The following is a 54,094-nucleotide window of genomic DNA, read 5'->3' as shown; positions in this document are numbered from 1 at the left end:
ACACAGAATATAAGATAAACAGAAGAAGTAAAAAAAAACAAAAAAACACGAGACATGTTTGTGCTGAAATGGGTGATGACGAAGGAGAGAAAAGGAGGCTTGATGGGTCATTTACGAAGTCACTTTCCTTTCAAACGCTTCCTTTAAACCAAGGAGGGAGGGACAGATTTCCATCCTGCATGTGGTAAAGTCAACGTGTCCCAGAAGCCAGGAGGAATATCCCTAAAATATACTAAAAAATAAAGATGAAAGTATCACTTAAATCAACGAGAAACAAAAACAGATATGGAGGGAGAATCAGATGTTCTGCGCCTAAGTTTGACAGTAAGTCCCATCTCTGTGTGGCAGCTTGTGTGTGTGTGTGTCACATCCACTGTCCTCACTCAGGCTTTAGTGGCTTCACACAAAAATGAAGTGTGTGAAACATTGCCTGGCGGGCAAGTCTGCTGGTAGGTTCAGACGGCTGAAGTCAAGTGTAGAGTCAGATGGTTGAGTTGCTGGGTTTCATAGTTTTTAATGTCGGTTTTAGCCCCCTGCTCGGCTACAGCAGCAGTCCTACGGCTCAGTCATGTGCTCTCTCATGGGGTCGCCATGTTTGGAGGGTTGGTTGGGGGAGGTGGCCTGTGACGGATGGGTACCAGGGGGCAGGGTGTGGGCGATGGGCACTCCCCCGGGCACCAACCCCTCCATAGGCCCAGGAATCCCACCGGGGGCAACGCCCACCACACCAGGAGGGAACCTGCAGACCGGACATGAGGTGATTAACATGTGTGATGAAGAGCAAAGACAAAACTATCATTTACCTGAAAGTAACAACTAGAAAAACTCTGCTGCTGCCCAGCAGTATGATTGCACACCAGTGAGATTTTTTCCCCCTACCACGCAACTGAAATGAATATGTTGCTCCCTGATTATAATCTCCAAAATTTAAAAACAGCTGCATTATCAAACGTAGAGTTTTAGCAAAACAGAATCAGCACATTAAATTTGAAAAGTTGTGTAACTTTAAATGAATTATATACAATATATATATAATGAAGTCAATAATGAAGTACTTTTGGGAATAAGCAAAGAAATACTAAGCAGAATCACTTCTGCAAAGCAAACCATTTTAAAATGGTGCAAGTATAATAAACATCTCAAGGAGCACTGTAGCATGGAGACAGGTCTGGTGTAGGAGAGGATTTGAAACATATTTGCTCACTTACTTATAATGATATCTAGTCCTGCAGATACTTTTTGATCTTATTTGTTCAGGTTTTAAGATATCTATCTCCTCAATTTCTGCTGCCAATACAACAGAGTTGAATGGAAAAACATTTTACAAATTCAACAGAAACGTGTCTTTACAGAAACAGTGTTTTATATTAGACACTGGTACTGCAAAGGGCTATCTAAGTTGTTTTTTTTTAATATGGGTGAACTGGGAGCCCTTTAATACAGGAGAGCTGAAATGGTAAAAGTGTGGAAGGAAACTCGTACGCTTTAGAAAGGTTTAAGATTCCCTTTGACAAACATGGTGTGAGGATCACATAGCAGTCACCACAAGATACACATCTGTATTTCTTTCTTTCTTTACCACAGTGACATAACTCCATGTCCTCTTCCTGACTTTCACTGAAGAAGCTCCACATTTAAAACCTTCCAGCTTTCTGTCTTTACCTGTCACTCTGTGAATACAAAAACGTACATTTTTGCACTCTTTACTGTTTGTTGCTTGTAAATATGCTGAAAGAAGAACATCAATATATAAATAATCTACTCTTGAACTCCAGTTTGTCACACCTAACTGTAAATGTACAAACATCAGCTGTATTTCAGTGTCTGTTTCAGGGTGGGGGTGTTGGGGGAGGGGGGTGTTGCGGGTATCAATGGGATACTGGGTAGGTACAGCAAGGTGAGTTAGAGTGTGAAGCAGAGAGAGGCTATACAGTAGATTTCAATGGGTTTTGTTTTTTATTAATGATGTTATTCATTTGCTCTGGCCTGTGGGCCAGCAGTAGTAGTATTCATTCATTTACCTGGTTGAGAATTAGGTATATAATTTGTCCTGCATTCCCCCCGTTGCTATGGCCTGTACCATCGTTTGGTTCACTCGGCTGTGTGAGAAAAGCAGTTCAGTCTGGTTGAGACAATATAGAGACTGAAAGATGAAGAGCCTAAGCTAAAGGGATACATTCATTTGGGCTATATATAGTCACACCACTAAAAACTAGGACCCAGCCAAATATTTAAATAGCCAGAATATCAAATAAACATACATGAACATGAAGACAAACTACCCCTCCCCCTGTGTGTTAAGCCTCATCTACTGGAGGTGTTGAGATTGTACAGGTGATCTCTGTGTGATGTCAGTAACCTGCTGGGTTCCCATAAATCCACCTCCTACCTGTAGGCGGCACCATTGATCTCAGGGTGAACTTGAGGCTGCTGCTGCTCCATCATTCCCCAGGGCGCTGTGGTGACAAAGAACTCTTTGTTGACGCAGTTTCGGAGACTATCAGGAATACGGCCTGCGTAGGAGAAAAAGATTGAACTCTGGTGAGCTGAGTAACCAAACCATACGAATGCGTGGGGTTTTGCATGCAGTCACAGATGTGTGCGCACCGGTGATGGCTCTGCGTATTTCTGTGGCGGCAGCTTCTCGCATTTCCAGCGACGCCTGCTCACTGTACCAGGCGGTGTGGGGTGTGCAGATCAAGTTGGGGGCGTCTTTCAGAGGACCTTGAGAAAAACTGCAAGCAGGAAAAGAGATGAAGAGATGAATAAGGAAGACAACACCATCTATCTTCTTCACTTATCTGATGGTGTAAAAGGTGAGATCACAGCCACCTGAAAGGCTCAGACTCGTGGACGTCCAAGGCAGCTCCCCGTATCCTTCCTTCTTTCAGGGCCTGAGCCAAAGCTTTCTCATCCACCAGACCCCCCCGTGCCGCGTTGACCAGGAAAGCACCTTGACGCATCTACAAATAATACATGCATCAGGTTTTTTTTAAAAATTCTTTGCATATTACAGTTTTAAATGTTCAACATATCAGCATGTGTGGCTTTGAGATTATACATCCAAGAGGTGCTGTCACTGCCTCTGAGCAGTGTAGGAGGATTTTTTTTCTTCAATATCCAACAAAACAAATGCTTTTCACATAAAGACAGGCAGGATAACAAAAGGCTTTGCAAAGGAAGAGGACATTTAATTGACACTAATCCCTTCATGTTCACAGAAGCTTTTATTCAGGCTATAACAGAAACTAGCATAGAAGCAATGATGCAGATGAACATCAGAATTTTCTTTGAGAGGCTAACAAAGCAAATAGTAGTGACACATTCATTCTTCAAGCACCTGTACATGGTTCAAATCTTTAATATACCATTGAATTGACTGTAAAACAACCTGCAGTTCAATTAATACCCTCCAGGTGGCAGCGGGGATCAGCAAAAGACTGAATGCAAGGATGTACAAGTGTTTGAAAAATCTCAACAGTGCTTCTTCTTGCATTAATCATGTTAGGGGATAAAATCTGTTCACACAATCACATTAAAAACCTAAACGAGAGAGGTCGATTTGAAGGTTAAGATTTTTTTTTTTTAGGTAAAAGGAAGTCTTCAGGGAATGGATGTAAGTTAATGCAAATTGTTCTTTAATGACAAAGACTTCCCTTTCTTCTCTGAGGCTGAATATTCACTTTCTCAGCAAGCAGTCCCATGAAGTTGACATGGTGCTGTTTAGTCTCTGGTCTCATGGAGTGACTAGCTTAGCTACTGATACACCAAGGCTGGTTAACCCACATGCCTGGCCTGGTAGACCACTCAGCTGGCAAATGTGACTTGGCTGGTCAGTAGCATTCCTCGTCAAAGCTGACTGCTTTGTAAGCAACTCACAACAGTAGCGTTGTGCTGCTCAGAATGAGCAAGTGCAGAAGTACAGTATATCATGACTGCTGAAAAGAGTGTGTAGGATTGTAGGCTAGTAGACCTTACCTTTGAAGGGAAATATGTACATTTTTTGTATCAAACTGTTTTGAAAAGAGGTTTACTGGTGTATATGAAGGAATGTTGGATTACTATGTTCTGTTAGGGTCAAATTTATTTATTTTTCTTATTTACTAAAAGAAAAAGCGAAAAATTAATGTTTTTTTCAACTTCAAAATCAGTATGCAGGGCGTTTTTCTGTGAAAAACATGCACATGAACACAGTTTTAACACATTGTAACACAAAACCACCATCCACCTCCCTGTTATTCTGGAGCCACAAGGATTCTCTAATATTTCTTTGCGTGTGCATGTTCCACCACTTTTCCACTTATTTAAAGGTTGTTTAAACAGCCTGTAATTGCAAGTTTCCAACAAAGGAGCACTGGTAGATGAGGGATGCCAGTGGCCAGCCAAGTCAGCTGCCAGTCTGCCGGGTTAAAGCTGTGCTACCAACCTCTGGGAATCTTAGTAAAGAGAATGTGCAACCTGCTTTGGAGGGTAATGAGGAAAACGCTTTTGCCAACTCCAGCTTATGAGTTTTTGATGAGTTGCAGGTTTTGGATGTTTGCTATGTCGGCCTTTCAAACCATATATTGAGTTTAATAGTGATTGTAAAATCTGGCTTATATAAGAGGGATAAATTCTTCATGCCTTGAGCTTCCTCTGTGCTTGAATTACCCTACCTGTTTGATGGTGAAGTCGTTGATGAGGTGGTGGTTGTGTTCGTTCAGGTTGCAGTGCAGGGACACGCAGTCGCTCTGGTAGAGCAGGTCCTGGAGTGTGTAGACTCGCTGAACGCCTAACGAGCGCTCCAAGCCGTCCTGGAGGTAGGGGTCGTAGAAGATCGTGTTGAAGCCAAACGGCTTGGCCCGCATCGCCACCGCCTGGCCTGAGCGACCTGATGGAGGCAGATGGAATGACAGTGTGGACTAAGAAGTGGCTCAGATTCCAGTAGTTCTTCAATACGCTTCAGTAAATGCAGTGCTTGAGCAAGACACCAAATGCATGTGCACCACTACTATAGCATAGCTTAAAGGATTAATTAATCAATCTATTAGTAGTGTGACGGAAAATAAATCACTTTCTGTATTGGCAGGATTTTTATTATTAATTATGTTTTAACAAGCAAGATTTGCTGTTTCTAGACATTCATGATCCCAAGAGGATGAATCCTAGCGACTTTGAAGACCCTGACCACTTTGGTGATCCTCTTATTTTTCCTTTAGTGCCACCATGATGCTGACATTTAAGGTTGAGGTTGAAATGTCTCAACAACTATTGGATGCATGAAAGGACATGAAATTTGAGTCTGACTCAACAGCATTTTTCTGAGCGACAAAGCAACCGATCTTAATGGTTGATCCTGCCCCAAGAGGTTGATTGACAAGTCCGTGTCATCCTGAAATAAATTAAATTAAAGAGGGCTTCAAGATAGAAAAAAGCTCAGTGTAATACATAAAGAAAGCCTGAAATAGACCTTGGAATTAAAACATGTATGATAGTTTTGAAGTTGAGTTTTAAAATAGACAGATATTAATTTATTTGAATGGTATTTGATTTATTTGGATATATACCTTGCCAGTCTTCAATATTATTTTTGTTGAAACAATAAACTGGTCAAGTTGGGACATTAATTCTAAACTTCTGTCTCAAGCAAAAACGCTCCCACATATGTTGCCAGATGCTCTCATGAACTCAATGCAGATGTTGAAGTTTCAAATAACTAAACGTGGCATCACTTCTACCAATAAACACCCTCCCAAACAAGGAGCTCACCAAATCCTATGAGGCCGAGCGTCTCTCCTCGCATCCTGGCTGCCCCTGACGCCACCTCCCGGATCTGCTCCACACTCTGGACCCGCGTGCCCTCCCGGAGGGCCTGGTAGAGCCAGGTGTTTCGCCGGTAAAGGTTGAGAATATGACAAAGTGTTGAGTCTGCCGTTTCCTCTACAGCCGCTGAGGGTATATTACACACCGCTATGCCTGGAGTAGTTACGACAAGAGAGAAAAATAGAGAAACAATGAAGCTCAAAACATTACGATGAGATAGTTCAGCTCTCCAAGACATTCAAATGACTAGAAACATAATTGATTTAATTATTGTCGCTGTTATGACAATAAATGTATGTGTAGTTCCTTTTATCTCACAAAATAATTGACTTTCTACAAAAATATAATTACGCTGTATCTAAAACATAACACTGAAGCATAAGAGGATAATTATAGCAGCTACTTATGTCCATAAAAATAACATTCCTCTCAGAAAAAAAGAAAAAGAAAAAAGAAATGTATTACCACAAAAGATGATAATTAGGATATCACACTAAATCCTGCTCTCATACCAAACATATGCCAAAGGGTCCAAATGGGAATCTGAGGGAGAGTTTCCTATCAGTTGGAGCATCTGCTCTGCATACACAATCAGTTGCATGACATATTTTGTTTACTCTACAGTATGTGATAATTCCTGTTACATATGTTGTTTATATTCATTCAATATAGAGAGTAGAGTTTGGTTTGGCCTCCATCCAAGGGTGCACTATCCTTATCCATAATGCATCACTTTTGGTTTTGCTGATTTATTTTTCTTTTTGTCTCATGTGATGGTGAATGAATGAGCCATATGGGGAAGCACAACCCTCTATGTTCATTATTCTCATCATATGTTTGTTCCCTTACCGAGCTCCCCGGCAGCCTTGATGTCGATATTGTCGTAGCCACTGCCGATGCGGATGATGATGCGGAGCGCCTTGAACTTCTCCAGGTCCTCTCTGGTCAGGGTGATGGTGTGGTACATCATGGCCCCTACTGCTTCATTCAGAACCTGAGGGACAGTAGAGAAGAGGAGGCATCATCGCTGCTGTCCTATTATATCAGAATTCCCTAAACAATCATTATAAAGACTGGAAGAAATCATCTGCATTCATATTATAGACACAATTTCATTATGGTTCTTAATCAATATCTTCCCTGCATTTATATTCAGATTGATTTATCGTAACACTGTCTGAGCAACTTGTTGTGGCCAACAGGAGTACAACAGCAGTCACCACCTTCCTTTTTTCTGGAGCTAAGTTAATGTGCTCTATCCTTCATCTAAATGCAAATTGGGTTGTTTATGTGTGCTCTAAAATACGAGTGCTTGTCTGTGTGTTTAGAACGAGCACTTGCCAAAGCTGGTATTTGTCACTACCCATTCATTCAGACCGTATGCAAATAGGGTTAGAGTGGACCGAGGCAGGAACATAAAGTAGACTGACAGCTGCTAAGATATCCAGAAAGCATAACAAGTAGCTGCTGCAAGCCATGGCTGTTAAATAACAGGTTTAAATTCACAACCCTCTAACTGAATTAACCTAACCGAGCCGACGGATTAGCATAGCCATGAATTTCCATACATCTCTTTTTTAATTTTTTTTTTTTTTTATTGGAGCTGGAGTGGGAGCTGTATGATTAATTCAAGGTTAAAGCTTTCCTCATACATTAATCTCATTACTTGTAGACCAGCAGCAGGTTGGCTGGAGATGATGCTGGAAAATGACACAGAATCAGAATATAAGCTAAACAGGTTTACATGAAGCGGAAAAAGTGAGCAAACAGCTTTTGTATCATGTTAATTAGCTGAAGCACTCTTCTGCTGTTTGAGTTGGCGTGCCACAGTGCATGTGCCCCTTCACACTGTTATTGCAGTATAGTAAGAAAAGCATGAATCTTGTAGAGCAGATAAAGCTCTTAATACTGGAAATACTAATTCTACACTCAGGTGTCACATTTACAAAGCATTAAAGAAACACTGTATGGATATTTCTTTGTGGGTTTTGAAGAAGTTACATTAATTATTTTTGCCAAGATATAGTTATAGAACATAATGTAAAACTGCAAATTGTTTGTATTTGTGTATCAATTAAACATAAGAGACACTGTGTGTTAATTAATGAGCTTTAGAGGTGCTGCTATGGGTATCTTTGAGCTTTGGACAAACACAGTCTAGCTGTTTACTCTACTTTCAGTGTTAATGCAAAGCTAAGCCAACTGTCTGCTGGCTCTATCTTCACACTCAGCAGACAGATCAATCTTTTCGTCCAACTCTTGGTGAAAAAGCAAATTTCCTAAAATAGAAAACTACTCTACTAACTATTCTATATAAACAATAATATCAACTTTATTATAAAACACACTAATGAAAACAGAAATAGAAAATGATTATATTAAGTCATTATGAACCAACTGACTGACTCAAATTAGAATGATAGAATAAAGCACCTGATACAAAGACAAAAAGTATACCTCTGAGGTCTGGGATTAGGATTAAGGTTAATTATTTAAGTACATTTTGTATTAATGCTAAACGCCCCCCAGTTCCATGGTGTCATTTGTAAAGATTTGCTCCTTTTCTTAATCTTACGTGAAAGTAAATTCTATATTTTTGGACTGATTTCTTGAACAAAACAGCAAATTTGATCATCTTTCAACAATTTCTAATGTTTTATGGCATTTTACAGACCACACGAATAGTTTGTGAATAGAGAAAACAGGCGGCAGGGTAATTTAAAAAAATCATTAGTTTAAGCCCTAATAAAAAACAAGTGATTACTGATACAGTGGTGTAAAAGACATTTGAAAGTCACACTAGCACCACTTCAGAATGTCTTCAGTGTCTTTTCAAGGACACTACTGTATTAGTTAATAGACTGTGAGTGCTTTCTAATATATTTCCTTTCACTGTTGCACTCAACAGGGGCAACACTAAATTTGTGCAGGCCACCAGAGGCTCAGACTTGAACACAAATGCTGCAGTTTACACTGATTCCTTAAGTGACAGGCTCCTTAATCGCTGCATCTGCTCACTTCTAGACAATGCACACACAAAGACAACAGTTTGCTGTGTGTGTGTTTGTTTATGTACTTGTGTATGTAGAGTACTTCACTGCTGAAACTTACTGCTGAGGTTGTCTGTGAGTGTGTGTATAGAGTGCCCCATCTGTACCTGCTGCTCTGCGGTTATTACTGTTGGAGCGCTGCCAACTCCTATACTCTCAGATGGGTCCTCTCTGTGTGTGTGTCTGTGTGAGTGTGTGTGTGTGTGTGTTTGTGTGTGTTTGTGTATAGTTATTTCTTGGTGTTTGTGTGTAAGTATTTATTTTGCTTCTAAACTCACATCATTAGGTTGGTATGAGTGTATTTGAACATTCAGTATAAGGTGGCATTTTCACTGACACTGATCAAACATGAAGAACCAACATGAATTCCTTTTGCTCTCTAAGTGTAAAGACATTCAACCCTCCAGTTTGGATTGTAAAATCGCTGCTGACTCGCTCGCTCCAGTGTATAGACAGTAAAATAAGACAAATGTTTCACCCACTCTAGCTCAGAACAATTATACTGCATTTCTATTACCAGCCTCCTCCTCCCCCTCCTCCTCCTCGTCCTCCTTATTTAACAAAGCAGCACTTCAGCACCCAGTGGGATTAGCGTCGGTGATGAAACCATTATAGTTGAACTGGGAGAGTGAAGCAAGCCAGTGGGCTGAAATATTATTTAAACATTACAGAGGAGGAGACACAGAAGGATGAACGCGATGATTCTTCTGTGCTGAAATCAGGAATCATGTTCAAAGTTTGGTGAGGCTGCAGATGCTGCCACAACTATTACTACCATTACTAGAGTGAGAACAAGCTGCACAGTCTGATGATGTTGCTACAAATCAAAACTTCATGTGGTTTGACTTATTCTGACACTTTTTTTCAAACGTACAGTTTAATGTGATATTTACTAACTCTGACTTTTAAACTGTGTAAAAACTATGGTGTACTTTGCCTTCACACATATTCACTGTCACATCTAAACACATCAGATATTTAATACAGCTGTCATGTAAAGAACATCATAAGTGTTGTAAAAATGGGCTTAAAACATTATTTTAAACTTGTATTTCATATTTTTTTTAAACGAACACAGAATTAATTAACATCAACAAAAGTCAATAGGAATTAGTTCATATAATTTAAATAAGGAGACTTCATGGCATATGGGTTTAAAGGATCAGTGCTACAGCTTGGCGCTATCGTAAGATGTAAAATAAAATGTGGGTAAAAAGAACATCTGCAAAGTCATTTATTCTACCTTCTCGTGTATCTCCTGTGTGGACTGGGCATCACAGAAAGCCACAGTAGCCAGATCTTTGAGGATGGGCATCTCCACGGTGCAGTCGCGCCCATCCAGCAGCGCCACCAGGGGGCGCGGGTGCATAGGCCCATTCATAATCTGGGGCCGAATACCTGCAGAGAGACGAGAGAGAAAAGAGAGGAAGTTAATTATTTATGTCTGTCACACACAGTGAAGTGTGCTGCGGAAGACGCTGTGAAATGTAGGAAAAACATCCAACCGCAGGAAGTGTTTACACAGACCTGAGCTGTGTGTTTGACTTGTGTGTGAATCAGTGGCTCACACAAACATGCGTGCACACATACACACACACACACACACACACCTGAGCTGGATCGATACTCTGAAACTGGACTCAGTCGCTGTCTACTTTAAACTACTATCATCCTCTCCCTTACCTGGCAACACTGGTCACACACACACAAACACACACAATGCTGGTGATACAACTACCCCCCCCTCTCTCTCTGTTATCCGTACTGTTACCAGGCAACAGGTCCTTTCACCCCATGAGGTCATCACCTCCATTATCCTATCACCGCACAGAAACCGGCCGGTCTTCAATGTGTGCTCCTGTGTGTGTGTGTGTGTGTGTGTATCTTCAGTATGCCCTTTACACACCTAACAGGGCCCCCTCATTCCGACACTGAGGTAAAATCAGCTGATCAATAATTACATTTAAACTTGTGATTGTGTCTGATTTTCTCAGTAGTGACACTGTTTCTCTTCAGGGACAAAAGTGTCAAAAACTGCTGGAAACTAGAAATGAGCCGATATTGATTAATTTACTGAATAACTCTCTTCAGCCTCACATCAAGGTAACACACTCTTTAAGTGATCAAAAAAACCAACTGTGTAATACTGAAGAAAAAACTGGCAGTGCAGACCTAAATCCTTCTAAAAAGAGGAGGAGAAAAAAAGAGGGAAAAGAAAAAGGAGAAAGGGGGGTCCACACAGCACCACTCTCTGGCTCCCTGCTGCCTGTTGTCATGGTGATTAGAGGATTTGGGCAGGATTCTGAAATATTTTATTTAGTGGCATCTGCGCTGCTGGAGAGGACATCCAAGCCTGCTCGCTCCATGTCTGTCTCTCTTAACTCCTCCAGTTTTGGGAAGCAAGGACAGTGCTGCGACCTACACAACGACAACATGCTAACATATGTACTTTAAACACATCAGATGTGTATAATGGGAAGAAAAAACAACAAGTGCATGTAAAATGTTGAAAAATTCTGCATCAGTAAGCTCATTTTCTGTTCTGCAGAGTTAATCGAAAATGCTCTACAATTTAAAAGCTATTTTCTTCTTCCTAGAAGTGATGAGTTCCTACATGAACTCAAACATACACACATTAAGCACACTGTTGGCCATTTCACATGAGAGATGTCTGTATTTTCGTCTTTCTCTGTGCACCTTTTACTGGTTTGAAATGGTGGGACTCGGTTGTAGAAAAAAAAAAAAACATATTTCCATGCACCAATCCGAACTGAGCAACATCTGATTCTGGATTTTGATGACTTGATGAATTGCCAGCTCACTGTCAACAAAATCTGAACCACACCCACACTTTGGGGTTAACAGTTGATAAATAAGTTATGAATTTAGGCATGATTAATTCATATTATAGAAAAAATACTAATACTTGGAAAAAAGGTTTCAGGGGCTTTAAACTCTGTGGAAGAGTATCTTTAAGATTAACATCCAATTTTGTCTATTTTCTGGAACGCTGAAGAAAAAACTGTGTCAACCATTTTTATCAGTTATCTGTTCAAATTATTTTCCTAAATCAATATAGAGGCCTAAGTTGAATTCAAAGTGTACATTTAGCAAGACAAAGTTGTCAGTTTTAGAAAAGACTCTACAGAGATACACATCTGTGGTCTTCTGCAGGTACACTGCTTAAGTGATGCCAAAAAAGCTAAAGACTGTAAATAATGCAGAGTTTGACTCCTTTACACACACGCAAAAATGCACAAATCTGCACACTCACTCAAGACATAATGAATGACAGACCTCCCCCTACCTGCGTTACACCCATCAGAGAGAAATGGAAATGGAGGATTAATTAAAATGAGAATTACAATATCAAGAACAGCTTAGCAGTGTGTCATTAACATCACAGCTTTGACAAACTGACACACATCCTGTAGTATTAGAGCCTTAATTCATCTAAGAACAAGGTGAGCTCTCTATCTCTCTCTTTCTCTGCTTCTATCAATTCACAGAAGAAGCTGAATCACATTCAGACATCTCAGAGGACGCAAACATGAACTCATGTTCGACACACTAAATCTCTACAAGTAGAGGTGATGGAGAGGAGTTCATCACACAGGGGATTTAAGATGAAAATGTAGGTAAATCATGACCGAAAAAACGTGAAATGGAAAGCCTATTTATATCATCGTTATTTCCCAGATTTAACATTTAAAACAGGCAGCTTGTAGGATTAATTGAAAGACATTATTGATCTTTTTTTAAATCTGTGGATGAGCCTTTAAAGGGGCAGTCCAGTGTTTTTACACATGAAGTCTACTCATCACACAGCCTGTGAAATATCAAGTCTTATGTGGCTCTGAAGAGCTTTCTAAAGTTAGGAAAAAATAGAGGTGGTAATTTAGGAGGCAGGGAGGGCCTATTGAATCTAGCTATTGAGTTGCATTATGGGAAATGTAGGATCCAGTGCTTTTGAGGCCCATACTGGAGACTAAAAATCAGCTCGCTCTCTACTGCTTCAATTTTGACCGTTCTTTTTTTAATGTCCATTGTGAGTCTCCCAACTTTGCAAAAATGTAATACTACATTAAGTATAGATCAAACTTGTTCAATCCACATTCAAGCTATAAAAAAAAAAAAAACAACTGATTGGACTTTGTTTTTTGTTTTATTGCAGTTTAATTTTTTAAAAAGCCTCTGAGGAATTTAAACCATTAGATTGATTACATTTGTTACATATCTGTCTATCTGTTACTGCTTGAAACTCATTTTTACAGATGTGTTTTGGTATAGATATTCTGTTAAATTATTTCTGACCTTGATTTCCTGTTGATTTCATATTGTTACTCACAACATTCTTCACTCTTATGTGTTGATTTTATGAAGGTTTTAAGGTTTTTATGACTGCTTTGTGAGCCACTTTATGAAACTGTTTGGAGATACAGAGATTATTTTTTTATTACCTCGTTATTATATTACAGCCATTAACAATATTATTATTGTGCAGCGCTCATAAAAGCAGTACTTCATAAAAGCCTGAATGGCATACCAAACAGAGAACAACGATGAGAAAAAAGGTGCAGAAGAAGAAAAGGTTAAAGAGGAATAATGTGGAAGAAGTAACCTCAATCTCATTGTTCAGTATAAAGTGGGTGCATGCATTATTATCGCTGGAGGTACTTGTGTGTGCATGTGTGTGTGTTTGTGTGTGTGTAAGGCAGCTTTGGCACCAAACACACCTGTGGCTCTGTACATCTCTCTGCGCCTCATCATGCAGAGTTCATTATCATAGACAAAGAAAAAAATAGTTTGATCATCTAAAACAGACGCACACTAGGAAGCGCACTGTTGCTCAGACAGATGCAGCCTTGTGTGAACGCAGACAACACACAGACACACAGACATGCACTGAATCAGTTTCCTGTACTGTATACACACATAAACAAAAAACAGCTGTTGGGAAAAGCAGTGTCACTAGTGGAAGTAGGTCAAAAATACTGTTGATTAATTATTTCCTGGTGGCTAATAGGCTTTCTCCAGCCTAATAAGGCAGAACATGCCATTGGACTAAATACATGATGGATCTGCGGATAATTAACTCCTAAAGAGGCTGTTAATGCAGGTCTTAATGACTTGGATACTTTACCATTGATTTTAAGAAGCTCATTGGTTTTCAGACAGAAAGAACAATTCTAAAGAAAGAAAATAATATATCCAAAACCGAAAGTGTGTTTATCTTACATGAGTGATGGTATGTTTTGTATACTTGATTGTAATGAAGGGTCAGAAATCTAGAGACTCTATTATGTCCTCCTGATGTCTGATACATCAGTTTATAGGGCTTTAGTTTCTGGTCTCGCACTGACAGACATAGACTACATTATATTTCCTCCTGCCAGCATCAGACATAAATCGAGCAGAACCAGTGATCATTTTGAAGTTCTTAATCAAATCCAATCGCTGGTGACAAGCATCAATAGCTCTGAGCTCAGCAGTGCTTCTAAAAAATAGTGTCAGGAGGGAAATGTTTTTCAGAAATAGTTGACGACAGATGGGATCTCAAGCAGCTGCGCTCGTCTTCTGTATGTGCTCCTCAATTTAAAAACAGTTCACAGACCTCACAATTCAAAACTGAAATGATCGAAGATGTAGCCAGCAATCAGTCCCAGTTGCAGCAAAAATAAGGGCGCTAATTCCTCATTGATCTAGGATCTTGGGAATCTGAGGGACTTTGTCAGATATTAGACTGTGCAATTGAACCCGAGCTGACATCATCCCTGTGTGGAGTTGCTGAAAATGATGCACATTCGACCTCAACTACATTAAGGGTCTGTCTTTTGACACTCTTCTACCTAGATGAGCACTGAGCAGTATTGCTCAGATGGAGGGAAACTGCCCCACGTACACATTCTTAATGGCATTGACTATGACATACTATCACAGTTTCAATGAGGTGTTAATATGTAATGTTGCTATCTCTCATACTTGTACTTTTTTTGTTTTATATTTTTCTTGTTTCTTTCTTCTTGTAATTATCATGTTTACTGCAATTGCATTCAGGACCCTCTGCTTCATTCAGTTTGTCACTGTGTGCAGGTGGATGTAAAGGGTCAGCCTGTGTTTTTGATTTTTGCTGCAGAATATGACCTGCCATCATTACATTATTATTGTACACTGTATAATATTGTACATTGTGTTGGTTTCTGACCAAGATGCATATCTTTTTACCAAATGAAATAACAAATGAAGCTGGGTGATATGGTTGCAATTAATATTATATTAAGACTTTTTTTTTTTTTAACTTACAGACATACAGTGCATGCCAAATATAAACTGTATAATTATCTATTGATCATTATCTGGATTAATTGATTTGTTGATGTGTTGTTTTATCAACAACCCAAAAATAATCAGTTTACTGTCAAAGAGGACTAAAGAAAGCAGAAAATATTCACATTTTAGAGGCTGGAATCACAGAATTTGGACATTGTTTTCTTAAAAAAAGACTCAAAAGGATTAATCCAATATCAAAATAGTCCCAGATTAATTTAATAGTTGGCAATGAAATCCACTGATTGATGCAGCTCTAATGCAATCAACAATGTTCTGCAAGTTGTTTTGGTGCACGTGTGTATGTGTGTGTGTCAGATTTCAAATAAAGCCGCCAATAACTTATTTTATTATTGCGTAATTACAATTTGTTTGGCATCATAAATGTGGACGACAGTATTTTGTTAAATGATTGAGTTTTTATATCACTGAAACTCTGGAGAGATAACACACCAGCAAATATTGCAAAACGGCTATCTTATGCAGAAAATCTGGAAGATCATGGAAAATTCTTTATCCAAAAGATTTTTTTGGTTATCATTTTATAAACTGTTTGAAAATTTGATGCAGTAATGATCTCAATCTCTTCCATTTACCACCGTTTGTTTAAGGTCACTAACTACAGTCACATAATAACCTTCAGTAGTAATATTTAAGAATATTACATTGTCTTACTGTATGTCTTATTTGGCAATTACAGGCTACTGTAAACTAAATGTTGATCACCTCAGTGGCATTATTGGTGCTTGTGGAATATTATGGGGATATTACAGGGACTCTGAATTAGGCTGCAGCTGCAGAAGGCATCTGTTCATGTTAAATATAGGCAGTAACATAACCTGCAATGGTTACCTTATGTCTGATGATTTCAGATGTTTTATCGCATGCAAGATAATAAAACACATTTTTACATTAATGATTACAAGAAGACAGTTTGGGTTCTTAAGATCATAAATTAGTTATTTCATGATCATTATATCGAGATAATTAAATAATTATTCCCTACTCACAAAAAAACAAACCATTACTGCCTCTATTGCATTCAGATGGCAAGTTATGGATTTTTAAACAAGCAAAAGAGGCAAAATGGGAGAATGTAAGAGAACAGAGAGCAATATTCAGCCAATCAAAGGCTTATCCCAATAATTTATATTTGAGTCACCCTAAGGTGGCTCCTTCCATCCCCTACTGATCACACAGCAGATTGTATCAAACAGTTTGTTGTGCAGAGGTCCAGCTGCTAAAGATTGAAAGATAGTATCTGGTTCTTTTTTTCTTAACTCGTGTCATGCCAGTCTCTCTCTGTTTATGTCCGTTGCTCTCCCTCCATGCCTCTCTCTCCCTCCTCGGCTGGGTCTGCATCAGTCTGGGGAGTTTGGCAGCAGCATGCCGGCCGCCCCACCCAGCTGCCAGACCCAGAACCTGGACTACAGGAAGTAAAATCAAAGCCAGAACTCCCCCGGTCCAAACACAGAGTCCCACCCCAAAGCCAACAAAACACCAGACTCCCTGTTAAGAGCGACAAAAATACACCACAGCACCATTTTTCAAGTGCTTATTTGCTGTTAAGTAAACTTGTGTGAGCAGCAGAAACAGCATGACTAAAGATGGTTTACATTAGGTGGTAGGATATTTTGGCTGGCAGTCTTGCGGACAGAAATGCAAATTGCTTGTGCCAATTTCCTGTTATTGTACCCGAAGTATTTATCGTAGCACAACAGCCAGTATTGTCTGTAAGCCAACGAGTAATAAAGAAACAAAGCCAGCAGCTTGACAAACTAAATCTAAACCGTGTTCAGTGTGACAGCAGATAGTCTTATCCAGTGGAGGTCTGCAGGGGTCATTTGTTGTTACATCCCTCAAGGGAAGCTTGAATGGACTAAAGTTGATATCATCCTTTAGCCAACGCTAATCACAAACTGGATGATTCTTCAGGAAGTATGAAAACTTTTGGCAGAGCTGGCAAGAGCGTTCTCACAACCACAAATGGATTACAGATGTTTCAAACTAAAAAGCCTTTTTGGATTCTGACAACAGAAATAGAAGTGATCTTTTTATGATGTTAGAAAAAACAAGCAGCGCTCATAGAAATATGTCTCTCCTTAGTGAATACGATCGGGTGTCTAATTCTCTCGTTTGGAAGGGCTGATCTTGGAAAAGCAGCTCAGAAAAGCTGTCGCTGCCAGATGCTGGTGAGTCAGAGTTTTCGGGAGGGAGAAGGATCATTTTCTAAATAGAGCGCAAACAATCAATGAAAGAAAATAAACCTGCATTTCTCCCCCTGGGGCTTTGGAATCCAATCTTCAAATTGGTATTTAATAATATCACACTACATCAGGTATCTTTGTTTCTCAAGCTCTGTTTTCTGACAGATCATGCACTCTGGTATTGTGGTTTCATGGACTTCCAGCTTGCTTCAGTTGGTTTACAAAGACGATTTCATTTGGAGGTTAATGTGCTCCCCGCAGATTTACTTGTGGCTTGTTTGTGAGGCCTCCACACACTTTGAAAGGTAAACGGTCCCACATTGGGGCTGCAGAGTCGTATTAACTTACCTGTACTATTGTGATTTCCTGAAAAATTACACTGTGTACTCTGCCATCTCGAGTCTTTTATTTCCTGATATCATTTTCAAAATGACAGGTGACTTCTTCTAGTAAACCCTAACCACCCACAAGCTACTTCTTTTCACTCTCCCATTGCCCTTTCTCTTTCTAGTTCCCCTTTCCTCCCCCTTACTTGTGTGTGAAAGTTGATGATATGCTCCTAAATTACTCCAGACTGGTGTGATACTTGCCATGGACGCTCCCATATCGGTCGCCCCATCAGTGGAACAATAAAACTGCAAAAACAAAAGGAAGTGAGGAAGATTTTCCATGGCACGATGATGTCAAGGCCACCTCGGCGGTCGCTGAGTTCACAGCGAGCTTTCAGTGAAAACTACTCTGTAGTTGACGCATAGCCAGAACGGGCTCAACGGGCTTAGGACCAACAGCTGGTTCTGGTTACCTAGCAACTCCCAAGCTGGGGGCCTCAGTGACGGGATAGTCCGAGAGTGAGGGGAGGGGGGGTCTGAGCCGATAGCCTGTTCTTTGTGGCAAGTGCAGCAAAGCTTGCTTTTGGGATATCGCATCTTGCCCCCAAACGGCCACTCGCCACAGTCCACCCAATCACGACGAGAAAAATCTAAAGAGCAGCATCCGATTATAAGCGGCACTGTCCGTGTTTCATTACTGCATTTACCAGAGACACAAACATGCTAAGTGTGGGCCAACACGGCTTAGTATTATGCACGCAAACACACACACACACACACACATAGAGTTTGGCTGCACTTAGCTTCACACACACCCACAGATGATAAACATTAATGAGCGATTATCAGGGATGTCGCAGATTTTGTGAAATAAAATGTTCAAGGGCAGCCACAGCTCTCTATGCCAAGGCTCCCTTTTTACTCTACTTCTGTTTTCTCAGTGCTGGTTGTAAAGAATCATCATTAGATAGTATGTCCACCTGCACGCCGCCAACAACACAAAAGCCTCCCTCAGTTCTGTAACTGTGTGTACATGTTAACAAGAATCCGGCGCCTGTGTTCTTGGGAGTGTCTGCTTTCTTGAGTGTGTTTACGATCCCCTGGCATCTGTAGAGAAAGAAGGGAGGTGTAATCTTTTCTTTGGCAGACTTGCCTCCTTCCAAGGCCACACTGGACCCTATCAGCGCCCGGCTACACCACCACCACCCTGGGCCTGTCTCTTGTTCCACTATGTGGACACACAAAGACCTTGTTTGTCTTCCCTATGCCTCCCTCCTCCAAACTTATCACCACCCAAACGCCCTGCCAAGAGGGGTGAGGGAGGGAGGAGATAGAAGGGCTGAAAGAGAAAGGCTAAATTACATGTAAAAGTGGAAGAAAGAGGAGAGCGGGGGGGAAAAAAGAGAGGGAAAAACATGCTAACAAAAAGGATATTGCAGGTGGGTGTCAGCGGCAAGTACACAAGACGGCATAAGAGAGAAGCATCCATCCATCACACTCCTCTTTAAATGTCTGTCTTTTATGCTTCACGAGTGAGGCTTCAAAACAATCGGGCTCCTGAGACAAAAGCAGCTGTCAGTGTAGATGAACAGTGGTCAGTGCACTCAACACACACACAAACACACACATCACTGGAGAGGGAGATAACATATCAAAGCTCTGTTGCGTCCACACAGGGAAGCAGTGACAAAAATCACACTCCATGGACGCAAAAATCAAGAAGTGTGAAGCACATCAACGTTCACAGAAAAAAAAAAATTATCGAATTTTTAAATGACGCAGATCGGCTTAACCCAAATTTTCACCAGGATTTCACATCCACACGCAGCTAAAAGTTGTGTTTCTTGCTGCAAAAAGGCGCAACGCATTAACAGCGAGTTTGTATTGAATGTGGTATTTTTGCAATGTTGACAGCTCTGCTTAATAGAAGAGAAAAATGAGGAGAAAGTGTAAATTAGCATCTGATTACGATTATGAGTCAGAGTCCCACTATCGTTCAGTGTCATCTGCACTAAAATTATACCTGTAATTCAGTTATCACTCAGATTGTACTGACTGTTTTGGTTATTTTAAATGTTTTTAAGCATCAAAATTAGTACCGATGAATCCACAAAATAATGAGCCCTACATTTTAAAACCATGCCTGAAGACACATACACACACACACACACACACACACACACACACACACACACACACACACACTGACGCAGGCCTGACAACAACCTCACACTGAGCCACTCGTACTCCCATTCTTCTGTGACCTTTGACCTTCCAAATGACCACTAATGACAACCCTTCTAATCGCACCTTCTCCTCGCTGCTGTGCAGAGTTTCTGCGGTTTCAAACCAAAGGAAACACTGACACACTCACATGGGTGCTTGCCCTCTTGCGCGCACACACACACACACACACACACACACACACACACACACACACACACACACACACACACACACACACACACACACACACACACACACACACACACACACACACACACACACTGTTTTCATGATACACTTCATTGCAAAAACATAAGAGGCTCATTAGCCCCCCCCCCATTGCCTCCTGCCATCACATACACAGCACACAGCTTTTTATTATTACCCTGGATGAGTACATGCACATATAAGTAAAGAAGGGACAACATGAAACATGCTCCTTGCCTGGGAAATGTTGTCTCCACATTCTTCAAATCAGGAGCTGCACATGGCAGAGGAAATGTGGTGGAGAGGCACAGGAAAAAAAAAAGAAAAAGTGGGCGTTGGGGGATTCTCACACAGTATGCCCTGGGGTTATCCTCTCCTCTCTACCTCCTCCAGCCTCCCTCCCTCCTTCTCTCTGTCTTCCTTTGCTGTCTTCTCTCGCTCTCCCACAGCTTGTTTCCAAATTTGTCCTCCTTCGTCACCTCACTCCCAGAAGCTCCATTTCTTTTTCTCAGACGACCGGTACTCTTGACGAGAGGGGGGAGGAAAAAATGGAGGGTGGCACAGAGCGGGCAGTGGGTGAAGGAAGGGGAGGATGGGTGAGTGAGAACTACGATCGTCTACCCCCCCGCCAGCCCGCCGTACGGTAAAAGCTGTGCCTGAAACTCCTTTAATCTCCAAAAGAGGGGGGTGGGAGGAAAAAAAAAAAGAGCTGGATCTCTATTTGTCTTCAGCCAGCAATCAGCACTTATCTGCGCTCTCTCCTCTCTCTTTCCGCCTCTTCAGCCAGATCACTTGTATCTTTTCTCCTCAGCCTCCTCTTTTCTGCTCCGTCTCCCTCTTCTCTCCCTTCACGGCAGGTTTGGGCTTTTCATTCAGACGTCAGGCTCACTCCGTCAGCCTTTTGTTGCGAGCCATAGAAAGACAGACAGAGAGGGAGAGAGAGAGAGACAGAGAGAAAGAGAGAGAGAGAGAGAGAGAGAAAGGGGTGGGGGAAGAAAAATGGAAAAGACCAAAAAAGACAGAGGAAACAAATCGGTGCCACAGCTAAGCGGGAGGAATGAAAGAGGGAGGTAAATAAAAGAGAAATGAGGAGAAAAAAATCCTTCAAGAGCACCAGTCACAGAGAGAGGTGCAGTGCTCCTGGCACACGTATGACTCTCTCTCCCATTCTCTCCGACCTTCCCCTCCGCTCAACATATTTTCCTCCACTCTTTTTTTTCCTCCACTCCCTCCTTCCTTCCCTCCCTCCCTCCCTGCCTGCCTTTCTGTTTTATTATTTGTGATTTGGCCTTCACGGTCCTTTAAGAGTGCCAGCCCCTCCCCCCCAAACACTCTCTCAGTCCCACTCCCTCTTGCTCAAAAACTCTCCTTCACAATCTCACTCTGCGATTTTTATCCAGCTCACTCCTCGCGCTCTTTAACATGAGCGCAAACAGACTGATTTTGTCGCTCAACAAGCCATTAAGAGCCTCATTTCTCAGCTTCAGTGCGATAATGTCGCTCAGTGGTTACATCAAAACTTGTCATGCTTGCACAAAGGGCCGAGACATGCATACATGCAAACACAGGTGATGACTGTTCACACAGCAAAGAAGCTGAGGTGAGCACTCACATGTGAGTGCAACCACACAATCTGTCAACTGTGGTTCAAACATCTGTGAACACTCTTTTGTTTGATAGGAAATCTTGCAGTGTGAAATTCCAATATGTAAAAATATGTATGAGTGACACACACACACACACACACACACACACACACACACACACACACACACACACACACACACACACACACACACACACACACACACACACACACACACACACACACACACACACACACACACACACACACACACACACACACACACACACACCTGTCACCAGTGACATACTCAGAAATTGTATTGGGTGGGTCATCTTTTCCCAGAAAAAACAAACAAACAGTCTTATGTAAAGTTAGAAGAAGAAAATAAAAAACAGACAAACTGAAAAAAACACCCAGTTTACTTTGTAATGTTCTGCATCATAAAAGCAATAACAGCAAAACTGCCGATCCAACATACGCAACCAACAGAGCATCTGTCTATAAAGGCTGGACACAACATAGACAAAAAATGGTCTTTTATAACCTACCCAAACTAAAATAGAGTGTTTTTGCACCAGCTAGACCAGCTGGTCATCAGCTCTACAGTGCACTGTTAATTCACTACTTTATTGCCTAAAGTGGCAACTAAACATTAACCAAGACAACAGTGAAGATGACGAAAATCGTAAATGTAATGCATACCCCCTGCATTCAATATAGCTTAAAGCCATTTTTGTTTCAGTACCGGCCAGCTCATGAAAAACCAAATGTGCACATTTTACAGAAAACTGCATCCATAGACTCTATTAAGAAAACTGATTTTACATTCCTGTCAAGTGAAATAAATACAAATTTGGCTGTGAATGTGGTTCATAAATCAGTGGGTGAACCCGTAGCCGTGAGAACATGATTTCGGTTGTGAGTGTGGGGGTGCTGAGTATTAAACACCCCTCTCCGAATAGAAAGTTTATTAAATATTTGCAGTGATCCAACTGCAGCAGATATGATAAGTGCGTCTATCAATTGAGACAGACGCTGTGCACATTTATAAACAAGGCACACACACAACTTCATTGATTACTTGAATTTCCTGACATGCCAACAGAATCAGTCAGGATCTAATGGTAATGTTCTGTGTCCTTCTACACATCCGAAAGGTCAGTTATTCCATACATACAGTCCAAGTTCATACAGTGAAAATGTAAAGCAGTGTAAATGAGTAAAGCAGCCGTCCTCCTGATAAATCCTGAGCTCCATCAAAGCCGTTTATAAAATGTATTTCAGAAAGCTAAAAGTTGAATTGTGGAGAGTTCCCTTTGTTCTAGTTGATAACTAAAGTTTTTAGTAGTCAGGCTTCTGGAGACAATTCTAACCACCATGTGTTACCCGTGTCTGTGAGGTATGCATCTCATGCACGGTCCTTCTCCACTTTCCACTGTCTTTATGTACAAAGTCTATTTTTGCCAGCTCATGGGCCTAAAGGCTACCAGTCACCTGGAGGCCACAGCACCCCTACTTGCAGCAACTATAGGGAACCTGGCTTCAGGATGACCAGGAGAAAGCTCTACACCCCCAGAGGCCCGGCTGACCTTGTTGTGGGTTGATGAGTGTGGTGGACGCAGTTGATGGAGGCTGTGCAGTTTCTTCTTCTAACTTAACTTTTTTCAAACAATGCATTAAAAGCTTTATTTAGCCACCGTTGTAACGTTAACGTTACATTAACTGAAGAGTAGCTCAGCAAGGTCTGCATGTCAAAACCAGAGCAGCCAATAAAAACCAACGATACTTCCTATAATTTATTACAACAGTTCTGTTTTAATCAGACGACAAAGTCAACACACATACGTCAAGTTAACAATAAAACAAGTTTATGTTTATTTATTTATTTATTTATACACGTTTTACATTTATTGTTACAAAATGTATTTTGATCAAACTTGGCTGGGTGGACCTGTGAGTAATGTGGGTGGGCCAGTGCAGCCCAGCCCATTACTGGCTACATGCCTGCCCGCTACTGAGCTCTCTCTGCTCTATGGGGAAGTGTGTTTCTCTTTATCAGAGTGACGTTTGTGTGTTTGGATGTAGACAAACAGTAAAGCCCTCCAAGTAAACTTATGGTAACACTTAGGTAAATCCTCTAACTGGTCCTGAGATTTAAATACAAGCGCAGGAGTAACAGATTAACATGTTTACTACTACACTAGACTGAGAGGGCGGCCGAAGACTGAGCCACTTTGTGTCTGACAGACATCTTAAAAGGATTTTAATTATGAGGGTTAAGAAGTCCAGTCTAGGCTTACAGGTCATACACCGCCGCCACAACAGCAGCATTTGTAGAAGAAACATGTATTCTGAAAAAGTGCCAACCAGTATGTAAAGTTAAGTTGTTTTTTTTTTTTTTTTGGGGGGGGGGGGGGGGGGGTTAAGCATTAGAGTTGCATAATGGACAGCAACTACCTTCCAAACTAGCTGTGATGTCACAAATCATGCTTGTTGGTATACGCCTAATTGTTACTATTGTTACTGTTAAAAAAAAATGTCTGCTTTGCTAATATTTGTAATATGTATTAATGCATGCTCTCTCTTACTTATCAATATTGGTATGAGCTTTAAAAATTGAATATTAGTTGAGCTTTAATTAATATTAAACAAGGACACACTGAATCCTCCAAAGCCCTGCAGAGCAGAGAGGAGACGAGTGAATGATCTGGGCTCAATGTGTGAACATGAATGAGCAAACCACATGAATAAATTAATGAATTAGTGGCAAAGCTTTTAACAGATTAATTAATTAGTTGATCAACAGAAATGAGTCGACAGCACTTTAAATAATCTGTTAATCATTTTGAGTCACATATGAAGCAGATATGACAAACACTGGTTTCTAACTTCTTAAATTTAGGAATTGCTCCTTTTTCTCTTTTTATATTCTTATAAATTGTGTAGAGACAGCTCTGTGCTCTGGGGAGTCATGATTGACATTTTATAAGTTGTGTTTTACTCAGTAAGAAGAGTAACAGAGAGTTATGAAGTTTTAATAAAAAAGTGAATAAAAGCAACACTATGATGTAGTATGATGTATTGTACCGACTGTGCATATTACAGTGTAAGCCTACTGGGTGTATTTACTGGGAGTTAAACAGGAGTGCACAGAGTTTAAAGGGTTTCATTGAGGAGGTTTGATTACAACTTGTAACCAAAGCCCACAAACGAGGCCTGGAGTAAAACAACCTCATTCATGAAAAGAGAGCGCGCTGGAGGGAGAACGGCCTACTGTATAATTTGACCTCTAAAATCCACCATCCCATCTGCCTCCTGTGATCTACATGGCGTGTCTGTTGCCAAATGATTGAAGCACAAATGAGATTCTGGGGAAAAGGATGAGAAGAGAAGCGGGCTAGTGAAAAAAAAGAAAGAGAGATGGCACAGCTGCAGGTGGACAACAGATGTTGAGGTTTTTTGTTTTTTGTTTTTTTCAGGGAGGCGATCTCAGCACATAAATTCTTGTTCTCCCATTCATACCCCGTCTGTGCATCCCTCCACCTCTCCAACGCCATCACTCTCCTCCTCCACCTTTTTTCTTTCTCTGTCACTTGAGCCAACTGGCCTGATTAAAGAGAGACAGAAATGTAAAGAGGATGTGAGAGAGAATGGGGTCTGAATGGAGAGGAAGGAGTTGCTTATTACACCCCTCGTGTATGCTGCAGGCTTAATACAAATAGAGTGTGAATCCATGAAAAATGAAACAAGGAAAAAATACACACACACAAAAATATATGCACACATACTGTACACACACACACACACACACACACACACACACACACACACACACACACACACTTACATGCCTTATTTAACTGGAAGATTCTGACTTAAACACCAAATAACTGCTCTAACTCTACTGCAGTTTGCTCAGAAATGTGTTTTTTTTTTCAATCAAATATATGATGCATGATATGAAATTAGTATAACATTTTGTCCCAGTGATCAAACACACACAAATCCTCCTCCCTGTGTGAGCCTAAAACCACTGTGAAACACAATCCCATTTACAGCCCTGTGTGATCCTGAACACGGCCGACATGCTTACTGAGAAACGTATAATATTTTTCCTCAGGTGCAAATGAGATTCATCTGCACCTCTAAACATATCTCTCCCCTCGCTTTGGTTAAAACACAGCCAAGCAAAGTGTCAAGTTCTGCAACGCCTCGTCACACACACACACACACACATATTGTGTACAGAGAACATGGTCAGCCCCTGCTTCATCTTCACTCTGGTTTAACACCCATGAAGATTTCATTTTCTCAAAATGAATAATTCAGGGTGACTCCCCTGGCTGGCACCTCTAGGAGAGGAGGGTAGAGGAGAGGAGGATAGGAGAGGAGAGGAGTGAGGGAGTCAGGGTTTTCATTTCACTGCTTTCTTATTTCTTTTTCTTCTTTTTTTTAATGTTTGACCTCTTCTGTCTGTCCTTCCTTTGCTTCTGCCCCCACAACCAGCAGTTAATCACTTCAAGTCTCTCTGAAAGGATGCAGCAAACTGGCCAGAAAGAGCTTTGTGCCTTCATGGTCAAACCTTCCCTTTCAAACATCAGTTTCTATTGAAGATGCCTGTACTGTATATTATCTGTATCCTGGTTACAGCATTACATCTGCAAACAAACAGACATACCAGCAAAATAGATGCAGTTTGCCTGACAGGCGTCATTCAGTCTCTGAGGCAATATGATATTAATGTTTTTTAGTGATACCTCTCATGATGTTTCTAAAAGAGAAGGCAGGAGGAAGTGGTTATAATTTCTTATATCTTCTGCTGCTTTTATCTGTTTAATATCACTGAAAATCTTTGGATTTTGGACTGTTGCTCACAGCCAATTTCAAATATGTCCACTTCAACTCTTCACCATTTTTCTGACATGTAAATCAATAACAAAAAAAATACTGATCAATCGGGAAGAACATCTGCAACAAATACTTAAGTTGATTGACAGAAAATTAATTGGTAACTATTTTGATGATTATCTTGAGCAATAAAAAAAATGAGAAAAACAGAATAAATGATATGATGATGTGATATTTACCATGATAGTAAATGTAACATCTGTGGTTGTGGACTGTTGGTCAGGACAAAAGCAAAGACATTTGAGGACTGTTATCTTGGGCTTTGGAAAACAGTGACAGACATTTTTCTCCATTTTCTGACATTTTATAACCCAAATGACTAATTGAGAAAATACTCAACAGTTATTTGCATTCCTGGAAACAATCCTAGTTTCCAGCCCTAAAACTACACAAAGTCAATGATGGTTCAGGTTTACAAAGTGTTTCATTTTCTTTTGATGAAAACAAAAACAGACAAAATGTTCCTCCTCTCATATGTTTCCGAAAACATGGCATGACAGAGTTTCCATTTACAGTATTTTATCTTCCATTTACACTCCCCCACCCATTTCTGAGACTCTATCACTACTTCTAAAGCGGTCAGTCTTTCCCAATCTAATCTAAAGCAGCCCTCTGTGCATTTAACTCCATTCCTAGGTCTTTCTCACTCAATTTTCTCCTCTGCTCTGCTGTCTTTGGTTGGGTTCAATCACTTCCCATCTTCGCTTTCCTCGTTTCCCTCATTTTCCTGCAGACGGGTTCTATAACCCACAACCACAGTCATGAATGAATGTGCTGAGCTGGGTATGACGTTTGTTTAGAAACATATTTCTCTCATTACCTCTAACTTCTTTCCCTCCTCAATGTCTTGAGTTAGGAGAGTGTCATAGCTGAATCATTTCCTACAAAGATTAATTTTCTGCGAAAGGGAGACGGATTGGGGTGGAGTGGGGGCAGGGGGAGACAAAGGCAGACTGGTATTAATTTTAACAAAGAGAAGAAGAAAGGGAGAAGGAGGTGAGGAGAAAATGAGAACTCAATGTTTGTATAGATGTAATCCTGGCAGAGAGAGAGAGACAGACTGAGAACAGAGACTTTACTCATTCATTAGGTAAAAAGGAAATCACTGCCTGATATAAAGAGGAACATCTGGTGGAAAGAGGAACGCTGCTCTGTGCCTTAACAGACGCTGCTGTCAATGCCACCTGCCAACAGCACTTCACACACACACGTACACACACACACACACACACACGCACACGCACAAACACAAACACAAACACAAATCCTCCTACATGCTGCATACAGTTGCAGAGTGGGAGGAGATGCTGGTAATGACATCCTCAATGTTCCTCAACATAGAAAAAACAGGAGTCTTCAGGATAATTAAACAACACTAGACGTTTATGTAATGGCCATCAACTTTAATTATTTCAGTTTTGCTTTTGACAAATCATATTCTAACCACCAATTTGGTATCGCGGATGGCTCTGAATACCCATGAGACACTGTTGCTGTGGAGCAGGAGCCAGACAGACACATGAATCAGTGCTGTAGCAAATAAAAAGTGCTTCCTCATTGCAACTTCGAACAAAAACTTGCTTAATTAATTCAAAATTGACCCAGAAAGTTAAACAGTTGTTGATTTAAACTACTGGTGTTGCAGTTTTCTAAAACGCATAATTCTTTGGCTTAGTTATTGGATATTTCTTACCAAAAAATGCACCTTGGGAGACCATTTTATGTGCACAAGCTTGTACTTATGGCATTATTTTTTAATCAAAGGAACCACATGTTCTGGCACAAATGCAAATCTTTAGTGCAAATGTTTCAACAAAAATAGTTTCATATCCATCTAATCCATGGAAGCACTCCAGCTGCCATTCGCCTACCACTGTCTGTGAAGAAATTTAACTTTTACTTCCAGGAAGGGTAACAAAATGGCATTTCACAGACTGAACCAGTTGAGGCTTTAGGTGTTCGAAGGCGCCATTAAAATAATGTCTATGGCTTTCCCTCTTTGAGCTGAAAGCATTGCAATTTAATCCAGTGGCATTACTCAAGGTTGCAGCAATGGTAAACTATAAAAAAGATATATCTATAAAATATCTATATGACCAGCAGCATGATGAAAAAACCCTTTGACTGTCAGCCCAGATTAAGGCCAAAGTTTGACCCTCACAGCCTCAACGCAATATTTGACAGCTAGCCTCATCTCCCTGCTGAGTCCAAGGTTGACGGACAGCTGTCACCGCCCTGTTTCTCCTCCCCCACCCTGCAACCAGCAATCATCATCTAACGGTGGTAGGACTGTGTGTCTTTCCCTCCCTCTATCTCTCTTCCCTAATCCCTCCCTGTGTTGGCCTGTAGCTTTGACCTGGACCCCGTTAATACATAATCTGCCATCTCCTGAACTAATATGCCATAACCTTCCCCCATCATCATGCTAGGCCTGGGCAAGAGAGGAAAATTGCGGCTAGTGTGTCACGCAGAGCAGAACTGACCTGCTCTGGCATCAGGTCACCTGGCGAGGGTCCACGGACGGGAGCCAACACACTCCGCAGGGTAGAAGTGAAGAAGTGGAAATACCGCCCTGCCATACACTGTGATTATGTCGGTGTGGGGGATGGGGAGTGAGCCCTTGTTAGTCATATATAGGCGGGGTCTTGCTGAAGGGTATTCCACAAAGCATCATATATTGAGGTGGGTGCGGGCATGCAATCGGAATTTACACATGTGCTACTAGGTTCAGAGAGGAACTCTTTCTGGTTGTGGGTGCGACTCACTGGTGTAACTAATCCATTGTTCGAGGTTGTCAGAATATCAGGAGGAGTCATAAAGTGATAGCTAATTGGATTTTAAGGAATGTAAAATGAGTTATTGCTGTTATTACAATATCATTTGTTTACGTGACAAAAATATGAAAATTTTGCTTAGAGGCTGAATCATATTATGTTGGGTCTAAAATACATATGTTTCCTTTTAAAAATTGGAAAGAAAAAAGATGACTTATCCCACATGAAAAGAAGTGATTAAATATGATTAATAAATACTTTATTCTAGATGCATTAGCTCAGCCAGCCATTTTGTTTTTTTAAAAAAAGGGGTGAGGAAGATGTAAATTTACAGTGTTTTCAGACTATGGCCCGACCCTTTAACCAGAAGCAAATCTGCGTACAAATACCACCAAAAACCCCACGTTGCCTAGCAACATACAATTTAGGAATATGCTTTCAGAGCAGCTTTGCGGCTGTGTCCATTAACAGATGAAATTACCAAAGCAACAAATGTCAGCAACATGCAAATGAGGTCTACTCTGCTTACTGTGTGTGTACTAACAATGTGATGTATGTATGTGGTGGACTTGAAGAAATCATTTCCAAAGCATATATACATCTGTGCTGAAAGCAGCAGGAAAAGACAAGGGGTTCGTTAAATATCTGCTCTCTTAGACCTGAAAAAAGATGACAACAAAACCTGCTCAGTCAAATCATTTGTTCACAGTTTGCCGTGGCCCCAATTAAAGTCAATTTCAGCCTACTGGCTATGTACAGTAGCTCTCACAGAAAGCCAGGAGGCTGAACTGTACAGAATAGTATCTGTGGATTAGTGCAGCAGTAAAAATGGAGGATCTGAAGGATTAAACCTGCCCTCTCTCTTCTCATTACAACCTGCACAGAGAAAATGACACAATCACACATCGGCCATCAGCCCTCTAATTCGATTTTATCTGTGCAGTGATGCCGCTAGTCAGCATCTAATGAGCGAGTGTTGATGGAGAAATCAGCTCTTTTGTCTGGAATGTCTGAAATATACTTTTTTCCAGACATGGATGTGAAAAGAAGATTCATTCAGCATAACAACTGCTACATGAATTAAATCTGTAATCTGATATGGATGTCCGAATGATTCAGTTGATTACACAATAAGGATGCAAAATATCAAGGAGTGTAGGTCAGCGATTGAAAAGCTGGATGCATTTACTGATGGAGTTTTAAATTAAACATGAATCCAGCTGAAAATAAACCACTAAATATATAGTTTGTATATTTTCTCGACGTTTCACATGCTTTAACACCGCCATAGACCCGTTCAAATGTAATGTCTGATACCTGTGAGCAAATGTGCTCAAGAAAAACTAGACATAGCTAATTGCTATTCCATGCAGGTCAGTAGTGCACCTTGACAGAAGCAGTACTGAAGGAAGGCTGTGTAGCCCTAGTGGCTGTAAAGCCTTTCCAGGCTACTCTGATGCACCCTTATTATCATAATGCAATAAGACATCCATGTTTACAACAACAGGGGCTTGGGGGCTGCAGGGAGATGGTGCGTGGCAGAGCAGAGAGGGACTTCATCAAAAACAGCTGCAGTTACAAAATACCACATTTACAAGAGCTACATATGGCCGACGCTGCAATCACCATTGCACAACTTTCTGCTGTATAATTGTGGAAGATTACATGTATTTAAAAAGCGGCATGTGCTGTTGCTTTTGGTCCAATTACTTATCAAGGGCAACACATTCAGCTGTTAAGAGCTAAATGAGAAAAAATATTTTGCAGAGACTGTAGCAAACACACAGAGATGCACATAACAGCAGAAGCAAATTTGAACACATAGACATCCCTGGACACCTAATGTTCCTAGACTGTTAAAACTGCTGCAAATAATACAGTATCTGACTTTTCTGGTCAGAAAAGTCTTAATGTGAACTGTTCACACATGAATGCAGCAACTGACAAACTGTAACATGAAGACCGTGCACACTTGTTAAAATTTAAAAGGTATCAGAAAGGGTGCTGACAGCTGTTCCTCCCAAATCCTCTATATTGCGCCTCGTCAATGCCATTTTCTGTTGTATTTAATGGGGCGATATGTCATTCTGACAAAGGAACTGCATGAGATTACTGAAGTAATAAAGGAGTTCACATAAAGTAGGAATTCTGACAAATCTGGCTCTCGCAGAGATAAGCAGACAGGGAAGCAGGGAATGTAAGTATCATTTTTGGATCATGGCAATTGCAGAAACCAAAAGTAGGACAGGGGATAGATTGCCAGACTGTCTACGCAAGTTATCTTTTTGAGGCATTAATTCATAATTCTGACAACAGTTTTCAAAAAGAGATAAGCAGCAACATTTAGATTTCATGCTACTAGCCTAGATAAGAAGAAAATAGATATCATTTATCTGTTGTTGATATAATGAGACCAAGCTCAGGACAGCAAACAAATGACAGCATGACCAGAAAGATAAAATGATTCAAAAAATGTTCTATTAGCATTCTCATTGTGTTTGGATTTTCTTACGGTCGAGCATCACACACCAGAAACCACACTTTGATAAATAGATCTCAGACAGCTCTCAGCTGAATAATGGCTGCACAATCCAGAAAGCACAGCACTTATTTGACAGAGATGGTATTCACATACCAATGATATCATGATGGGAGAATGAAAATAGATTTATAGTACTTACTTTTTAAAAGAAATGACTGCAACCTAATACTCAAGTTGTTGCCATCAACATACTGAATAGCTCTCAGAAATGCCAACCAAATTCTGAAAACATGATTCTTAACAGCAGCAACAATGCTTTGTGGAGCTTTTTAAAGCAGCAAGAGAACAATGACAAATGGTGTTGAACATAAACTATGCAAAAAATGTGGGACTCTTACAAAGATAAGACATTTTCTTATCTTTCAAAAACATGTGAAACAGCCAGGAGAAAGCAAGACCAAACTGCTTCAAGATATCAGAGAAATAGCAGAGGATAAGGATGGAAGGAGGGAAAAAAAGGATTTACTTGTATCTGGAGACGCCATAGTGGACACGATGACTGGTGGACCTGTGCGTCGACTTAGCTTCTGGTTTGCAACCAGAGCACCTTGGCCTTGAACAGGTGCTCCCATAGGGACAAGTGAATTGTCTGGTGCAGGTCCCCCACCCTTACGCATCAGCTGAGGACTGGGGTGAGGGCTGTGCATGGGTGACAATGGCAGTATGTTCCTGTCCCTCTTCATCAGCTCCATGGGCACTGTGTAATTGGTAGAGTATGCTTTCGGTACCTGTTGTGGTGGCTGTGGTAAAGCTGGCATGGACACAGGCATCTGCTGTGGCATACCTGACATGGAGTGACCATGGATAGACCCTGGTAGGACAGGCATTGACCCAGTCATCTGATGTGGCATCATTTGCATACCATGAACAGTCATCCCTGGCATTGTCATCCCAGACGAGTAAGCAGACATGGGTCTTGAGTGAACAGGCATCATGGCTCCTGCGTATGGCCCTGGAGAGCGAGGTGGTTGGCCTGGGTAGCCAGAGGCTTCCAGGAGGTGCTGAGAGGGGGCACTGTTTGGCCTCCTACCCATAACCCCAGGGGTCTGTGGAGGCATCAGTTGGGGGTCCACAGTCAAAGCCTGTGGTGGGTGTTGTTGATTGTGGTGGTGCTGCTGATGGTAAATATCAGAACGATGGCTAAAACTATTAGACCGGCCTCGCATGGGTGTCTGAGGCTGGGAAGGGGGTAGGTGAGCCTCAACTGGCCGCTTACAGTTGTGGACCAAGCGAGACAGTACACGAGCCTGGCCAAGGTTTGGCGCAACAGTGCGAACATCATTCTCCTCCATGACAGCCAGCATGCTGGTGGAGTCAAAACCCTGCTGGATAAGTGAGGAAATAGTGCTCTCTGAGAGGCCCTCATTTCGCAGCAGAGCAAGGAACTCTGGATCAACTGTCTTCTTAGGGTCCATAGGTAAAGGTGTCTGTGGGGCAGGAGGGGGGAGAGCAGGAAGAGGGGCAGGAACTGGAGAGACTGGGGGAGGTGCCGGAGCTGGGGATGCCTGTACAGGGGCAGGTGCAATGGGGGCAACTGCTGAAGTCTGCACTGGGACAGGTGGAGGAGCAAGTGGAGCCAACATAGTAAGGGTTGGGTCAGAGACAGGCATTGTGGGTGGAGGCGGCAGAGACTGCTGCTGTTGCAGATGTTGCTGCAGCTGCTCCTGCTGAAGTTGGTGCTGTTGAAGTTGTTGCTGTTGTAATTGTTGTTGTTGTAACTGTTGCTGCTGTATTTGTTGTTGCTGAAGCTGCTGTTGCTGCAAGTGCTGCTGTTGTATTTGTTGCTGCTGAAGTTGCTGCTGTTGCAACTGTTGCTGTTGTTGTAATTGCTGCTGTTGTTGGATGGTGTAGGGTGAGGCCGTCTCTTGCCTTGTAATCATACCCTGACTAGCAGGATCAACCACTAGGCAGGTAGCACCATGCTGTGGATCCAATGGGCGACCATTAACATCAGAATAGACCGACTGACCAGTTAGAGGTGAAGGCTCACTGGCATACCGAGGAGATGCATGCTCCATGCCATAGTGAGCAGGGGATGGGTCTCGGGATGGTATGCGTTGTTGGCCATCTTGCATCATCTTGGCAGTAGTTACAGCACCAGGTTCCCTATAAGCCCGACTCAACTCATGAGCAGTTGGAGGAGGTGGAGGAGGAGGTAGAGGAGATGAAGGTGCTTGAGGTCTCCCTCCTTGACCTTGCTCCCATGCAGCCCGAGCCCCAGGTGCCATCCCAAAATGAGAGGCTGACCTACTGAGTGGATGAGGGTGATGTGGCGCAGCCTGGTGTTCTGGCCGGTAAAAGCCCTCAGGTGGTCGAGGAGTCATGGCTGGGTCATGGGAATAATAATCCTGATGTGGAATGGATCCTCTGTGAGCCATGGATGCTCGTTCGTAGTGGTTTAGATCTGGCACTGAGCCCTTCCTTAGCCCGCGTGGGTCGTTTCGCTCTGCGTAAACCTGTCCGTAGAGAGAGTCTTGGTGGGAATACGGGTCCCGTTTCAAATCCAGGTCAGGGGGACGCACCCCTGGTGGAGGCTCGTACCACCCTCCTCCCTCTCCGTATGATAGAGAGCTCCGTCGGCCCGCTACTCTTCCCTGCTGCTCGTACACACTCTCAGCTCCGTCCCACTGACCCTCATTCCCCCCTAATGTGTCCCAACTGTGGGAGCGACCTAGACTCAACTGTTTAGTGACAAGCATTGGCGAAAAAAAAAAAAGTTTAAAAAAAAAAAGGACAGCGTTAACTGAGGAAAACAAACACAAAACAGGAAAAATATTCCACTTGTAGCAGCGTTTGTGAATGTTGCTGTTCAAGTCCTTGTGTACAGCATCAAAAAATGGACCGGACAGAGTGGAGTGCAAGCAGAAAAGAAGATGAAGCAGGATCTACCGTTTCACCTGATATCAGGTTGTAATATTGTAAGTCCGCACTATCAGGTGACTCCCCCTTTGGCTGGCAGTCGTTGAATAATTAATCTCTGGTCATGCTGGCTTGTTGAGCGCGAGGAAAGAGAATACCACACACAAACACATCAACTCAAACCACACAAAAACTGTACACAGCAGAGGTAGCACAGCTACTCCATGGAAGACATAGTAACATGGTGCCAACATTAAAAAAAAAAAAAGAGGAAAAAAAAAAAAGGAAAGAAGGGGATAGGTTGGGTTAGAGGTTGTGATGGGCAGTGGCTTGTACTAATCCAATAGGGTTTATCTATCCCTTCTCTGGGACATTTTACTCGCTCTGCCGATTGCTATGAGGGATTATATCTAAATCAAGCCTGTTTAATTCCACTTCCCACTGTGACGTCATGTGATCCAGATACAAGCATTTCTGGTGATGCTGCTGCTTCTGCTGATGATGATGATGGTGGTGATGATGATGCCAATGATTAAGAGTCCACCCCCAAAACCCTCACCCTCGCTTGAAGAGTCACCTACCTGAAGCTGCTGATGTGGTGTCGTCAACAGGTTTCAGTGTTTGCCAGATTTACCATGCGGGGAGGGCAGGCCAAGCAAGGCACGCAGCTTCATTGAATACAAATGAAATACAGTTCTCTCGGCTAAGTCCCATGTGCTGTCAGTAAACATCAAATCCACTCTGATTGGACACTAATCCTCCAGGCCCCATGCTAGCGGCAGAGCCACCACGCAACTGCTGCCTAACTTGCTCCAAAATGTCCTTGATGCCTCGGTGGCACTCACTGTCATTGCCCTACTCTCCTTGATTTGAGATCACCCACACCTGCTGTCTGTATTTTCACTTGAGGACATTGAAATAAAGAGGGGCCGGCTGCAAGGAGACAGAAGAAATCATAACACAATGCAATGTCTGTCCTATTTGCTACATTGTAGTATGAACTTACTTACTACCTGCCTTATACAATAAGAAGATAACTTTGTGATTATGGAAATCGTGGATAAATGTATTTGGTCATTTATATTGCTATATGTTTTATAACCATATGCATCTCAGTGCCAGCAAAATACAGCACCTTCCCCCTCATTCCCAAAGCTCCTCTGATCTCCTTCACTTAGAGAGGCTTTGTAATCTGGATTTGCCCCTTTGCAGAGAAAAGTAAAACACTGGGGGAGTATGGTGTGTGTGTGTGTGTGTGTGTGTGTGTGTGTGTGTGTGTGTGTGTGTGTGTGTGTGTGTGTGTGTGTGTGTGTGTGTGTGTGTGTGTGTGTGTGGACAGGGGGAGGGTTCTTTTTGTAGTTAATCCAAAGCACCTACAACCTTTGCCTTGCAAAAGCACTGTGCTTATCGAGCTGAAACACAACAGGAGCTCGTTCAATTCATTCAAATATGCCATTGTGTAAAAAAGCTATGCTATCCTGCAGCAGTATTTTATACATTATTCCTTGGCCATGAGCCATGTTTGAAGAAATAATTAATGGTATACATATATTTCAATTAAACAAGCTAATGTTCAATATATGAGTGAGGGTGTACCTGTCTACCTACCTAGCTGCCTGCATGGCTGATGCCACTGTGGCTGAAACCTGAGCTCTTCTGTAGAGGATCCCTGTTTATTAATGGATGAAAACAGATGTAAGGTGAGGAAGTGTCCATTTCCATCCAAATCTAATCTCAGGACTAACAGTAAGGAGTGCTAGTGACACATTTTTTAAGACTGGGATGAAAGTTTCTGACAGCACATCAGTACATTGGGGGTAGTTCCCACATATCATTTGCATGCATGTCAGTTGATCACACTAATATCTTGTTTAATCACAGTTGTTTAATCAGAGAGGAAGCGGAGTATTCTACCGTTTGCATGAGATGACAGGGAAAAGCTGATGACAGTGGCTCTAAAACCAACTATGCAGATGACTGAGAACTTTTTTTTTTTTTTTTGGTAAGGTCAGATGAACATTATTCAGCTTGATGTAAAAGGAAGGAAATTAAAATGAGAAGGAGAGGAGGACAAAAGCATAAGCGAGCTGTCACAGAGATTTAAACCTGACTAAAGAAGAGTTATTAAATCAAAGCTGCAATTTGGATAAAAAAAAATACATTTGAAACCCATTTTGATTTTATTAAATAGTCAGGATTTTTCTTTTTACAAAGTCAATCAAGTTTTATAGTCATTTCAAGTATGGGTGCCATTTATCATCTAAAAGACACACACTCTTTCTACCTTATTTTGAACTTATGCTACGTAGAAATAACAATTCAAATACATCAGTCATTATAAGTCAGGCGTGTTGTATATTATGCCTTATCTAAATGCATATCTACAGTTTATTGTTGCAAGGTCTCTTTTTAAGACTTGAAAGAAGCCGCTTAGATTTAGAAGGAAATGTCCAGAGGCTTTTGCTTATACACACACATACTGCATATGCACATCCGTGTCAAGGGCAACAGCCTATAGAGTATATGTGATCCCAATGGCTTCTTTCCCCAACCTCATCCACTCCTCTAACTGCTTCTTCTAGCCTGGCTCTCAAGAGGCTCTGGCTCTCAGTACAGCAGATCACACATCCCCATAAAGTCAACCTCAAACAGAGAGACGGGGGCAGAGGTGTGTACTGAGGGTTTGCAGATCTAATCCTGACAGGAAAGTAAATCACAGAGTTCTGTTTGTCTCAAACTGAACAATGTTTGACTTTCAAATTCTAATGTCCCTCCATTTGCCATACTCGCAAGACTGTGAACACAAATGCCAGATTCACTGTAACAGAGGGATTTAGGAATTAAGCCGGGGATTTTAGAACAAATATAATACCACCCCAGCAGAAGCTTATAAAGACCTTACATTGAATAAGTCTTGACTGGTGGAAAATAAACGACTAAAACATATAGAACCTCAATTAAATGAACCCTTAGAAACGATGCAATAATGTACTGCTTTTTACTGCTAATAGATTTCAGAAAAGGCTACTGATTATTACTGCCTCCTATAGTGTACTTCACTTCTCTGTGTAAGACACAAATCCATTAAGCAGCAAGTAACAAGATGTACAGCAGTCAGATCTAACACACAAGACGCTTGCCATTGTTTAATAAAAACTCTACTTCTTCTCAGTCTCTACATCCACATTAATATTGCAGCTAAGCAGAGGTGGGTCACTTTATGTGCATGTGAGTGAGCGTGCACTCACTGTTACATGTTAACTGTGAAATGCGTGCATACTTATAATGACCAAATGTTCGAACTGGAAAGTTCACATGCGATGAGCCTATTTGGAAATTTACTGTCACTCGCATTCAACCCTCCACATATCCACCCACTCAAACACACACACAAACACACATATACATTTTGCGTGCACAATCATGGCTCCCCACTCAGCCCTTTGACCCCGTTCTGCTCGTCTTCTGACGTGCAGCAGAAACAGAGGCGGCCGCGGTGCTTCGTTAATGTCCCTTTTCATTCATGCACGCAAACTGCCGCTAAAGCCTTAGCCTTGGCCTGACGTGCATACATGAATAAAAATGACACACTAACTCAAAGTACTGCAGAAGAAATAAAAACAACTGTCTCCTACACTGTGACACGTCACGTACCAAAGGCATGATTTGAATGTTAAACACAAATTGACTTATGCATGAGCATGGGGCAAGAGGCACTAACTGGAAATAGGATTACAATGCCAGTACCACTGCAAAGAAGCAGAGAATAATGCTGTCAGATGAATTGTAATGCACACTTAACAGACATTATGTACACGGCTGCCTTGTATGTGATTCCAGTGGGATTATTTGTCTCTGAAAGCATCACCATAGGGACTAAATGGACTGTAAAATGGAGGTTGATGGCAATGAAGCTGGTACTTATCTAAATGACAATCATTTACTTGGTTAGTGTAACATTCTGAATTTACACGCTTTTTTTCAGTTGCCAGGCATACATCCAGCAGAAAAAGCCCACACACTCTACAGAATGTCGGCTATGAGACCCGTCTACCCATAATCCATCTCCTCTGGGTGCAACCCTTCATCCTACCTCCCCAAATCATCCTTCATTCACTCTCTAGCCGGATCCAGAGAAGCCACAGGTCGTTATAATATTTAGTGTTGTAACTGATCATTTTGAAATTACATTTTTCCAGAAACTTATCTCCAAGTTTCAACAACCACTACGATGCCAGCTCAAACAAAGGAAAAATACCCTTCTACTGTAGGCACAGGAAAAAGAAAAACATGTCATAAATTTTTATCACGCACTTATGACGATAGCACAATCCCACATCACTTTGCTATAAACATATGATAATCATATTTCCCTCCAAAGACAAGAATGTTTACCCATTTCTATCTGCTCTTTTTCCTACCCCCCCAGTTCTCCATGCCCCTCCCTGCCTCTCCACAAAACCCATAAAGGGGTCGTGGGTTTTGGTGAGGAGCCTGGAACAAGCCCGAGGGGGGGTCAGACCCAGAGGCCGCTCCGATGACTTCATACCAGAGCTGGATGCCAGAGCGTAGGGAGAGCTGGGGGGATGAAAGTAGAGAGGTGGATGCAGCAGAGCCCTGAGCCTGTGCTGAAAAACTCAGGATACAGCCCTCCCTCCCCCCTCCCTCTCCTGCAGGGGAGGATGACATCAGGACACCCCCCACTTCTCCCTTTTCCTCCACAGCCTCCCTGGTTGTCCTCCCTGTTCTATATGAAGTGTTTTGTTACACAGAAGCTTACAGATCTGTTAAATGTGAGAATATGAATAATTCACAGGCTAAATTTTATGGTATTTTAGCTTGACTGACGGCATTGTTTACTGTTCACTTTTTAAACACTCCCTTCTGTTGTGCACATGACAAAACAAGATGCATTATCAAGCATTAACATATTTACTCGACTGCCAACTAAAACACTTGGAGTCGCGATGACAAATTCCACTACCCCACCTTGTGGTGTTTGTGTCCAAGCACAGATTTACAACTTGTAAATCAACATTCAAGAACATGCTGTCACTGCGACCTAGTTCACGTTGCAGCGCAGCTCACGTCCCATCTCTGCCCGGATCACTCAGTTAGCTCCGGCTAAACGGCAATGGCAACGACTTGCGCTGCTGCCCAAGCCAATGCATGCTGGGTACACAGATGGAGCAGACAGAAGGAGACACAGGGAGAGAGGGAGAGTGAAAGAGAAAGGGGGAATGAGAGAGTAGGGGAACTGATGCTCACAACAGATGTTTGCCACAGTTCCCTTATTGCAGTTACACTCTTCTTGGCACTTTATCAAACCCACAACAGAAGGAACAGTTGTATCACATACATTCTGAAAGCTGATATCTACACTATGCAATGTTGTTAGGCTTGATAGAGAAATAAGCAGAGTAATTTGTGCAAATCAATTAAAGCCGATGATGCGTTTTCCATTCAAACAACAGCTTTGTGATTTTTTTTGGCAAGAGCTGAAACAATTAGTAGATTAATTAAATCGATTGACATGAAAATAATTTTTAGGTTCCACTTAGCCTGAAACAAAGACCAAGTCAATTATCATCATTTCAAATTAACACACTTATAGGGCTGAAACTAAATTTGAGAAGCTGAAACCAGTAGATGTTTCTTTAAAAAAAATGACTAAAATGATTACGCCATTATCAAAATAATTTAAAATGAATATTCTGCCAATCGACTATTCAACTGATCGACTAATCGTTGCTGCTCTATCCACTTTTATGAATTAAGACACTAACCTTTAAGGAAAAAGAGCAGACGTTCTATTTCGCATGGCAAATGCCACATATTTAATAAGAGTGGCTGTCATCTACTGTCTAAAGTGAGACTTGTCAGGAAGTGGCTCGCCAGCACGGCTGAACAATTTTTGGGAAGGGAAAAAAACCCAATTATATTATCAATTAACCGTCAAAAGTAATGTATCAAGCAAATGAGCCAAATGTTTATTTCTAGCTTTTAAAATGTGAGGATTCGCTGCTATAGACATAACAATTAATATATATATATATATATATATATATATTTTTTTTTTTTAACTGACACATAACTCGCAGCCCTGGTTTTGACCTTGCCTGTCTGACTTGAAAACCCACAAAAATCCAACATGAAAGAAAAAGGAAAGTGAATCACATCAGAGCATCAGACATCCTCAGTGGTAAAACATTCACTGTTCCGGTAAAATCTACATTCCTTCACCGTGACAACTTTTGATGGGAGTAAACAGCCACACTTGTTCAGCCATTTCTAATTCGATTAAGGCCACAGGCACGGCTCAGTTAGCCACTCATCACAATGAGTAAAGATGTAATCAATGCACTCCGCTGTGAAACAAGTATTGGATTGACACAATTATCCTCAGAAGATAAATTGAGATCGGGGAAGCTTCTCTCTCGCCATCTCTTTCAGCACGACCCACGACGGCAACGCAATCACAATTACTCCATAACATTCTTGTTTTTGTCAATACACATGATATGAACTTTGATTTCTATTTCACGCCTCAGTCCCAGCACTCTGTTTATAGATAATAGTGGGTGGCTTTGACATTATGGTGTAGAACACCCCATGCCTCTGGTTTTGAAATACCCTTTTTATATGGTTGAGCAGATTTAACGCTACCGTGAAAACTGAGTGATTCACCACCCTCTGATCTTTTAACTTCTTCGATGTGAATCACTGTCTTTTACACATCTTTTTTTTTTAAGAGCAACTGTGGTAGCTAACTGCGCCAGAAAAAAATCCCCCTTCATCTTTGGTAGAATTATTTCATTGTTGATGAGCAGACACTGCTGAAGCTGTCTGTGGGACGACTGGGGCAGATCAGAAAATATTGTTGTATGACATTTAACATACTGCTCCTTATAGTTGACACAGACTCATTCTTCTTCTGTAAGAAAAAAAAGAAGAAAAGAGGGGAAAAAGTGTTTTCAAGCAAGCGGGGTCGGTGGTTTGGAGAGGTTTGAGATGCCACATGTGGCTCTCATTCTGAGGGTGGAAACAGACAGCACCGTCGCTTCATTTAGGAATCTGTTACATTGTGTTTCTCAATATCAATTGGATTTTCCTTAGAAATGACGAAAGTACGTTGATACTTGATCCTCGATTGAGTTTTAATATGGAGTAATTGCACGTTACTAAAAAAAACCCACGGTTTCAGGTTCCATTCCAGACGTAATACCTCCTTTTAAATTCACATTTGTAAAAATGTGGAATCTTGATGAACGGTATGCCGTTCTCAGTCTTTATAAGCAGACAAGAATGTTCTATGTTTGAAAAACAACGTAAAATCTTTGTTAATTCAATATTTCTGTTTTTAGCTGTCTGTTATAAACACCATTTCCCATGGGCCCCAAGATTTTCTGAGGTTAAACATGACTAGTTTGCCAGACTGAGACCAATAATGTGACAGGCTTTGAGAATGGACAGAGACAGGAGCTACGTTTAAAAAAAAAAAAAATCCTTACAACTAAACTGTAGTTAACTCAATTAAAATCACAAAAGTTTCATATTCTAAGAGTGAGTGTAGATCTAGAATATGGATATCAAACCCCTGGAACCAGTTTGACGTTTTAACAAAGGCAGATGGAAGAAACCCTCAATAAGAGGCTACAGGAAGAGAAGGAAGCAAGTAGCGGTTATACCCATCACAAAAACAGGAATACAAAAGACTTAACTTGCACTATAAAGTCCTTTACATGTATTACTGGTGTATGAGTGAAGGGTGAGTAAGACTCTGGACATGCATCCACTCATAAAATAAACATTCTGACATTCATTGGCTCCTGTTGGTGGCTGAGAATAAGTGAGGAAAAAAATGAAAGGAAAATCTTTTGCTTTGTCTTTCTCTCGTTCTTAAAAACACACATAAATGCACACAAATCAATCCCACCACCCACTATAATCAATCCCAGGCCTACACACTCACTACTTCATCTCTCCAGCAAATCTGGAAACATCGAACTCAAGTCTCATTCAGCCATCAACCCAACCTCCTCGTCACCCCACACACACACACACACACACACTCTTTCCTCATCTCCCCCCACACACACTCTTTCCTCATACCCCCTTTTCATTCTGTCTCCTCGACAGCCTTCAAAGCAGAAGATTGGAGCCTCGGCTGGTCCCAAGGCTCTGTTTTGACACACACACTTATGCAAACGATCCCACTGGCTTTTCACTGAATTTGTAGCAGTCGACTCAAAAGCTTTAATACTGGTGGAAACTTCATTTCCATATAACAGTCAAGTGAATCTGTTTGTGTGTTTTTTTTTTGTCATTACAACATAAATCTGTGGACCTAATAAGCACACACTTGAAACTTGCAGCCACACATACACAAAAACAGAAGCATCAATAAGGAAGACAAGAAAGAAATAGAGTATACAGAGAGGAGTAAAGGAGGCTGTCTCACCCTCGCAAATCCTGTCCAGTCGCTGGCGTTTGACTTTGTGTTTGTCAGCCAGAGCCATCCTGTCGCAGTTAGAAATGCTCTCTCCTCTCTTGGTTTTCTATCCACCTCTCCACCTTAAAATCTCAAATGCTCCAATCCTCTGGACGTTAGCTGGCTGATGTTGTACACCTGGAATAAAAAGAAACAGAGACACAGGCACAAGAAATTTTTTTTAGAAAGTTCAATTTTAGTTTTTTTGATTTCTTGATTTGGTTTGTACGGGCAAAAATGCAATTTTAAACATAAAGGCTGCATATATTTACAAGTTTTTGTGCTGCAGTCCCTTGGCAGGTTGCAATTAAAACATGACGCATAACTCTAAATTATCCACAGCTGTACATCACCAACACAAGAACAGTAGGTTGCACCAATTTAAAAAAAAAAGAGCCAGTGTGCAAAATGAAAACAAAACAATAAAATGAACAAGTGGTGGTTACACAGTTAAGTTCTAGCAAAATTTCTATTTTGCTTTAAATCTGCTCAGAAGTCAACTGAGTTGTGGCTTTAACGGAAAATATCTTTTAATTCCAAGCGCATGTAGAGGCTGAGTATGTTTACAGGCCTTAAGGCTTAACTCTGTAAGACTTGTTGCACGACTTAACACATATTAATCATGACTTCCTTAGAAGTGCATCACAAGAAATACAGGAATTGTCATCTGACAGCAATCTTGCCCAGCTGTCTCTAAACCCCAAACCTTGGCAAAATCACAGAACTGCATTGCAAAATTAGACATTTGTCTTGCAGAGAGTCGACTCTCCACAAGAGGGAGCCTCTTCTCAGAAAGCACCGCTTATTATTTGATTAATAGGAAAATGTCACTTCTGGAACCAGAGTCCCCAAACTGAGTGGAGCACAGCAAAAAAAAAAAAAAATTGCAGACAAACACAGAGTGAGTGAGTAAATGAGGCGTTTTACCAATCATTTTGTTCAGTGACTGATGCTCCTCTAAAGAGCAATCTTCTAATTGGTTCCTGCTGAAGCCTGAGGGACGCGGCACAGTTTTTAGGGAAAGGCAGGCAGGCAGAGATAGACAGTCACAATGCACACACACATACAGACATAGAGACACAGCAGATGACACACAGAGATGTAGTCTTGCATGTACACACACACACACACACACACACACACACACACACACACACACACACACACACTATAAGGGCAGCAAGTCACACAGTGGAATGTGGGTCAGTTAGTCAGCAGACAGGAGGAGGTTGTATCAGCAGAATAAAGACATAAAATGGGTGTTGGTGGGAGGGAGAGGAAAGTACTAGAAAAACATCATGTAACAGGATGACTACAGTGTGATACCATCCTCCTCCTACATTTTAACTGTATCTCTTTCTCAGCACTCTCACATTCATAACCCTACTGCTGTTTATTTCCACATTTGCCTCTGGGCCCAATCCTACAATGGCTCCCACTTGACTATTAATATCATGATGTATTGATATTTACTCTGTAACAGCAATTTTAACTGTTATGTTTAGTGGGGCAGTCTGAGCAATATGGCTGAATGATGAATTTTTATTTGGCCAGCTGTTGGGGCATTTTCCCAGCTGTAGGGGCAGGAGGGGGAGGTGTTGCACCACAGCTAAGTGAATTTAAAAGCAACACCATTGCAGGTGCTAAATTTCTCTGGCAAGTAAGCATGCTTTGAGCCCCTCGCGCTCTCTGACACTGACAAATGTACCTCAAGTCTTTCTTTAACCAAATGCATTTGCTTCACCAGTCAGCTGTGCTTCAGCTTTCCTCCTCCACAAGGTAAGCTTCCTGCCAAAGAGCTGAGGACCCACATGTGGGAGTCAGAGGAGAAGTAATTGAGCAAGAGGGAAAGCAGGAAACAGTCAGTCAGAGGCGGGGGAGTCACGCCGCCTTGGCTATGAATAGACGCGAAAAGACACGCATGGGCATCTCCGACTCTGTGCTACAGCAACATTATAGGTCAGTAGTGCATCTGGCAATTTAGTTATATGAGCTCTCCTGATATAGACCTCACTTCACTCACAACTGTCATAATGAACAAACAGTAACGAAGGCTGATCTGGTGCGCAGCTTTTCAATATTCTAAATAAAAAGTGTATTGCTATAATAATATGTAATATACAATATATGATACCATCTCAATACAATAAATACAAACCAGGGAATAAAATGATCATTTGCTGGAACATTTGTTTGAAAATTGCATCTAAGATGGGTTAATTTCTCTCCAATTTAGTTATTTAGTCATTTTTCAAGTGGTTTTAATGTAATGTTATATCTTTAATTATATTAAATATTAGGCCCAGGCAATAATTCAGTATCAAAGTGATCTCTTTATTAAATGATCTAATGCACAACAGTGGAAACATTTGGTGATTTATATTTGATTCTACATATTATATATAAAAACTCTGTTGTTAATATAAGGATGATGATTTCAACCTCATCACCAAGCCCCATAATGAGGTGTTCACATTATTTTGTTCACCTAATATGATTTTGGTTTATAAGTTTTGTGCCAATTGATTCACTGAATATGATTTTGATTTACCCCTCACTGCACATATTAAAAATACATTACACTTTTTGATAAACAGAACTAGTTGTTTACACAGCAAAAATTCAATTTCTGAAAGCTAATAAAACTGTATTTTGTATGTAGCCCCTTTATCTAAGCATCAATTGTGCTATTTTGGGTTTAAAACGTACTGTATGTGTGATGTAACTGAGTTCATGTACCCCTCAAACCTATACATTCACTCAGAATCGGTACTATCATCTACTGTACACCTGGAATTGTTTCAAATTCTTAACTTTACTTGTGTCTTCACTGTTGGTCTCAGCTGAGAATGGCCTGCTCAGCAGTTTGAAAGCTACATTATACCAAGGATCCAAAGCTGTGGTATACATGACCTCATTTCCATAAATTAATTCCAGAGACTTGACTCATGTAAGGAGGAGATCCACTCCATTTCCCGAGAAAAAAAAGAAGTCTACTCTACTAAGTGGGTTAAAAAGTCAACAACAACTTTGAGCAGAGCTCTCAGCCAGAGGAGAGCCAGAGAGGAAGTACAGTTATCCTGCAGGCCTTACCACCATCGCTGCTGGATTGTTACTTGGCTAAGTGCTGTTATGTAACTAAACAATAAGGGGGATTGAACCAAGAGAAAAGACCTGCTCAGAGCTGCGGTAGAGGAAGAGAAACAGAGAGGAGAAAGTCACACACTCAAAATACAAACGCAAACTACAGAGATACGTAACTCCAGGGATTGTCTGGCTCGACGTCCAGAGGGCAGGCGCTCAGCTCGACACACACAGCGCTGCAGTGTTACTTGAGGCTCAGTAGTTGTGGTTGCAGGTTTCCTGACAAGACTGACAATGTTACAAAGTCAGATCGTGACCAATCTAACTATTGTCTTATCTGAAGAGTGATGCAAACCTCACAATACATTTGGCAATAGAAGTCTTTGATGCACCAGGATTTCGACCTTGCGGACTGAGAAAACATTTAAAATGACATTACATAAAAGCCTAACTTTATGAGGCCATAGTGTGATTTATCACAATGACATTCTAACATTCAATACACCACAAATATTATTTAGCAATTACATCTTGCCAAATACTTGGGTGCATTTCATGTACTGTTTAACTCTATGTGCCTGCAACCAGCAGTATGCCATAATGCCTGAACGAGAGTTAATGTAAAAAGAAGTAAAGTGTAAAGTACTACCTAAAATTATGTACTGCATGTTCAACTGTTTGATGTACTGTTTGTTGCAGGGAATGCAACAAGTTGTTGTTCCTACACAAATTTCTTGCACTTGAAATCAACATTACTGCATTGTCTGCATCAACGTCATCAAATCTAATTCCTACTTTTCTTCAAAGTATAAAGTGAAAATAAATCAGCCTAAATTCCAAATGTAAGATTATCTCATCACCTAAAATAACCTCTATTAGCTCAAATTAGCTCAAATTAAATTACTGTCAGATATTGCCTTTGGTGGCAAATTTAAACACAAAACTGCTTCTTCAACAGCAGTGAGACAAAAAGCTCAACTCCCCAGTGACCGTTTGAAGCTACAGCCAAAACATTGTCCCCACCGTCTCATGCATTACTAGCCCCTAAAAATAAATCATTAATGTCTGAGGAGTGTGAAAGTTATCTCTGTTATATAGCATGATTTTCTAGGTAATAATGCTCTTTAAAAACTTCTAAATATACTATCATAAGGTCACACGGCTGGCTGTTGGGGCTGCAGAAGCATAAAGTTGCCCAGTTAGGCTTTGACTTAGGTGTTAATTGCAGCAAATAATTGAAATGCCACTCACATGACGGACCTCAAGAATAAAGCTCCTTTTGTTCTTGCTAACAGTGGATACATTAGTGGTGCAGAATTGAGTGGTGTTCAAAGTTAAAGGCTTTGTAACACTTGTGAAATGTGACGGATGTACACCCAAGCAGCCGTTCAGACCTCATGCAATAGATTGTGTCTCACTTTACAGTTTCAGAGATGAAAACAGAAGTAGAATTCATATCAAAATGCCACACAAAAGGCTGGGTGCCGCACCAGACGTTGCTTTGCATTGTTGCAGCTGTTGCATCACTCACTGAGTGGTTATGAATTTATACAGCTTCTCATGCTTCTCCACTGACACCCTGTGCATCAAGACATTTCGCAAGCAAAAGAGACATTTTAAAACATTCCTCTCTTTCAGATCTTTATGTTTTATCTCTATCACTCGCATTCATTCTTCTCCTTTTGAGAAGAAAAGAACATGAAAGACAGGCAGCCCAAAATACAGAGAGAGGAGGTGAAGGAAAGTGAAAGAGAAGAGCCCTCTTACCAGATTATGAAACCTGTGGGTTTGTCTTGGCAAAAGGTGAAATATAGCTTTGACTTTATAACATGTGTTCTACTTTTACCTTCTTTTTTTTCTCAGATCATCAACCAAGCTCTAAGCCCTTGACCTCAGTGAACTAGTTTAACTATGTGAACCTAATGACCACACACACACACACACACACACACACACACACACACACACACACACACACACACACACACACACACACACACACACACACACACACACACACACACACACACACACACACACACACACACACACACACACACACACACACAAAAGAGACTGAGCTACGAAAGTATGAGTTTGTAGCCAAACAATTAAGCTAGAGGGAAACCTTGGTTATCTATGCTCCTCACCAAGTTGCTCTCATCATCTGACACTCACTCATCTGGTCTCTCAGGTCTGTCCAAATAGAAGTAAACCTGTCTATATATGGGCACTTGGTTATGTTTGGTTCTGGGGGGATGGAGAGGGGGGTTCTAGGAGTCCACCCCCAGAAAAAAAAGTCATTTTTTTTTCTTCTACATTTCCTCATCACTTACCCTCTTGGATTACATCACGAAACAGCCAGCTACACTGGTCTAGATTAGTTAGATTGAGGGTGTTATGAACAGTATATAATTGGGTGGATCAGGACAGGAAATTATTGCTAGAAGAGTGGCTATATCATATTTGAAATATTTGTTATCCCATCCAACCCAGCTCGACCTGAGAAACAACCTTAGCTAACCTGGTGTGCAGAGCCCAGAGTCACACTGATTTGAGTCAGTTGTGGTGAAGCACAGTCTCTAATTCGGTGTGAGATTTGAGAGGTTGATTTGAGAGAGATTAAAGCATGTTGGAAACCCTGTAAAATGTAAAACTATGTTATATTACTAGATTTCAGCATTGAGGTACTTAGATTCACGATTTTATAAAGGCATACTAACCTAAAAACATACTGTGACTCAGAAAGTTTCAGAGTGACAGGGACACAGAGCATCCTCGTAACCATAGTAACTCACTCTGTCCTGCCAGCGTGCACACTGTGCAAGAGGACAACGAAAGACACTGTACTGCTGTCAGAAGAGCCTCTGACTGAGATTACACTGAGCAGCATGCATGGGAAAAAATTACAATATAATAGATTTATGTATATTTCTCGCTTTCCCCCTGGTGGTCTGAATAACTGTCCTGCTCTGTCTTGTCAGTCTGTGCACTCATTGTCACTGTGTTCTTGTCCCGCTGCAACTTTATTAGTTATGAATCTGTTTTTCACTAAATGCGAAAATGGACGTATTGTGTTGTGAAAAGGGTCAGTTGCATGATTCTCATTGTTAATATATGAGAGTTGAAAGCCCTGGAGTTAAATATGAAACTGCAGTCAGTAGCCAGTTAGCTTAGCACAATGACTGGAAACGGGGGAAAACAGCTAGCCTTGCTCTGTCCAAAAGTAACAAAATTTGCCAATCAGCACCTCTAAATTAACATGTCATATCTCAAAATAGTCCTTCATATAATCCTGATAAAACATAACTTCATTTTTACACCTCCGTTTTACTATGGATTATACAAACAAGCGAAGCTAACCAGCTGCTAACTGTAGCTCCATATTTAGTGTACAGGTAAAAGAATGGTATTGATATTTTCATCTTTATCTCACCAAAAAAGTAAATCAGGGTATTTCCTAAAAAATATGACAAACTATTCCCTTAACAACTGGAATATGGTTTAGGCCTGTTTGTAAGAAATGCCCCTGGAGTGGACATTAGCTGCAGTCATATCTCATTAATGCAGCACATCATCGGACAGGGATACCAGTCAACATTTTGAGGAAGAATTGTGCAGCAGCTACATAAAGTGACTGCATAAGAGTCTATGATTTATGTCCCTGAAAGTGCAAGATAGCAGAAAAGAAGAGGCAGAGAGGGGAAGGTGGTTAGGGTTTCTCTTCTCTCATTAATCGGATAGTTGGGGCTCCGAGGGGCACGTAAAGCTGTCGCTCAGACCGCTGATTTACACCTTCCTCCTCCCTGCCAGCCTCTTTCTTCCTCCAAACCTCACTGTCTAAATACACCAGTTACTGACAATTACAGCTCTCATCTTTCTACCGCTCCATCATCCTCACAATCCCCCAAGTCTGTCAGTCCATCTGTGTCTCTCCATGTATCCTTTTCCCTCCTTTTGTATATCCTGTCAGCTTCTGGCAGATAGCGTCCTTTTCATTCTCCTTTACACCGCCTTCTCTCTGAACCGTTTTCCCATCCTTCCCCTTCCCTCTCTCTCCATCTTTCTCTCCTCTCAACTCTAAATGAAATGAGGCTGCAGCAGTACTAACTGCTGACTTGGGCTATTGCACAATTTTGTAATAATGCCTATTAGTTTATGGTGACATTATTGTGCACGGCAGCATGTTAGCCTAACCCATTGAGGGTTTTGGCATGCCCTGCATTCCTTCTCTCTCCAGCTCCTCACATCTAATGAACTAAAATAAAGTCTGTTATAAAATATCCACTGGGATAATTAGCAATTTATTTTTCTACATCACCACTATACAACACAGACCGCTGAAGACTTGAAGCAACAGAGATTCCATATTTAAATTAAATAAAAAGCACTGTAAACATGTATCTAAATATTATGCTGGAATTTTTATCCTTTACCTAATAGACTAGATACTATAAACTCAGGGGTGGTTTCACACTACCTGCATTAACTGACTTTTTGGCTGCTTGGCGGGTTGCAGGTGGAAAACAAGCTGTGAACACAACTTGACATGTCACCTTTTAAGCTAATGTGTTGAACTAATTAGTAAACAGTTGCTTAATTACAAATCCAGCAGATACACAGCGACATTAACATTCCTTTGGGGTCATGTTTCTGTCCATCTGATGAATGTAAGTCCAATATTCACGGTCTTTTAGCTTTGTTTTTCTACCAATTCCTGAGGGGAAATATCTCGCTCTATAGCTGCCAAATGTTGCCATTTTCACTACCTGGTCACTAACTGTGTTTGTTTGTTGTTTGGTGCTGAGCAGGTGGTGTACAGTGGGTTTTTAGAGCTTTTTCTCTGAAAACAGCTGCCTGCCATGGCCGAAAACATCTCTATAAGAGCACTGAGCTTGAACCAAAACAGTAAAGTTGCGGGCTGGAAAGCTGAACAATGAGCTGAAACTCATAATAAAGCTCAGTAAAGCCGAAAGGAACTACAGAGTTGGGTAATATTTTCTTGTAGGTTTATCACTATGGGAAACCTGGCTTAGACTTTACACATTGTCATTTGATACATTGTTTTTTACAATATTGATTCTAGCTGCTTTAATGGCAAGTTAATTCATGTTGGTCAAATTTCATGCTAGTAACGTTTGATACCACAAATTTGAACTTGATCGTAGCGCCAGAGGCAAAGTCAAGGATCACCAAAGTCAATAGGAAACACCATCTGGGAACCATGAATGTCTGTACAAAATTTTGAGCCGCTCCATCTAACAGATGTAACGCCTCATTCTACTTCATCATAAGTATTCATAGATTGGAGATCTGTGAGCTCTTTGTGATGTGTTTGTATTTCTGGGTTTGTATGGCATGAACTATTCCCGTTTTTCTACACCTAAAACGACCCGAAATAATAAAGGTACAAGTGAACTTTTTTATTAATGATCAACAACAGGCCCTGAAGTAGGTGCCACCATTAGCTTCACAGGAAGAACAATTTATCAACCCGCACAAACCAATTTCATGTGTGTACTAACTTTTGTTCATAAATTTAAAACAAGTCTTGACAGTGATACATTGTAATGCACAGCCTGTGTGAAACTAATCAGCCCGTGTCTTCATCATCTCACCTTTTCTTTCTCAGCTCTTTAGCACCTTTCTATTCCACAGCTAAAAGCTTATTAACACAAGGCCTCAGCAAAAAACCCCAACAGTTTATCGTTTAGCACAAGTGTAAACAGGCAAAAATATTTACTGATATCTTCCACCTCAGGTAAATGGTTTTAAGTGAAATGCTGAAATCCATTTCGACTTAACACGATAGGAATCCCAAGGAAAGCGCAAAGACAAGTGACAAAAATACAATTATATTTTATAGCTATGGAATAATTATGCATCAGGGAGTTGGCCCTTTAAATCCTTCCTTTAAAAAAAAATGAAATGAAAAAATTTATGTTTTGGAACAGGGCTAATCTCTTAAAAACTCCTTCAACCAACGTCTGATTGAAGACTGAAGATGCCACAGTCCCGTTTCAGGAGTAAATTAAGGATTCTCAAAGAAACACTGAGCATGACTAACGAGGAGAGATTATAAAAAACAACTGCCTCCGGGTGTAAAGAGCAAAGTGTGGGTTCATGAAAGTAAACACATGAGGAAAAGGAAAACAGATAAGGACAAATACCTTCTTTTCCAAGGCGTCACCGTCAACAGTTTGCTTCTACAGCTAAACCTAGCTGAATATTGCATATCAGGAACAGGATTACTGAGAAAATTTAGTCTCCACATAATACATAATTGTAAATCATTTTCATAAAATCCCCTCAGAATATTTCTAGTCTAATTAGATACACTTAGTACATTTTTGTGTGTCGAGGTTGGCAAGTGCACGTAATAATTGTTGAACCTGATGATCTCTCTTTTCCTACCAATTAACCACTGAGCACCTGATGCATATGCAACAACTGTAAATGCAATTAAACTGCAAATTAACTGTAGAGATGTGTTCACGATGGGAGTGCAAACGTTCATATTTTGAATGAGGATTGGGCGACAATTTTTCATTTCTAGAGGAGGTAAAACATGATAGGGAAACATAATCATCACTATAAGAGAGCTTCATAAGCCCTTTTTCATATAAAGTAGCCCTCATTTATTACAAGCATTCAGTTCAACAAAAAAACCTGTCTGTTTTAGATTCATTTTCACAGCACTGCAATAGATTTTTTTCCCCTGCTATTTATGTAAGCTCAGTTCACAGAGAGAATGTACAGTATATTTGTGTTACACATGTAATGGATATAAAGATTATTAAATCAGGCTGGTGCTCAATACTTACTGGAGAATTTCACACAGACTATAAAAAGACTAAAAGACAAAATATGATGTATAACTGCAACAATTAGTTGATACAGAATATTGATCAGCAACTATTTTGATAATGGATTCTGGTTCCAGCAACTCAAATGAATACCTTCTGTTTTTCTTCATGTGTTCCAGAACATTGCATTTTTTACATTTGGACAGATACAATCATCTTCAGATCCTTTTTCCTCTGTTTACATTTTTGCTCTTACTGCAGAAACATCTGACAAATGAGCAGAGTGAATGTTTTCACATGGCGTGTAGTGATGCATTTTGGTTCACTTGGATTTTTCTGTGTGAAAGGAAATCGAACCAAGTTTATAAACTCATCCACTGATCCAGACAAGAACAAACAAACTATAAGTATGGAAACACCCTTAATCTTCCGTGTTAGTAAACCGAATATGTGGACTGTTGGTCAGACAAAACAAGACATTTGAAGATGTCATTTTCATCTGTCATCAAATGATGAATGGATTAGTCGATAATTGAAAGATCAATTGATAACGAAAATAAATATTAGTTGCAACCCTGAAAAGATTTTCCTCTTAGATTATGAGATGTACTTTACACAACAAGTACGCATACTGCATGTTACAGTTCCAGGTCTTTTTATGTAGGTGTGTAATAGTATATGTATTGGTTCAGGATCTATTACAGTAGTTTATTAGGCCTACACCGTTTCTTTTGGTTTGCTACATCCTATAAACCAAAAAAGTATTTTTGTTTTTTAAATTTAAAACAGTTTTTGTCTTGGCAGGTGTGGAATGAATTGGAAAGTGTGACGTCCAACTGGAGAGTTGTAACAATTAGGGCTGGGTGCATTTTAAATTGTTTTAATACTGGCGCC

The 54,094-nt window shown here is 40.9% G+C and overlaps 1 protein-coding gene across 2 annotated transcripts; it reads right to left on the bottom strand.

Moving 5' to 3' along the window:
• Positions 1–435: 435 nt before the first annotated feature.
• Positions 436–34,659, bottom strand: ctbp2a (C-terminal binding protein 2a). 2 transcript variants are annotated; one of them, XM_062430246.1, is made up of 9 exons: positions 32,427–34,659; positions 10,096–10,250; positions 6,652–6,796; positions 5,749–5,955; positions 4,656–4,870; positions 2,833–2,963; positions 2,608–2,735; positions 2,390–2,513; positions 436–739 (listed from the first exon to the last, which is right to left on the bottom strand). In XM_062430246.1, exons 1-9 carry the CDS (start codon positions 34,657–34,659, stop codon positions 556–558), a joined length of 3,522 nt encoding a protein of 1,173 aa, XP_062286230.1. In that variant the 3' UTR covers positions 436–555. The 2 variants fall into 2 exon arrangements, with proteins under 2 accessions (XP_062286230.1, XP_062286231.1); XM_062430247.1 differs by having other exon boundaries at positions 10,096–10,266; positions 33,838–34,659.
• Between the last annotated feature and the right edge of the window lie 19,435 nt (positions 34,660–54,094).

This window comes from Scomber scombrus, chromosome 12, assembly GCF_963691925.1.
Source record: "Scomber scombrus chromosome 12, fScoSco1.1, whole genome shotgun sequence".
NCBI classification, from domain to species: Eukaryota; Metazoa; Chordata; class Actinopteri; order Scombriformes; family Scombridae; genus Scomber; species Scomber scombrus.
This window is presented reverse-complemented; position numbering and strand designations above follow the sequence as displayed.

Bases quoted from the DNA above. Each gene is read 5' to 3' on its own strand.
- ctbp2a (XM_062430246.1), bottom strand. From the start codon at position 34,659: ATGCTTGTCACTAAACAGTTGAGTCTAGGTCGCTCCCACAGTTGGGAC. The intron at 5,956-6,651 runs GTAAGGGAACAA...TAACTACTCCAG, and splicing joins CAAGGCTGCCGGGGAGCTCG to GCATAGCGGTGTGTAATATA. The intron at 2,964-4,655 runs GTAGGGTAATTC...TATTATTTGTAG, and splicing joins ACGACTTCACCATCAAACAG to ATGCGTCAAGGTGCTTTCCT.